The sequence below is a fragment of the Schistocerca gregaria genome, unplaced genomic scaffold (assembly GCF_023897955.1).
Source record: "Schistocerca gregaria isolate iqSchGreg1 unplaced genomic scaffold, iqSchGreg1.2 ptg000246l, whole genome shotgun sequence".
NCBI classification, from domain to species: Eukaryota; Metazoa; Arthropoda; class Insecta; order Orthoptera; family Acrididae; genus Schistocerca; species Schistocerca gregaria.
Genome location: NW_026061755.1, coordinates 467,180 through 539,268, shown reverse-complemented (window position 1 = coordinate 539,268; position 72,089 = coordinate 467,180).

Here is a 72,089-nt window from a genome sequence, read left to right as displayed (position 1 = left end):
GTTTACTGTTAAAATTTCAGAAGTGCACATTCCTAGAAGAGTCAACCAAAATATTGCTTCCTCCTATGAATATCTTGCAAAAGACTATGAAGATAAATGTGAAGATACTCGAGACCAAGCAGAGGCTTACCAGCAATTGTTCTTCCCTCTAAGCCATATTTGACTGGAATAGGAAAGTGGAGTGACACTGGTACAAAAAGTACCCTCTGTGACACACTGTAAGGTGGCTTGCGGAATATACAGGTTTGTGTTCTTCACAATGCTTCCTACAAAGACTGTGCATCACCGAGAATCGAACCTGGGTCCCTTCAGCTGGCATTCAACCACGCTGAGTTCCCATCTACCAGTTCCAACAATTTCCTGTTAAAGGTAATAATTGTGGTTTCTAAACAAAAGCTGTACCGTGAAGTTCACCTAGGAGGAGCAAAATGGTTCAAATGGCTCTCAGCACTATGGGACTTAACATGTGAGGTCATCAGTCCCCTATAACTTAGAACTACTTAAACCCAACTAACCTAAGGACATCACACACACCCATGCCCGAAGCAGGATTCGAACCTGCGACCGTAGCGGTCACGCGGTTCCGGACTGACACGCCTAGAACTGCTCGGCCACCGCGGCCGATTAGGAGGAGCAAGCAAGGCAGTGAGTAGTAGGGATCTGTGAGCATGTCTCTACGAATGTTTATGAGGTGACGAACCCAACAGAGGTAGCAGACCGAGACTGGGTATTGGGGAACGAGAGCGGGAGGAAGTGCTGCACTTGGAGTTAGCCTGATGTCGGCTGCCCAAGGGTATATTGGAGGGTGTGGTGAGAGGTGTTAATGCCACAGACGGTACACAGGACGGAAGAAGAGGATGGGAGTTCTACCTGGGGTGGTAGAATGTAGAGAGATGCCATCTGCATAGCTAGAGACATAGTTCTGAAGGTAACCCAGAATTGCTTTAAAAGTGACAGAATGGAGCTCTTTTTGGTAAAGGGCTGGACACTCTGCACTTTCTATTAATGCGACTAATATCCACAAGAACGTATGAAGTGTGATATTGAAACGTCGCAAAGTTTCAGCAACAACTTTAGTTAAAGTGAGGAAATGCTTGGCACTATAGTTACAGTGTAACACGGATTTAAATGTAATAAAAGGGCTTCACTACAAATTTATATTGATGTCTCCGTATTTGTACCTACTACTCCTTTCCTTGAAGTGTTTTCAGATAATTTGTGTTGTCACTGTTTTCCAGTGTGCTCTATTGCATTTATGTGGAAAATGTAAGTGAACAGAAGTGTTGTTAATTTAATTCCATTTATTGTTGTGCATTTTCTGGCGTTGATATCAGTATAGTTCACCGATCATTTGAATGGGTGCTGGGTCTTTGGGAAATGAGCAGTCAAAAGGGCCTTACATGTCACAATGAATTACTCTTTACTCACAGGATCAACACTTTATAGTGAGGCTGATGGTCCTAATTATTTGCAGTCATCAGTGTTGGGAGGATGAGTATTAAAGGGAGCCAAAAGCGAGCAGTTAATTTTATTTAGTTTGGAAAATAACAGGTGTTCCATTACATTCGGTGGCCCTGACAAAGGATCAGAATCATAGGGAAATCGAAGGGGAGAAAGTAAGTAAATACCTGTTTGGGTACACATTGGATTGAATGAACGGAGGAAAGAAGAAGAAATAGTGAGAAGGAAACAAAGAAGCTGTCAAAAATTAATGCAGACAAAAACGGAACGAATAAAATTGTTGGCATAGATGGCTATGGAGACGAAAGAGAGGAATAGAGTGAGGAAAGGAATAGGAACGACAGGGAACAGGGAGTGGAAAGGAAAAGGACAGAGAGGACGGCAGACAAAGAAAATGGAGGTAACAGATCACAGAAGCAGACTGTCAGAGAAAGACAGGGAAGATGGCTGAGAAAGAATGCTAGAATAACGAACAGGAGGGAGAAAGACTGTAAGTAGGCTGTTTAGGTTTTCTTGTTGGTAACGCCACATAGCGCTCGGTATGAAAAAATCACTGGCTGTGCCGTGTGCAATCTGTGTTTAGTCTGCATTGTTGTCTGCCATTGTAGTGTTGGGCAGAGGCAGCTGGATGCTAACAGCGCTTAGCGTTGCGCAGTTGGAGGTGAGCCGCCAGCAGTGGTGGACGTGTTGAGAGAGATGGCGGAGTTTTGTAATTTGTAAGACTGGATGTCATGAACCACCATATATATTTTGACTATTAAGGTAAATACACTGTTTGTTCTCTATTAAAATCTTTCATTTGCTAACTATACCTATCAGTAGTTAGTGCCTTCCGTAGTTAGAATCTTTTATTTAGCTAGCAGTAGTGGTGCTCGCTGTATTGCAGTAGTTCGAGTAACGAAGATTTTTTGTGAGGTAAGTGATTTGTGAAAGGTATAGGTTAATGTTAGTCAGGGCCATTCTTTTGTAGGGATTATTGAAAGTCAGATTGCGTTGCGCTAAAAATATTGTGTGTCAGATTAAGCGCAGTCGTGTATAAATTGTTCTAAGGGGACGTTTCATATGTCGACCCTTAGCCAAGGATACCTCACTGGAATCTTCTGATTTTTTTCTTGTAGTTTGTGTAATTAGTGTAGCTTTTGTTTATTGCTAGCTCGTAATCATAGAATTTCCTTTGTAGTTGCAGTCTTTCATTGTTGTACAGTAAAACAGTTGTGGCATGCATGTAGTTTTGCACAAAGTATTTCGCAGCTGCGCTTGCAATTAACTAGATATTATTTTCAGTGATATTTTAATGTGTTCTCTTATTTTTGCTTTTCAAATTGTGCTTTTTTTGTGTTGTCGTGTGAAATATTGTGACAATAATGGCGTGTGAAAAACGTAATACGAGGCTCCAAAGTAAACTGAGAAATGACAGTGAAGACGAAAGCAGTGTGATAGCGCCACCATGTAATGAATTAGCTAATGTTCAAAGTAGTAATTTGGTAATTGTGCATAGGGAAATGGAGCGGGTTGCAAATAATGGTGTAGGCAGTGAAACAATTAGTGAACAGGAAAGCGTTATCGATCGATCGGTCGGCAACAGTTCGCCTCAGGATTCCGAAATGACAGGACACAATATTGCAAATACTGTACATTCAGGTTTTGCGTCCTCACCGTTTTCTCAAATAAGTCAAGACACATTTTCTGTTTTTCAAACTGCGAATATTGCCGGTGCAAATGCATTGCCGAATAGGACTAAGGAACATGTTTCAGACACCAGTGCATTGTTATTACAGTTAATGTAACAAATGGGACAAAAGCTTCAAAAGTTAGACACAATGGAACAAAATCTTCAAAAGTTAGACACAATGGAACAAAATCAGAGACAAACACAGCAAAAGCTTCAAAAGTTAGACACAATGGAACAAAAGCTTCAAAAGTTAGACACCACGCTTGAACAAACACGTGAAGATTTAACTAATAAGTTACATAACATTGAATCGAAATGTCAAAAAGTCTGTAATGACGTAAAAATACAAATTTGTGAGCATTTCCAACCTATTTTTTCGCGGCATGAAAATGCATTACAGAATCACGAAGCAGCCATAATAGAACTGCAAACTATTGTTCATGAAAATCATGAGACCTTGCAAGCTAAAATTGACTCAGTTGCATCTACCGATTCGGTTACGCAACTTGCAAAAACTCAAGCGAACTTAAAGGACACAGTAGATACTCTGAAAATTGGTTCAGAAAGACACACAGAGGAAATAATTTCACTGTCGGATAAAGTAGCCGAACTTTCAGATCAGTTCACTCACTTATCTACGAAGGTAGATGATGATCTGAATGACACAGTACCTGTAGCCTTCACTGACACTGAAGAGTATGAACAAATTAGGAAATTCAAACAGAATCAAAATCAAATCAATACACAGTACAAAAGAGAAATGCGGGAAGTACAAGATCAGTTGGCTCAAGTAATACAAGAATTACATATTTCAGAGGACACTCGCGCCCCAGTATGGGAAGAGGGACATAGCAATACAGAACAACCACAAAATAATAACACAGGGCATTTCCGAAATCATGAAAGTAATTGGCAAAGTACACCGAATTTTGAGATGGAACCGCCGAAACGACGTAACAATGACCGATATGCGACCCGCCGACACGATGATTTTGACTATAAGCTGTTCATTACTACACGTAAATTCAAAACATTTAAGAATTCTGGCAACGACATTCATCCACAAGCGTGGCTCCATCAATTCTCTCATTGTTTTCCTCCCAACTGGTCACTAGAGCACAGATTAGAATTTATGTGTGGCTATTTAGAGAATGAACCAGCTGTAAGAATGCGATCGGTCATTCACGATTGCCACAGTGAAGGAGAATTTTACCATGCCTTCCTCTCAGCATATTGGTCCCAAGCCACACAAGACCGAGTAAAACATAGCATCATAATGATGAAACATTTCGAACAATCTGAATTTTCCAGTCTTGTCAAATATTTTGAAGACATGTTACATAAGAATCAGTATCTTTCAAACCCATACAGCCCCTCAGAACTCATCCGCATTTGCTTAATCAAATTACCTGAACATTTACGACAGATTATTTTAGCAGGACGATGCAAAGACGACATTGAAGCTTTTCAGGGACTGTTACAAGAACTGGAAATTGACACTGACAATCGCGGAACGCGAAAACAGGAGCACAACACTTACAGGTCACACCTGTCACAATTCCGCGATGACAGAAATAATACACGACAAGGCTATTCGTACAACGTAAATCGTGACCAAAACGGACACCACCCATATGACAACCGTTGGCAGAGTAGTAATTATTACAGGGAAAGATCACCTCTCCGCGGTAATGACTATCACAGAGACAATCAGAGAAACAGACAATATGGAAACCCAAATAATTATTATCAAGGGAGACGGAATAACTTAAGACGCAACGGTCCAGCGCGCAGTTACGATTCAGGGAGAAATTCTCCACCACGTGACTGACAAGAAAGAAACTATGGAATCTACCGACATGACGACACACGATATGATCGTAACGACAGACCTGAATTGCAGCAGAACTGGCGGGATTCAAACAGAGCAGGGCCCTCTCAACAAGGTGAATTTGTAGAAGTTAGGTCTCCTAATCCCAATAACGGCGAGCGCCAACAAAGAGACAGACAATGACTCACACCGCAGGCAGCCGCGTGCGCCGGCTGGCTCAGAGAAAATTAACAGACGCTAACCTTGAGAAAAATTCCAGTATTATTTACTGACGTTTACCGCATGATAATTACGTTCAAGTTGAAACTCTGAGTACTAGGAAGAGTAAACGTTTACATCACAATTCACATGTAAAACCGTTTATTGAAAGATAATCTGCTTTTTAACTTAGTCTTTGCCATAAAACTTTTCACTTCACGCCACTAGTACAATCTGTCACACTGAGAAACTATTAACATCCAACAATGATTTGAAGTTAACTATCCAGTCTAGAACCTAGGGAACATTTTTAAACAGAAATTACGAATGCATTGTTATAGTGAACAGACGACACAGTGTTGTTATTTGTACATTCTTGCTTGTTAGTTGCACGATTACGTAACGACTATAAGGCTTACATACTTAGAACATATACTGTTAATGAGGTTTTAATGCAACATTTTGGTTTACTTGAAAATAAATTCTGGATTTAAAGTTCTTTCTGTGAGATTAAAGATGACTTAGCATTTGGTTTCTTTGATAGCTACACGATTATATCACGACGCTACTAATATGTGACATGATTTACATTGTTGCTTTTGCGGTGTATCTGTTTTATATCTGCACAGTTTTTCTGTATTATTCTGGAAAGTAAAACATGTTTTAGTAGTAACGTTTGTGGTATAGCTACAATGAGACAGCCTTTTCTGTAGCACAACAATACGTTACAGTACAGTACTTACTTCATCACAGCAATAAGCGTAGTAATACGATATCTATACGCAAAGCACTTTACTTTTATTTATCATGAGGTAAGTACATTGACTTCTGCAGAACGTAGCTTTCGGAGGACAATAACTACGACACTTCCACAGAGATTGTCTTACAGCAAGACGCACATTTAGCGCTACAGGACACGCATTAAACTATTTATTTTTCAACATATTTGAATTACAAAGAAAGTTTTCCGTGATACATTTCATTCCATTGCTGTAATCTGTAACACCTGAGGATATAATTACATTAATCCTCAGGGGGGTACACGCTTACTTTGTGTACCATGTGTTTGGCAAGCACAAGGAGCCCTAGCTAATATGGTATTTGTTTATACAACTTTACACATCGGTACCATATTTCTGTAACACATAAATTACACAGCTATCTGATCGTTTAACTGAGAGAAACAAACATTTCTTATACTACATCAGTGACAGATGTTTACGTAATTACACAGTTGGATAACTTCACACTTACGAAATTGTATTTTTTTCTGTACTTTGTGAACTGTTCATATTTTTTAGGAACCATTGTGATACTATGAGAGCTTTTAATGACATATTTGGTATGGGATCACGATTTTTAAAGTACGGTTGAGGTAGATGACACTTTTGACATGAGCAGAAAATTTTTATTAGGTTTTGAAATTATTGGAGGAAGCTACGACGATTTAGAGAGTTCACTGAGGTGTTATGATGTTATTATTACGACGACGATGTGAATTATGCTGCTGAAGTATGTTTAAGCTGATGCTATATGAGTTATTTGGTTATGCTACGTATCTGTTATGATGAAATATTGAAGAAGTGTCGACGAATATATATGGGTGTAATAAGGTAAGAAATAATGATTAGTGGTTAGGGACTATGATTTGTGAAAAAGGATGTTGGAAACCGAGAATCGTACTTTAAGAGTTAAGAAATGAGTGTATATGCGTGAATGTATCACTATGCTGGCAAAAATTTTTGGACAAAATTATATTTAAATGATTTTATTTCTACAGATTTGTAACGCAAATTCTTGACCTGTGAATTTTTTTTTATATGAGACTGCCACTGTAGCGGAAACTGGTGTCGTAAATATTTCGATAAGACAGTTAAGTGACCACCTGCATGTAATACTTCGTGGGCACCCAGTTGTGCGACAACCACCTGACAAAAGAAAGCCATTAGTGTGTGCCTGTCAGACGCACAGGTGGAAAAAAAAGAGGCCATTACCCTCGCTATTGAGATTACTTTGTAGAAAGCATCGCAAATACTACACGCCCAAACTTGAAAACATATGATGACACTGTGGAGCTCTTAATTTATGATATTTACTAAAATGCCTAACGAAACGATGAGAAATATTACACGGCTATTGTCTTGCTAGTTGAGAGAAATGCCATATGGATTGCTTTATATATTTATTTACTCATTTTGTTTAATATCTAGTTTCTTTTTGCAACGCAGCATTGTTTAAATTAAAATGTAATACATGTACTAATATAACTACTTTCTGTCTACAGACCCAGTAAAGAATCATTTTATGATGTACTTCCTTAGAAAAGAGAGCACAAATAGACATTTCCCTTCACAGGACTTAAAAAAATAATTTTTTTAATGATTTGGTAACTTATCTTCTAGCGTATGTTCTAGTGATGCAACACTCTTGTGTTAAGATGTGACATAGGTATTACACATTTTTACTGTAATATTTTTTCTGTTTCAGCTTTGTCATGTTTAGATATAAATTATTACATTTATTGCTGCTCGCTATGCTTACTTGCATTTTTTTTGTCATTGCTGTTTGTATTAATTGTTTTGTGCCGCTGCTTTGCCTCGTCCCTTAGTTTAGCATCTGAGCTCAGTAGATTTAAGTTAGCTTAAGAGGGGGTAGACTATATAAGAAACTAAATATGATGATTTGGAAGAAATGCATTGAGAAGCTATGAGAAAATGGTTTGGCTATAAGAAATGGTCTGGCCAAAAAAGTAGTGTACAGTGGAGAAAAACTATTTTTGAAAGAGGATGTGAGCAAAATACAGAAAGCATGCTTGGATAGGATATTTTTGGTGGAAACAAATGTTGAGATATGACGAAAGATCTACAGAATGAAGTTTGGGTTATACTGCAGTCCCAAACGTTACACTGAAAACAAACCCCGTCCTTTCCTTTTGTGTTATCCCACTATGTGTTTGTGTACCCTTGTGTATTTATGTTCTTCCTGTCTTTATATGTTCATCTGATAAGACTTATGTTGTAGAATTTTCTAATATTCAGCTACATTCACTATGATGAGGAATACTGTTATCCTCAAATATAATTTGCATTAATAATATGTCGTTTTCTTTGTAAATATGTTTAGAAATTATTTATTCTGTTCTGTTTTAATGCTCATGTGTGAAGTTGATGTTTCAAAACTTATTCTGATCTTTTATGTATGTACTTATGTCGTAATTTTTGTAACACTGATGTATTTGCTATTTCGATTCTTTTGTAAATCCTATACTACTGCAAATGTTATCTGTATTGTTATGTTCTTTAAAGATGTATTTTGTACCTTTGTTATTGCATTCTTGTGTTATAAAATTGTAATTGACACCAATTCATCAAATTAAGTAACTTGTAAATTACATTTCACTGCACACGTTTCTGTTGGTCATAGTATATGGACAATATGTGAGAAGTAGGGACTGATAGTGTTTGCACATGTGTTAATAACTCAGCAAGGGACTGGTTAACAGCATTACTGGTTCTAAGGACAATTCCAAAAACTTTGTGAGTGGACAAGTGGTGGGTTATGGACTTGCTATGTTATCCGCAAGACTCTTCAATGGTGACTGTGCGCCTGCACAGTCAAACAGATGGCTGCTGGCCATCTCTACAAGGACTACAGTGGGTCTACACCTTTGACGACCCACCGGTACCATTATTTCTACAGTGACTGCAATGGGTCTGCACCTCTGGTGGCCCACCAATACCGTAATCTCTACCAGGACTACAAGTGGTCTACTCTGTGATGACCTACCTACCAATATTCTTCAAAACTTCGACTGACTCTGCTGTGGGTTTGCTCTGTTGTGGCCCATTACCTGTCTGCATGTCAAGAGTCAGCACTGTCTTTCGTTGGAAGGACAACACTACTTCTTCAAGACTGCTTAGAAATCCACTACTTCCAAGTGCGATTTCTTTTATTGCTCAGACTTTGAAAAAAACATTGCAATTTTACTGTGATGAACGGTCAGGACTGTCTTTATGGACTGTGAGAAAATTTTAGCTTCTGACCAACATTGTATCAATAAGTGTGTGTATTTGATATCTTTGTTATAGTAATTATGAAAAATTTTATCAAATCATTATTGGCCACTGCCCAAAACAATTTGTAAAAATTTTTTGTGGGGAGCATGGGGGCTATGTAAGTAGGCTGTTTAGGTTTTCTTGTTGGTAACGCCACATAGCGCTCGGTATGAAAAAATAACTGGCTGTGCCGTGTGCAATCTGTGTTTAGTCTGCATTGTTGTCTGCCATTGTAGTGTTGGGCAGAGGCAGCTGGATGCTAACAGCGCGTAGCGTTGCGCAGTTGGAGGTGAGCCGCCAGCAGTGGTGGACGTGGGGAGAGAGATGGCGGAGTTTTGTAATTTGTAAGACTGGATGTCATGAACCACCATATATATTTTGACTATTAAGGTAAATACACTGTTTGTTCTCTATTAAAATCCTTCATTTGCTAACTATACCTATCAGTAGTTAGTGCCTTCCGTAGTTAGAATCTTTTATTTAGCTGGCAGTAGTGGTGCTCGCTGTATTGCAGTAGTTCGAGTAACGAAGATTTTTTGTGAGGTAAGTGATTTGTGAAAGGTATAGGTTAATGTTAGTCAGGACCATTCTTTTGTAGGGATTATTGAAAGTCAGATTGCGTTGCGCTAAAAATATTGTGTGTCAGATTAAGCACAGTCGTGTATAAATTGTTCTAAGGGGACGTTTCAAGACAGAGATGGCAATCAAATCAAAGTAGGGCCGGAAGCATGCAAGAAAAAACTGAGACAACAACTATGACAGGAAGTAGGAGAGATAGGAGGCGAATTAAAGAGACTGAGCGGAGAACTGAGGACATGCATAAAAAGTGGACTAAAGTAGTGGAATATGATAAACTTAGGGAACTACGAAGTACATAAAATTGAAAAAAATAAGTCATGTCTGGAAGCTGAAAATACAATGGTTGTGTGTTGAGGCATGATCAGTAGGCTAAACAAGAACGAAAGTTTTTCATGGGAAAGACTACTGCATCCAATCAAATTGCTCCAGTAATTTCAGATGCTGTACGAGATGGAGGAATGCTAGACAGAGAAATAATACGCTGCACTGTAACAAGACTGACAGTAGAAGCTAAACGAAGGCCACCTGCCAAAGTAAAGAAAAAAATTAATTTAAGAAATAATTCGAGGAGCAATTCCAGTCACAGTCCAAATAGCTACTCTGTAGGTGAAACATGCATATTTGCAAATGCTAAAATTCCTGTCTGAGGATGGAAATGCGGTTTTTTCTGCAAATGGTCCAGAGAGCTAGCTGCTTGGATGAAGCACAGGAGGGAAAAGATTTTGTTTTCACCATGAGAGCTTGCAGGGCACTCTCACTTCTTATTCGGTGTCATGTCTCTTCATGTTCTTAGGGAAGATGATCTTCGTTGCAGTTTGACTTCATACATCACGACGAAACGGTGGGCAGTAGTTAATACTCTGGCTTGCATACTCTAGGGAAGCAATAACGGTAAGCTTTACCTGTATTCAAAGGAATAGGGTGCCGATTTAAACGACTGCAATAAAAGAAAGGCGACGGTGGGGAAAGGAAAGCGCGTTTTTCACGCGGAACCTGAGCGGAAACATTTCCGCGGTCTCACTCCGTAGGCAGCCGCGGCCAGGCAGACTGAGTGGCCGGCAGTAGAGCAGAGGAAGCCGGCGCGACAGCCGCGTGGGGCAGCTCAGTGGCGCCCAGGCGCCCACACTCTCTAACGAGTTTATGGCCGTTCTTTGGAAACTTCGAGGTAACGAGCTTTTTATGGAGGCGTGTGGTTCCATCCTGGTCTTGTTGTTAGCAAAAGACATGGCGTAAAGAGGCTGCGAAGCTGAATTTTTTTTCCTTTTCTCCAAATTAACTTTAAAGACGCTGACCGGTCAAATCGGTGTATGCAGAGCAAGGGGCACCTCCGAATGCCGCGCTCCAGCTCGTGATTGGCTTGTGCTAAACTGGGCGAAGTCTAAGATGTAAATGGGTTTTTGTAACCGAGATAAGGAGGAAAGCGGACAGAAAGAGAAGATCCCTCTTGTACAGACGCTTCGCTAGTAGAGAACTGCGGGCCTGTACGTAAACGGTGAGACTTGTGTCCTTTGTTAGTGTGCCACATAGAGCCGGTGTCAGTCACCTTCTGAGCCATCAGAGTGAAAGTGTTGTTTATAAAAAATCTCTATTTGAACTAGACTGAACTGCATGTGACTGCTTTAGTCTTGAATAAAACTTGCATCTGACTGCGTATTTAACTGAACTGAACTTCATCTGACTGCATGAAAATATTGTTGCAAAATTAATACTCAAAATACGCATCTGACTGCATGACAGTTTAGTGGTAAAAGTAAACGAAAGTGACCAACCTGCATCCGCCTGCCCTGCGTCTGTGGACTTGGCTCGTGCACTCCTTCCCGCTTAGCCGATAATAAAACATATATGCAACTCCGCCGTAGTGCAATGGCATAAAATTGTCGTTCTAGATAACTTTACTCATTTTGGCGCTGTTTGTTACTTAATAAAAATTCTGTCCTGATCTGAATAATTTGCCAACTGTGCAATGGCATATAGATTATTTTACTCTGATAAATGAAATTATTAGCTTTACTGTAATGTACCTTTTGGTTCAGTGCAAGCACAGAATGCGGAGAACGACATAAGGTGTGAGATGAAACTCTAATTTTATCTAAAAATATTTATTGTTCAAACTTTTAAGGCACATGTGAAAAACTAAAAAAAACTTCTATAGCATGGATTTACCAGAAAGTTTCACAAAACGCTTATTGCATCAACAATGGGATTTCTATCTAGCTTTTAGACATTATTTAACCAAAGGAAATCTATTTTATTAATTATTCTTTCTAGTTTCTCCAGGTATGTGCCGAGTTTCACTCAATATATAGCTTATCATGTGCGTGGCGCCAATTCTTACTTTGATGCTGTCACGACCCGGCTGCCTCCTGCAGGCATCTAGCTCCGACTCGAAACACGTCTGCTGTCTGTGCGCATCTCCTCACCACTACTCAAACTCTTACCGCATGCACCTAGCTCTGTTAGCTATCAAAGATCTTACTTGCGGTTGGGAACTATCGACATTTTTCACTGGCTCCATCCTGATCGACTCTCAGCACATACCTTTCAAGAGGTACTGCTTCTAGCATCAGGCACACAACGAGTGATGCGTGAGTGTACTTATTTGTCTTGAGGCGGCCGTCTAAACATTTGACATATTCTGTCACTCGCAGTCGTGGCAGACCAGCCGACGGGTCCACCTGCACACTGGAATGCATCGGGGTAGGCCTCATAGGGAAGTACCTGCGTCCCTAATTACCCGAACGCTTGACCGCGCCATTAGTAAGAGACTGCGGCCGTCAGTGACTCCAGTCGCCGAACGCTTCGTGGCGTGACGCCCCGACCACCAGAAGGGTCAAGTATTCGCTGCTACAGCGTAGGGCTCCAACATATGTTTCTCAGCACCCTGTTCTTTCGAACCATATTTTTCTTTTATTGGAATGGTAGAGTACAGATGCTCGATCGTGGGGTAGTTGTTGTCCCATACCTCGCATTCACGTGTATCAAGTCAGATAGAGCCATTAGTGTTCCGATTAGTGTCGTGTTTCGCTCCATAGCTGATAACTTTGTCCACCATAGACCCCATGTTAGCGATAGCTTCTGTCAAATAAAGATGTTTGTGTGACTTTTCTCTAGTCATTTTTTGTCTTGTTATGTTGAGATTGAATAAATCTGTTGTCATGTACATCACAACTTCTCCTGTGTTCTGATTACATTACCGTGCCATTCTTATTAAAGTCTAGATTCTAAAGGAGAGTAGCAAGCTTGCAACCATACTGCAAAATTTTTCCATCTAGACCCAGGTATTAGCATTGACAGTAAAAGATCATTGGAAGGGGCTTTCCCTTTTCTTGAGAATACAGACTCTTTGAAGAGGCAGGCAGCTGAAAGAAAAACGGAAGAGTCAGAAATGGAAAGTGGTCGCCTAATATGAGAGCTACCTGCGTAGAAAGCAAAGATCACAGAAAGGAGCCAAGACAAGAAAGATAAGGATCAAATGCAAGAATTCGGCTGGGAAAATATGTGTGTCCGTATCCCAGAAATTAATATTTGTCTTCACGCCTTATGGCTTGAGAACGGCTGAGGAGATGCTAATAGAACCAGTGAAGGATATAATAGAGCGACAGTGGTATAATCCAGAAATCAAGATTAAAGTAGCTGGGGAAAAAATCGAATACCTTATGGCTTGGGATTCAGCAGTTCTGTAATCTTGGCGAAATGGTGAAATAAAGGCGGGGAACGGAAAGGGTAGACGTGTTCCCTGTTCCCATAAACCATATTGTTAATGCTTTGGCTTACTAGACAGCGAAGGTCACTGGGCAAGTGTTTTGTCAAGTAGAAGTGGGAGGAGTAACGTGGGATATGGATCTTCTGGTTATAGACGTTTTACCTTCCCCAGTTATTTTAGGCACTGACTGGATGATCAATGCGACAGTGGGCCTTGTCTTCAGGAGAGATGGGTTAAATTTGAAAGATAAACAAGTTCAGTTATTAGAACTGAAACAGAAGGTACTGAAGCTGTCCCACTGGACGATCTAGAAGTTACCCACAACCATTTTGCACAGAAAAAAAGGAATATGATGGACAATTAGCTAGAAGAAGTTTTCTGATTAGCATTGGTCCATAGAAAGCTATTCTTGTACCGCCTAGGAGGCTTAAGGAGTGCCACTTGCAAAAAAAAAGCATGACAAGATCTGTTATAGTGCAAAGAAGCAGCTACCAAGGTTACCAAACAGATGGAAGTCTGAGATGTCATAGAAAAGAACAGTGGGCCCTATTTAAATCGACGAGTCACAGAAGACAAAGGGAATGGTGAGATGTGATCATTCCTTGATGCTAGGACACTGAACAGATACCTATACACAGAGCACAAGATATGACAGAAACACTACAGAAGTTGAATGGAGCCAAGTTCTGCTCTTCAATGTGATTAAGCTTAGGTTACTGGCAAGTTAGTCTAAACAAGGAATCAAGATTCCAAACAGTGTCTACTTTCTAAGGAAGAGCCTATCAAATTACTGTCCTCTCATTTGGACGAAACTTATCTACTGAATTATGTACTGGGTGAACTAAGAAAATCTGTATGTTATTATGTAGACGATGTCCAAGTGGCAGCAGCCATGTGAATATGCCTGCTAGTGCTCGTCCTGATCCAGAGTCATTGACAAATTCGCCCCCTCCTAGGAACAGAAATCAACTCCAGAGTTTTCTATTAATTTCAACTGTAAATTCATAAACGTGTTGGATTTCACCGATCTGGACCCAACTGGGCTGCTGAAGATGAACTAAAATGGTCGTGATGAGCTAATTGGTAATTTGTATTGGAGGATACAAAGGCTGGACTGATGCACCAACTTCTTCCGTATCACTTAGATTTCTATGTGCCTGTTTGTTTAGGCTACCCGTAAATTGCAGCCTAGAGCGTTAATGAGATGAGCTTTCATGCTGCAAGACTTCAAGACAGTGTACTGCCCTGGTTAGGAAACATGGTCGACTATGTTCTGTCATATCTACCACCAGCTGCTGATGAAAAATCAGCTACGTGCAAATGAGATGACAAGAGAGTGTGCATTGGTCTTTTGACCCAATCATCAGTACAGAAGCGAATTAAGGGAAACTGTTTAGCTTACCTGAGGAGCGGAATCCAAAGTAGGGGAAGTTTCGAGAGATACTTATACAACGAATTGTAGTGGATAATGTGAGTGAGACTACCCAGGTGTCCCCGTCACAGGTCCCACCCAAGTGACAACGAATGGAAGGGATGCCTGCCTACGCTAGTGTGGAGAACACTTCAGAAATATGGCCATTTCGTTGCTAGAACAATTGCTAAAATTTTATCGAAGCCAGCATATGTAAATGACGCATGTTGAAAATCCTGGTGGGATGTGAAGTTCGCCTGTAAACAAAACCAACCAACCTAAAGGAATGGGCGAGGGAGAAATGCAAAGTATTTCCACAAAGGAAGTGTTTCAGTTGGTGTTCGTGTGGAATTAAAGGGGCCTCTCCCATGGGGAAAAGGCAGGACGAGTAATTTTCTTGAAATTGGTTTAACTGCACCTCTTGCACTGTGCAACAATTGGCGCGGTCACTAACTGTGTGACAGAAAAATACTGTCAGAGAGTGAGGCAACTGCAGGCGGTGTTTCCTGATAATCGTTCCAATTCGTAAGCCGAGTGAGGAAGACAAGAAACCGTTGTGGAGGCACCAGACTGTACTCAGTCCTCAAAATATCTTCATTAGTGTTATTTTAGGCTGAAGTTGTAAAAGATGATGGGCCAACAATTTCAAATAACTTCATCACATTTCCTTTTCTTTCGTTCTTAACATTTCCAGTATTATTTTATGTTTAAAAAATCGTCCCCTACAGTTTTACGTCTCATAGTTGGTATTTTATTTTCTCTCTTAAGTTGTTTTTGAATGGAAAATAGGTAATTGTGTTTTTTGAGAGACACCGCTTCTCTTTCGACTGTCCTTCTAGCTTTCAATTTGAGGCAGCGGCAGAATTGCGCGAGTCGCTGCAGCACAGTTACTGCTCTATAAACTTTTATTTTAATAAAGGCTCACTTGGTGTTCGGTCTAAGGATTCATCAGCTTTAGCCCTTTAGTCGGCCAGCAGAGTTCGCTAGAGGTTCCACAGTCGCACACAGTCGGCATTCTGCATCACTGTCATGGCGTGCAAGCACTGTTAAGGAAACATTACATAAAATTACTGAGGTCGGCGGCAGAAAACTAATTCAGAAAACTGAAAAAAACACAATGTGTTAAGTTCGAATTCTTTGACACAAACGACAGAAAAACATATTTGAATTTGTGATCTTTAAATAAAGTTGCGCAGATTGATGGCAATATGGCTTCAACGTGTGATGTGGCGTAAAGAATGGCAGCTAAATCTAAATATAGATAAATGTAAATTAATGTAGATGAATAGGAAAAAGATTCTCGTAATGTTTGAATACTCCTTTAGTAGTGTAACGCTTGACACAGTCACGTCGATTAAACATTTGAGCGTAACATTGCAGAGCGATATGAAGTGGGACAAGCATGTAGTGGCGGTTGTGGGGAAGGCGGATAGTCGTCTTCGGCTCATTGGTAGAATTTTGGGAAGATGTGGTTCATATGTAAAGGAGACCGCTTATAAAACACTAATACGACCTATTCTTGAGTACTGCTCGAGCGTTTGGGATCCCTATCTGGTCGGATTGAGGGAGGACATAGAAGCAATTCAGAGGCGGGCTGCTAGATTTGTTACTTGTAGGTTTGATCATCACGCGAGTGTTACGGAAATGCTTCAGGAACTCGGATGGGAGTCTCTAGAGAAGAGGAGGCGTTCTTTTAGTGAATCGCTACTGAGGAAATTTAGAGAAACAGCATTTGAGGCTGACTGCAGTACAATTTTACTGCCAACGACTTATATTCCTCGGAAAGACCACAAAGATAAGATAGATTAAGGCTCGTACAGAGGCATATACGCGGTCATTTTTCCCTCGTCCTATTTGGAACAGGGAGAGATGCTAGTTGTGGTACGAGGTACCCTCCGCCACGCACCATATGGTGGACTGCGGAGTATGTATGTAGAAGTAGATGTAGTTGAAACATCACATTAAATACCGTCAGCAGTGTTGCCAACTGTACGCTTATACCCTGGATAGTCTGAGCTGCCTGCGTACTCTTTTCCTGTCTTACACGATGAGCAGAAGAAGGAAGAGACGTTAACAATGTCTCAGTCATTTTTCAACTGCGAAGAAATGAATGGCGTTTGGTGAGGAGACGGGAACGACGAACACTTACTGCGAGAGACTGGTGCGGAGAAAGGCTGCGGCGGCCTACCTGGAGGTGAACTCGTGGTCGAGCAGCCTGGGGAAGAAGTCGTGCGGCGAGGGCTCCGCCACCAGCTCCGACGAGGCCGACGAGTCGGCGGCGGCGGCGGCGGCGGCCGACAGCAGCGACAAGTCGCGCAGCTCCAGGCCGTTGCACGTGCGGACCATGACGCGGTGGGCCGTCGTCGCCAGCCCGAAGCTGCGGGCAGCAGTTGGGGGCCGGCTGCGTTAAGCACTGCTGTCACGTGGGGGCGGAGGTGTGACGGGGGCATGCGGGTCTGGGGTCTGGCAAATGACAGTGGGCGTGGGGTCGGTGCATTCGACCCAGCTGTCAAATGGGGCAAGTAAATGGACCGGGCACACTACACCTGTCTGTCAAATGGGGCAGCATACGAAAATTGAAACAAATAAAAATTCTAGTTAGGATATTTGAATTCAAAGGATGGCTACAGTATTGTTTGGCTCATTAATTGCTACTCATATAAAACGGTCAACTTGACTGTATCCTGTTTCAGGTCACACATACAGCTCTGTTGTCTGTGAGATGTCATGTCGTGTCAGCCTAATTGGGCAAACAAAGTAATGCATTTTTCACATCATGTAAAATATTTGTATTTATTCTGGAGGCTGGTTTAAGAGGTATGTACTTAAATGAAAACCACTAAATACTTACTTACTCATGCAACAGTGATGTCAAAAAAGAAATGAATTTTAAAGCTTAATGAAAACTGAGAAACTTCAATATTTTTCCAATTTTCTGATAAGTATGACTGTGTATATTGAGAAGCACCTGTAAAATTCAAGTACTACTCACTATTCTGGTAATGAGTCACGTTTGAAATGAAGCTCTCACTATGCCACCATTTATGTAATTTCTGTATGTCGATTAAAAAATATAAGATTTAGTCCAGATTTATACGTATAGGGCTCTGATCCATGTGTAAAGCATAATTATGAGGGTGTGAACATTTCCATCGTATTTTCTTGTATGTAGATGGTAAACAAAAGACCAGAAGTCTAAAAGGCATAAATAATACTAATATTACAAGAAATAAATGTTGAATATCAACGTTAATTTCCGGTTCATCTGGTGTTCTAGTCGAGGAATGAGAGAGCGAGATTTTCAAGTTTACTGAGTAAACTACAGTGGATTTTAGAGTCCACGAAAAGGATCCAGAGATTCCATTGCAGCGCCAGACAGTGTGAGGCAAATTATTTTAACTTTATTCACCAAGCTCAGAGCTCAATCACAGGAGGCAACGAATCAAAATAATCACTTTCGTTTTAAGAAGTTCTACTACTGGTTGGACAGTAAGACATGCCCTCTGTAGTTGAAAAGTTACAGATCAGTTGACGTATCATATGCTGCACAAACTAAAGCCTTCGGAAAATTGGTCACTTCAGACATTGGGAAAGACATTTTGTCCTCCAGACTACCCAAGGTAACAATAGAATTTTTAGACAAACTTGACAAAAATGAATATAGTCTTCTTTTTCCATTTGGCTATCAAAATAAAACTTAACATATTGAGAAACTGGTGTAAGAGAACCATTTAGTACTTTTATAGATTTTATTCTCCATAGTGGATGCTCATTTTTAGAATTCTATATCAAATTCATACGTTCAAGAGTCCCCTGTTATCTGTTTTTGACCAAATATTCATATTGCTTGTAAATTTTGTGGGTCATACTGGACCTGATACAGATTTTTATCCATACTGACCGAAGTTTCGAATTTTGTCAACGTTTTCGGAATTTTGATGCACTGTGCGGCTGCCAAATGGAGAGGAGTAGATAAAAAATGGGGCAGCCGTAGCAACGTTCCACAAACCTCGTCTCATTCATAACAAGCTCGTTGTGGACCTTAGCGTTATGCAACGCCATTATACCCCCCCCCCCCCCCCCTCCAATTGCTCTCGTTCCTGCTACGAGCAATGGAGCATAATTCCCTTGCAGAGGCAGCCACCTGTGTTGGTGGGTCGGTAGGTCTGCTGTCGACTGTATGACCGGAAACACACACCACGTGCGGGTACGTAGCACGACATGCAACTTGACATGGGACAGGCACCGTCAGCTGCAGCCGCCTTGGTACGTTTAACAGTCCTGGCACTGATAGGCAACAGCCAGCCTCCTGTGAGTAACCTGGCGATTAGGCTGCTTCACAAAAGTGTAAAATTTTCTCAGACCCCCACGTCGTGATTGCAACTTAGTAGCATTTAACTGAGTCTGCAGCACATTCAGAGATCGGAGGCTCCCGTCATAGGCTTGCCAGTGTTCGAGTCACTTCAGAAAGACGAGAGAAACGAGAACAGTAGCTCTCATGATACAAAACATGCCGGACGAAAGGCTCGAGTTTTCTTTAGACTCTCCCACTTCTGTCCCTTTTGCCTGCCGCATCTCAACATTACTGAATATTTTCTAACAAACTGCCTTGATGTCTGATGTAGTTATTCGGTTGCAAGACATTTTCACACTCTCAGTGTTGTTTCGGCTCAGTCCTTCACTGATTCACCTCACTGGTTTTGGTTCGTACTTTGATGTCGAGTTCTTTTGCGTCAGGATAGTTATCACTTGAGCACCTGGCCTCTTACCACGGATCGAAATCACAAATTCTTCAACTTGTCACAAACTATTAGATCGTGGCTCTGATATGTAAATATAAAATTTCCTTATTTTTAGTGCTCTAACGAATCGACTTGGCCTGAAACTGATCCTGTACCACGACCTCCGACTTGGATTTTTTTCCCAATCTAAAATGTAGAGTGGATTTAGAGTGTCCCATCATCTAATACTTCGAAATCTGTACACCTGTCTCTCCTTGTTAGTCAAGCAATTGGAACTGCTAGGTGACGACTGTAACATTATGCTGCTTAAATACCACCCTTGGTTCAGTGCAGTAACTGTACTACCTCCTTTCTCTTTTTATCTTTTTGCGATATCGCTGTTTACGTTAGTCGAAGTTCCACGACTGTCATCCGAATATGGCATACACGGGTTCAGGAGAGCCGTACTCAGCGCTGTGAAGGGTCTAACTAGCCTCAGGCGACTAGTGCCCGAGAGGATTGCGGACTTTTTTTTCACTCAGCCTTCCAGGATGGTACAGCCACGTCACATGCCTCCAGTCTGCAATCGCGCCTGATTGCGGCAGACCACTCTGTCGACGCGGACATCGCGACAGTGTCTGGAGCTCCGCCCGCTGCCGGCAGCAGGGAAAGCGACCAGCCGCATCAGACATCAGTTCTGCAAACAGCATCACCGGGGCTGTCTCCGTGTGTGGAGGCTCTGAGGAGAACGAACGCTGCCAGACTGTGTTCATCATCGTCATACGGGCCCAGCACATGACGTGACAGGTTGGTACAGCGTACATTGTACCATCGCCTCCGGTTTGAATAACAGGTATTTTGTACAGTATTGTTACATTTATTATATGTTCATAATGTCTTCCAACAGGATAACAGTAGATGGAATGCTGCCTGTGCTGTCCTGACCTACCTCCAGATCTCTCACCTACTGGAAACATCTGGTCACACGTTGCCGAGACAACCTCCCACCGGCCGCTATGACTGGTGAACCCTCGCCCAGAGTGATGGAGCCGCGTCTGTCAGCCGAGCTCAGGTCGACTCGACGCCCTGCCGGCTCCCCACAGTATTTTTGTACTAATAATAATAGATGTATATGGCAAATCTGGTTGAAGTTGCTCCAGGCGTTTCCAGATTATGCTTTTATGCTCGCCTTTTTTCAACCCCACTCTCACCTATATGTGTGTGCTATGGGACCACAATTTTGTTCGAGACCGATAGTGACGAGTGTGCTTAAGCTTCGCAGAAATTGCTTCCGGCTTATCGGAGATGGTGTGATGCGTCACTGTCTTTAGTGCCCCCTTACCCACCTCCCAATATTAGGGGTAAAACGTCATCTAGACACTCATCAGCGAGCCTAACTATCAAAAAATATGTTGTTATTGTTGTTGCTGCTGTTGTGGCTTTCAGACCGAAGATGGGTTTGATGTAGCTGTCCACGCTACTCTATCCTGTGCAAGCGTTTCATCTCCGAATGACTAGTGCAACCTACATCATCCTCAACCTGCTTACTGTATTCATCTCTTGATCTTCCTCTATGATTTTTACAGCACTCTGCCCCCCCCCCCCCCCCCACACACACACATCCTTCTGGTAGGAAGATGGCGATCCCTTGATGTCTCAGAATGTGTCCTGCCAAACGATCCGTCCTCTTGGTCAAGTGGTGCCACAGATTTCTTTTCTCTCGAATCCTACTCATTATCTCCTCATTACTTGTGCAATCTACCCATGAAATCTTTTGTAGCATCACAACTCAAGTGCTTCCATTTTCATCTTGTTTACACTGTTTATTGTCTACGTTTCACTTCCATGAAACCTACGCTCCAGACAAATACACTATGTGATCGAAAGTATCCGGACACACCCAAAGACATACGGTTTTCATATTGGATGCACTGTGCTGCCACCTGCTCCCAGGTACTCCATATCAGCGACCTCAGTAGTCGTTAGACATCGTGTGAGAGCAGACTGGGGCGCTCCGCATAACTCACAGACTTGGAACGTGGTCAGGAGATTGGGTGTCACTTGTGTCATACGTCTGTATGCGAGATTTCTACCCTCCTAAACATCCCTTGGTCCACTGTTCTCGATGCAATAGTGAAGTGGAAACGTGAAGGGACACGTACAGCACAAAAGAGTGTAGGCCGACCTCGTCTGTTGACTGACAGAGACCACAGTTGATGAGGGTCATAATGTGTAATAGGCAGACATCTGTCAAGACCATCACAGGAATTCCAAACTGCATCAAGATCCACTGCAAGTACTATGACAGTTAGGTGGGAGGTGAGAAAACTTGGATTTCATGGTCGAGCTGCCAAACGACGCCTCGCTTGGTGTAAGGAGCGCAAACATTGGACGACTGAACACTGAAAAACTTTGTGTGGAGTGACAAATCACGGTACACAATGTGGCGATCCGATGGCAGGGTGTGGGTATGGCGAATGCCTGGTGAACATTATCTGCCAGCAAGTGTAGCGGCAACAGTAAAATTCGGAGGCGGTGGTGCTGTGGTGTGGTCGTGTTTTTCGTGGAGGGGGCTTGCACCTTTTGTTTTCTTCTGTGGCACTATCACAGCACAGGCCTACATTGATGTTTGAAGGATCTTCTTGTTTCCCACGGTTGAAGAGGAATTCGGGGATGCAGATTGCATCTTTCAACATGATCGAGCACCTGTTCATAATGCACGGCCTGTGGCGGAGTGGTTACACGACAATAACATCCCTGTAACGGACTGCACAGAGTCCTGACCTGAATCCTACAGAACACCTGACGGAATTACAATGTTTTGGACTGCCGACTTCGTGCCAGGTCTCACCGACCGACATCGATACTTCTCCTCAGTGCAGCACTCGGTGAAGAATCGGCTGCCATTCCCCAAGAAACCTTCCAGCACCTGATTGAACGTATGCCCGCGAGAGTGGAAGCTGTCATCAAGGGTAAGGGTGGCCAACAGCATACTGAATTCCAGCATTACCGATGAAGGACGCCACGAACTTGTAAGTCATTTTCAGCCAGATGTCCGGATACTATTGATCACATAGTATACCTGTAGAAAACACTTCCTAACTCTTGAAACTAAATTCAGTGTTAACGAATTTCTCTTCTTCAGAAACACTTTTCTCGCCACTGCCAGTCTACACTCTATTTCGGCCATCACAAGCTATTTTGCTGCTCTAATAGCAAAACTCATCTATTACATTACGTGTCTCGCTTGCTAATCTAATTTCCTCGACACTGTCTGACGTAGTTCGACTACATTCCATTATTATTATTTCCAATTATTATTTTTATTAATTATGCAGATTATTATTGTGACTCTTATGTAATATGTATTTTTATATGTATTGTTCCTGATCAGGTGTCAGAAAGGGCATGAAGGCCATGATATGGTCAAGCTAAATAAGCAATAAATAAACAAGCCTTGGTTTTCTTTTGTTGATGTTCATCTTACATCCTGCTTTGAAAACACTGCCCCTTCTGTCCTGCTGCTCTTCCAAGTGTTTTGCTGCCTCTGACGGACTTGCAATGTCATCGGCAAACATCAAAGTTTGTATGTCTTCTTTCTAAACTGTAATCCTTCTCCAAATTCCTCTTTGGTTCCCTCTACTGCTTGCTCAATGTATAGATTCAATAACATCGGGGTAGGCTACAACCCTGTCTCACACCTATTCTCAACCACCGCTTCCCTTTCATGCTTCTCAACTCCTGTAACTGCGTCTGGTTTCTGTATAAGTTGTAAATATTCTCTCGCTCCCTGTATTTTACCCCTGCTACCTTAAGAATTTCAAAGAGTGTATTCCAGTGAACATTGTCAAAAGCTTTCTCTAACTCTACAAATGCTATAAACGTAATTTTGCCTTTCCTTAACCTATCTACGATAAGGTAAGACATGTTAATACTGGTGGCTATGTCCCGTCTTTGAGGTCTTTGGGACGAATGCCCGTGCCATCCTAACCGAGCTCAGTACGGAGGCTAGCACGATTTGCGGACCTACATCCAGTGGAGTAATCTGGTCACAGGCTGGCAAGAAACTCTCTCATATCCATCGCACAGAGCTGAAGCAGAACCGGGTGACACACATGTGTCTGTCACCCGAGCTAAGTTCCACTTGACGTCCGACCAAGTCGGAACGTTGCTGCTACCAGAGGTGGGTAGGATTGGCCACTTACGTACCGAATTTCATACCCTGTGTATCTCCAACTCACCTACAAATTTGGTCACGTACCAGCTTCTTGCTAGCAGGTAAGCCTGCTACGTATATTTCACACTGGCAACTGTCTCACTCTGTGCCGTTTTACACTACGTACAGTATTTCCAGACAGGGATGTAAACGTATTTGTGGTATTGAGCCGCGTGGACTGAAACACTCTGATAAAATTACTGTGCTCTTTCTTGCGAAGTGGTTCACGTATTAAGTAACACAAATAAGCAGGATATTGGGCATCACAGTTTTAAAGTATTCCTAGTCAACTAAGTGTAGAAAGGGAATACCAACAGGTCACTTTCCAACATTTTTTCGTTTCACCCCTCGTCGATCGTACCCACGCCCCACAAGGTGGTAGGGATTTATTACTCCCACAGTATTTTTATACACATTATGAGTGGTGGATACATTGAATTTGTTTGGAATTGCTCCAGACTTTTCTGGGTTACGGTTTTATGTTAGCTTTTCTTCAATTCCGTCCTCCACCGTCATACGTAGTTGTGTCTTATTGGACGACTAAATTTTTCGATACAGCAACTGGCATGCGTGCTAAGCTTGGTAGAAATTACTTCACACTTTATATAGGTATGCTGATATGTCACTGCCTTTACCGATCCCCTTACCCTCTCCCAACCCTAGGTGTGGAACATCACCGAGACCCGCCATTGAGCCTAGGTACCCCGACATATGCGGATTCGATAAAACGAATGACTTGTCCCAGGAGCTCCCGTAGCAAGTGATACACGCACCTGCGGGGGTTGTAAAGCAACCTGCCAAGCGTAGCCGTTCTGCAGCGGTGGACAGGCAGCACATCATAGTGAGAAACAAATATTTTTATTCCCCACCCCTATGGGACATAGACGGCCCTTACACGCACAGTGGTTCTCTTATGCGTACCGAGCTTGCTCGAAATCAGTCGAGTGGTTTAGGGAAATGGAAATGGCATTATTGGCCAGCAGCATCCATCTCGTTTTTCTGTGTTTTGTGCTAGTTTCTACCTATATTGGACGGAAATTTTAATGTCCAGCTGTGTAGAAGGGACAGTGAAATAAAAACGGGACAGACGACAAGTAAGTAAACTGCTTAGGCTTTTATTTCAAAAGTAATCGCCGTAACTGTCAATTCGTTTATTTTGCAGTCACTTAGCGAAGCACGATTATACCCGTCGTGCAGCTCTTCGTCCGAAGCAAATCGACGGCCAGGAATGTCTTGTTTCGGGGCTCCAAAAACGCGGAAACCACTCGGGCAGAGTCAGGACTGTGTGGAGGATGCGTGAGGGCTTACCAGGAGAACTTCAGCAGTGTAGTCCAAACACCCTCGGAAACACGTGGGGCCCGCGTCTAGGTATAATCGCGATTCCACAGGCAACTGCACAGTGGGAAACATTTATTACCAGTTAGGGAGATTACTTGTGAAACAATTATCAGGTTACTTACTTTCTTTTCCACCCGCCCGTTTTCAGACGACACTGCACATACAAACTGTGACTGAGCGGCACAGTTTGACTGAGCCGTGGCTCCGGTGTGGGAGGGCGCGCTTAGGTGCAGTGAGGCGAGGTGAGGTAAGGTGAGGTGAGGCGAGGTGAGGGGAGGGACGCGAGGGGAGGTGAAGGAAGGCCTAATTCAAATGGCTCTGAGGACTATGGGACTCGACATCTTGGGTCATAAGTCCCCTAGAACTTAGAACTATTTAAACCTAACTAACCTAAGGACATCACACACACCCAAGCCCGAGGCTGGATTCGAACCTGTGACCGTAGTAGCCCGCGGTTCCGGACTGCAGCGCCAGAGCCGCACGGCCACCGCGGCCGGCAAGGGTGAGGGAAGGTGAGGTGAGGTGAGGTGAGGCGAGGTGAGAAGAGGAGAGGTGAGGTGAGGGGAGGCGATGTGAGGCAAGGTGATGCGAGGTGAGGTGAGGTGAGAGGAATTGAGGTGAGGTGAGGTAAGGTGAGGTGAGGTGAGGTGAGGCGAGATGAGGTGAGGTGAGGTGAGGTGAGGCAAGGTCAGGTGATGTGAGGTGAGGGGAGGTGAGGTAAGGTGAGGCGAGGTGAGAGGAGGTGAGGTAAAGCAAGGTGAGGGGAGGTAAGAGGAGGGGATGTGAGGTGAGGTGGGGGGAGATGAGGTGAGGTGAGGCGAGGTGACGTGAGGTGAGGCGAGGCGAGGTGAGGTGAGGTGAGGTGAGGCAAGGTGAGGTGAGGTGAGGTGAGGAGAGGTGAGGTGAGGAGAGGTGAGGTGAGGCGAGGCGAGGTGAGGTGAGGTGAGGCGAGGTGAGGTGAGGTGAGGAGAGGTGAGGTGAGGTGAGGTGAGGTGAGGGGAATTGAGGTGAGGTGAGGTAAGGTGAGGTGAGGTGAGGTGAGGCGAGGCGAGGTGAGGTGAGGTGAGGCGAGGGGAGGCGAGGCGCCCACCTGCGCTTGTCGATCTGGTACTGCGGCCGACGCATGACGAGCAGGCGCGGCAGGATGTGGATGAAGACGCGCCGCACCCACGGCGCCATCACGTGCGTCTGCGGCGACCGGAAGTGCACGTTGAGCACCACCACCGTGACGCAGATGCTGCGGGCACCACAGGTCAGGGGTCAGGCGGGGCGGCGAGGCAGCAATCCGAGCAGACGTAGAGGTGAACACAGGACATGCGGGAACTTAGATAGATGAGTGACAGAAAACACAAGTTCTGTGCAGGAAGGAAGTAGGAGATTTACGGGTGATGGAAAATTATAGATAGTGAAACGTTCGTTCACAGCAAAAAGAATCGTGACAAAACTGAGAAAGTGATTTGGTAACACATTTAAATGCACAAAACGGAACAATCTATAAAATTTCAACTATTTCTCAGCGGCACTATTAGTAGCACCGCATGAGGCCGACGCTTCAGTCGCTCCACGTCTGGCGATGGAAAACTAAATGTTCTCCAAATGCAGTATAGAGCGAATGCTGTCAGTATTGAAACAGAAAGCATCCTCTACTGCAACAACAGTCGCACGTTCAACGTACATAATGAATGAGATAAAGTTTGTTAACTATTTTGCCTGCAACGCACACACATCAAAAATAGTTTTGCATCACCCCGTTTCCCAGAACTGCTGAAGATGGACGTTGACTGTGGATATTGTATCTCAGGCACAGTCCCGTTTACTCTTCAGAAATGTCACTATACTCGCCCAAAGATGTAAACAACCATACATGAGCAGCGCCCATTAGACGGAGCGGGTCCGACAGCCGATCAGCTCCAGTCGTTCCACCAGGAAGGAGGTACACGGCTCGTGTTGTCAACAATGCCTAGACGGTCAATATCGCGGCTCGATCGCGTCCGCATTGTTACTTTGAGCCAGGAAGGGCTCTCAACAAGGGAAGCGTCCAGGCGTCTCGGAGTGAACCAAAGCAATGTTGTTCGGACATGGAGGAGATACAGAGAGACAGGAAGTGTCGATGACATGCCTCGCTCATCCCGTCCAAGGACTACTACTGCAGTAGATGACCGCTACCTACGGGTTATGGCTCGAAGGAAACTGACAGCAACGCCACTGTGTTGAAAAATGCTTTTTGTGCAGCCCCAGGACGTGTTACGTGTCAAACTGTGCGCAATAGCCTGCACGATGCGCAACTTCACTTCAGACGTCCATGGCGGGGTTCATCTTTGCAACCACGACACCATTTGGGGTGGTATTATATCGTGCCGATGTACGCCGCCGGTGGTCATGGAAGGCGCCGTAACGGCTGTACGATACGTGAATGCCATCCTCCGACCGATAGAGCAACAATTTTTTTTGGTCATCAGTCATCGGACTGGTTTGATGCGGCTCACCACCAACTCCTCTCTCGTGGTAACCTCTTCATCTCACAGTAGCACATGCAACCTTCGCCTCAGTTATTTGCTCGATGTATTCCAGAGTATGTCTTCCTCTAGTACCGTGGAGGCGATTCCCTGATGCCTTAACAGATGTCCTATCACCCCCCCCCCCCACCCCCCACCCCTGTCAGCGTTTTACACATATTCCTTTCCTCGCTGGTTCTGCGCAGAACCTCCTCATTCCTTACCTCATCAGTCCATCTAATTTTCAGCATACGTCTTTAGCACCATATCTCAAATGCTTCGATTCTCTTCTGTTCTGGTCTTCCCAGTTTCACTACCATACAATGCTTTACTCCAGACGTACATTCACCGAAATTCCTTGCTCAAATTGAGGCCCATATTTGATAGTAGTAGATTTGTTTTGGACAGGAATCCCCTTTTTGCCATTGCTAGTCTGCTTTTGATGTCCTCAAAAAATGTTTCAAATGGCTCTAAGCACTATGGAACTTAAACATCTGAGGTCACCAGTCCCCTAGACTTAGACCTACTTAAACCCTAGTAACGTAAGGACATTACACACATCCATGCCCGAGGCAGGATTCGAACCTGCGACCGTAGCAGCAGCGCTGTTCCGGACTGAAGCGCCTAGAACCGCTCGGCCACAGCGGCTGGCTCGATGTCCTCCTTGCTCCTTCCGTCATTGATTATTTTACTGCATAGTTAGCACAATTCCTTAACTTTATTTACTTCGTGACCATCAATCCTGTTGTTAAGTCTCTGGCTGTTCTCATTTCTACTACTTCTCATTACCTTCGTCTTTCTTCGACTTACTCTCAGTCCATACTCTGTACTCATCAGATTGTTCCTTCCGTTCAGCACATCATGTAATTCTTCTCCACATTCACCCAGGATAGCAGTGTCTGTCATTAGCGAATCGTATCATTGATATCCTTTCACCTTGTATTTTAATTCCGCTTCTGAACCTTTCTTTTATTTCCATCATTGCTTCCTCGATGTACAGTTTGAACAGTAGGAGCGAAAGGCTACAGCCCTGTCTTGCAGCCTCTTTAATACGACCACTTCTCTCTTGGTCGTCGTCCACTCTTATTATTCCCTCTCGGCTGTTGCACATTTTGTATATCACCCGTCTCTCCCTATAGCTTACCCCCACTTTTTCAAAATTTCGAACATCTCGCACCATTTTATATTGTCGAACGCTTTTTCCAGGTCGAAAAATCCTATGAACGTGTCTTGATTTTTCTTCAGCCTTGCTTCCATTATTAGCCGTAACGTCAGAATTGCCTCTCCCGTGCCTTTACCTTTCCTAAAAACAAACTCGTTATCTAGCGCATCCTCAGTTTTCTTTTCCGTTCTTGCGTATATTAATTATTCTTGTCAGCAACTTGGATTCATGAGCTGTTAAGCTGATTGAGCCATAAATCTCGCACTTGTCAGGTCTTGCCGTCTTCGGAATTGTGTGGATGATGCTTTTCCGAAAGTCAGATGGTATGTCGCCAGACTCAGATATTCTACACACCGGCGTGAATTGTCGTTTTGTTGCCACTTCCCCCAATCATTTCTTCTTCTATCACATCCGACAAATCTTCACCCTGATAGAGGCTTTCAATGTATTCTTTCCACCTATCTGCTCTCTCCTCTGCATTTAACAGTGGAATTCCCGTTGCACTCTTAATGTTACCACCGTTGCTTTTAATGTCACCAAAGGTTGTTTTGAATTTCCTGTATGCTGAGACTGTCCTTCCGACAATCATATCTTTTTCGATGTCTTCACATTTTTCCTGCATCCATTTCGTCTTAGCTTCCCTGCACTTCCTATTTATTTCATTCCTCAGCGACTTGTATTTCTGTATTCCTGATTTTCCCGGAACATGTTTGTACTTCCTCCTTTCATCAATCAACTGAAGTATTTCCTCTGTTACCCATGGTTTCTTCGCAGGTACCTTCTTTGTACCTATGTTTTCCTTCCCAACTTCTGTGATGGCCCTTTTTAGAGACGTCCATTCCACTTCAACTGTACTGCCTACTGAGCTATTCCTTATTGCTGTATCTATTGCCTTAGAGATCTTGGACTGTATATCGTCATTCCTTAGTACTTCCATATCCCACTTCTTTACGTATTGATTCTTCCTAACTAATGTCTGAAACTTTAGCCTCCTCTTCATCACTACTATATTGTGAACTGAGTCTATATCTGCTCCTGGATACGCCTTACAATCCAGTATCTGATTTCGGAATCTATGCCAGACCATGAAGTAATCTAACTGAAATCTTCCAGTATCACCCGGCCTTTATCAAGTATGGCTCCTCCTCTTCCGATTCTTCGCTATTACTAGCAGAAACTCGTCACAGAACCCAACTAGTCTTTCTCCTCTTTCATTCCTTGTCCCAAGCCCATATTCTCCTTCTACTCCTTCCCCTACAACTGCATTCCGGTCCCCCACGTCTATGGTAACCCTGCACAAGGGCGCACGTGCGGAGGCAGAGTTCTCGTCAAAGATAAGTAACTTAGGTTGTAATTAATTGTCGTTGACCGCTTTTAACAAATTAAATACGTTCTCTAAGTACTCTTCAAGCTCACCATTAAAAGTTTTTCTTTTATTTGCGTGGTGTTTCAGAAATCGCGAAAATTTCGTTTGTTTACTTGCTGCTGCTTAGGCCTAATTTTTCGAGCGTGTATATTTAGCGTTATACCGCAATTGTAAGTGCATTTGCCATAGTTTAACTTATTAAATACGTTCATTAGGGTGCTTCTCAAGCTCACCATTAAAGGTTTTCTTTTCTTTGCGTATTGTTCCAGTAATCGCGAAAAGTTCGTTTTCTTTGCATTTCGCGGCTTTGCCTTACTTTCCGAGTGTGCATACTTAGCGTTATACCGCAATCTTAAGTGCATTTGCTATAGATTAACTGATTAAATACGTTCATTAGTGTGCTCTTCAAGCTTGCCATTAAAGGTGTTTCTTTTATTTGCGTATTCTTCCAGTAATCGTAAAAAGTCCGTTTTGATTACATTCGGCCGTTAGGCTGAATTTTTTAACGTGAATACCGTTTACTTAGATATTATTTTCCAAAACATATTTAGTGTTCTTTTACAAAAAATGGTTCAAATGGCTCTGAGCACTATAGGTCTTAACTTCTAAGGTCATCAGTCCCCTAGAACTTAGAACTACTTAAACCTAACTAACCTGAGGACATCACGCACATCCATGCCCGAGGCAAGGATTCGAACCTGCGACCGTAGCGGTCGTGCGGTTCCAGACTTTAGCGCCTAGAACCGCTCGGCTACTTCGGCCAGCGTCCTTTTACATCTTTATTTAATATATTATCGTTATCACTTAGTACATCTCTTAACTAATGGGTCGGCTGGGGTGGCCGAGCGGTTCTAGGCGCTACAGTCTGGAGCCGCGCGACCGCTGCGGTCGCAGGTTTGAATCCTGCCTCGGGCATGGGTGTGTGTGATGTCCTTAGGTTAGTTAGGTTTAAGTTGTTCTAAGTTCTAGGGGACTGATGACCTCAGAAGTTAAGTCCCATAGTGCTCAGAACCATTTCAACCATTTTTTTCTTAACTAATTTCCAAACTACCATGGATACTAACTGTGTGAGCTGCAGTAGGAAACTTAGTTCAGGGCTTTTGTGCAGCTGTTGTGACAGGTGGTATCATTGAGGAAATTGTAGCGGATTGAGAATTAGGGAAGCAAACGAGACTCTTCCATTCTTTTGCAGGGTTTTCTCAAGAGACAGGATTGTAGCTGAACAGGAGGAGAAAATTAGAGCCCTTCAGGCTGATCTGGACATAGCGATGGAGGAACTGAAGACGTTAAGGGGGGAGGAGGGTAAACAGCGGTGAGAAGTGGTAGCCGGGAACAGGGGCCTCAGAAAGAGAAGTGTCTGACAGTTTCCCAATTGACACAACCAATAGATTTGCCTTGCTACCACAGTTAAGTAAGGAAGAGGCTCTAGTTAAGATGTAACAGAATCTCACTAGGAAACCAACTGTTTCAAAAAAAGTAGAAAGTAAGAGGAAAGTTCTGTTACTTGGTAGCAGCCATGGAAGAGGTGTGGGCTAGATTTTGCAGGAAAAATTAGGTGACAGGTACCAGGTCACAAACTTTTTCAAGCATGTCTTAACCAGGTGGTAGAGGATATAGGTTCCTTGTGCAAAGGTTTCTCAAAGCAGGATCATGTGATGATAGTGGGTGGATTGAGGAACAGTATTGATAGGGATCAGGGCTACAGTATTGAGTTTGAGCTGGCGAAAATAGCCTCGGCAACGATCCATACCAATGTTGGGCCGGTGCCTGCTTTCATGCGGCATGATCAGCCCCAGTTTAACCGCTCTGTCAGGAGGGTAAATACGGAGTTGGATCAGTTGCGGCCACTCAGTCAGACATTGGATTGGTTCCTGTCGAGGCTATAGATAGGGGGGATTTCACAAGGCATGGCCTACACCTCAATAGGAAAGAAGACGGTAATCTGGCAGGGCTGTTAGCGAAATCCATAATCCATAAGGGGGGACACTAGTACTCATGGATGTACCTGTTTTTAGACTAATATCAGTGTCTAATGTGAAGTTCAGGCAGGCAGGTGCGAAAGAGGTCCAGAACTTACAAGATTCTCACAACAGGAAAGTAAATAATAATGTTACCATATTTAACCAAAATATTGGTGGATTAAAGAAAAAAGTAGATTATCACAAAAGTAAAGTAAAAAATAATGTTACCATTTTTCATCAAAATATTCCAGGATTGAAGAATAAAGTAGATATGCTCCTGGTTTGTTTCGATGACATTGAATATGATAATGTAACAGATATACTGTGCCTGTCTGAGCATCACATTGTGTCTGATATATAATAAATATCAGTGGTTATAAACTAGCTGCACATATGAGTAGAGAGAATAAGGTGAGAGGAGGAGTTGAAATATATGTCAAAAGTTAACACTGTGTAAAAAGCTTAGATACAAAAACGTTTTGTCTAGAGCAACATATAGAAGCATGCACCTGTCAACTTAAACTGAAGCAGGGTCTTTTACAACTGTAACAGTATATAGGTACCCTTCAGGAAACTTTAATTTATCCCTGGAAAACTTGGATGCCTTGTTGCGCTATCTGTCAGATAGGGGAAAGCAAAATATTATTTGTGGGGACATCAATGTTGATTCACTGAAAGAGTGTAATAAGAAGAAAGACCTGGAAGTCTTGCTCAGTTCTTTCAATTTGACATCTGTCATTAATTTTCCTACTCGGGTAGTAAAGGACAGCAGCACATGGACAGATAACACTTTTATAGACCAAAATAAGTTTAAAAACATAAATTCTTGTGCTGTTGAGAATGGCCTTTCTGATCATGGTGCTCAGCTAGTTACAGTGTATGACATAGCTCCATTCAGTAATTCAAAACTACCCTCCAAAGTTGTGCATTCAATTAATGACTCAACAATTAGAAATTTCAGAGAAAATCTTCAGCAGTTAGACTGAGGTGTACAAGGAACTCGATGCCAATTTAAAATATAACTTATTTTATGATACATTTGCAGGAGAATTTGAAAACTGTTTCCCCAATAAAGTAGTTAAATCTAATTATAAGAAACCATGCAAAAACCTTGGCTTACTAAAGGAATAAAAATATCTTGTAACCACAAAAGGGAACTGTATCTAACAGCAAGAAAGAGTAATGACCCACAAACAGCCAAATATTATAAAAACTACTGTGCTACATTAAGAAAGGTTATTAGAAAGTCCAGAAGCATGTACATCATGTCTGAGATTAATACCTCTCATAACAAAATCAAAATAATTTGGAATATTATTACAAGGGAGACCGCTCAACCAAGAGTACAGGATGAAGGCATTACCATCAAAGCGAATGGAAACTTGACAAACAACAAACTGGAAGCCGAAAACATTTTGAATAATCATTTTTTAAATGTTGAAGAGAAAAGAGGATCTAAAAGTTCATTAGAAGAAGCAAGGCAGTTAATGGAAGAGGCCTTACCCACAGAATTTGATAAAATTGAAACTCCACCCACCTCTCGTTCTGAAATTAGGAATATAATAAACTCTCTCAAGAATAAAATTTCACATGGAATTGATGGCATTTCCAGCAGGATAATAAAAGCTTGTTCCCAAGAGATAAGTGGGATTCTTAGCCACATATGTAGTAGCTCTCTGAAGCAGGGTATTTTCCCAGATAGACTGAAGTATTCCATTGTTAAACCACTGCATAAAAAAGGGGATACGTCTGATGTCAACAACTACCGCCAAATCTCTCTTCTGACTGCCTTATCCAAAATTCTTGAAAAAGTACTGTGTTGTACAGTAGCTTCAAACCTTTGTAAAAATAAAGTTTAACAAAACGTCAATTTGGTCTCCAGAAAGGTTTTTCAACGGAAAATGCTATATATACTTTCACTAATGAAATATTAAATGCTCTGAGTAACCGAAGTCACCCGTTAGGATTTTTTTGTGATCTCTCAAAGGCTTTTGATTGTGTAAATCATCGAATACTTGTAGATAAGCTCAAGTACTGTAGTATGAATGAGACAGCGCTCAAATGTTTTAAATCATACCTAACTGGAAGATTCCAGAAAGTTGAAATAAGCAGTTCATATAATATGCAAAAAACTGCTGATTTTTCAGACTGGGGAGCAATCAAGAATGGGGTGCTGCAAGGTTCAGTCTTGGGTCCTCTGCTGTTCTTAATATATATTAATGCCTTGCCATTCTATATTCACGAAGATACAAAGGTGGTACTTTTTGCCGATGAGACAAGTATTGCTATCACACCCAGCAGACAAGAAATAACTGATGAAATTGTAAACGATTTTTTTTCAGAAAATCGTTAAGTGGTTCTCTCTAAATGGGCTCTCATTTAACATTGACAAAACACAGAATATACACAGTATACACAGTACATACTGTATATATTTACAGTTCCACAAAGTAAATGGGATGATACCATTAATAAACATAGACTTTGATTAGAAATCGGTAGCTGAGGTAGAATATTCAAAATTTCTAGTTGTATGCATTGATGAACTGGAAAAAACACACTGAAGATCTGCCGAAGCTTATGCTTATGCTATTAGGGTCATTGCAAATTTTGGCGATATACATCTCATTAAATTAGCTTACCACGCCTATTTTCATTCTCTGCTTTCTTATGGCATCATATTCTGGGGTAACTCATCATTGAGTAAAAGGATGTTCATTGCACAAAAGCGTGTAATCAGAATAATTGCTGGAGCTCATCCAAGATCACCCTGGAGACACTTATTTAAAGAGCTAGGGATCTTCACTGTAGCCGCGAAAGTCTTTGGTCACTTACCTAATAGAATCACAAGTCTGACAGATAGCCATATAGCATTTGAAAGGAAATTAAAAGAATTTCTGAATGACAACTCCTTCTCCTCATTAGATGAATTTTTGGATATAGTAAGTGGGTAATTTCCCCACCCCCAACAAAAAATAAATATTAAGTGTCATGTAATATTTTGTGTAATGCAATATCTTGTATAGACACCTTTTATTACCCTGATACGTTCCACATCATTACGAAGTGTCATATTCATTATCTATGGAACAAGTACTAAACTAATATAATCTAATGTAATTAGATTTTCATCCCCCTTTACATACTGTATTACCCATCAAAACCCTCATATATTTTCTCTACCTCTTCATCTAGAGTTTGCGACGTCGGCATGCATGTCTTATGTGTCGTTGTCGGTGTTGGTTTGCTGTCGATTGTGATAAGGACAACTCTATCACTGAACTGTTCACAGTAACACACTCTATGCCCTACTTTCCTATCATAATGAATCCTACTCCGTTATACCATTTTTTGCTGCTGTTGACAGTGTTCTATATTCATCTGACCAGAAATCCTTGATTTCTTTCTACTTCAGTTCACTGACTCCTACTATATCTACGCAAATTGAGCCTTTGAATCTACCTTTTCAGATTATCTAGCTTTCCTACCACATTCAAGCTTCTGACATTCTACGACTCTATTCGTAGAACGTTATCCTTTCGTTGATTAATTAATCTTTTTCTCATGGTTACCGCCCCCTTGGTAGTCCCCTCATGAAGATCCGAAATGGAAACTGTACTGGAATCTATAGCCAATGGAGAGATCATCATGACACTTTTTTGAATTACATGCCACACGTCGTGTGGATACACGTTATGTGTTTCCATTGGCTTCTGCATCCTCAAGCCGTTGATCACTGCTGATTCTTTAGGGGCAGTTTCGCAGCCCTAGGACAAGAGAGCGCCCTGAACCTCAGTCCACTCCTCCACCCTCTTTGATAAGGCCGCCATATCGGCAGCATAATGGCGAGGCGTTCGTCTCCATGGGCGCCAGTTCGTGCCCGACCGTGCACATCTTGTGAATGACTTCCTTCAGGATAACGACTTTGCTCGACTAGAGTGGCCAACATGTCTTCCAGAGATAAACCCTATCGAACATGCCTGGGATAGATTGAAAAGGGCTGTTTATGGACGACATGACGTATCAACGACTCTGAGGGATCCACGCCGAATCGCCGTTGAGGAGTGGGACACTCTGGACCAACAGTGCCTCGATGAACTTGTGCATAGTATATATCAAAGCAAGAGGACGTGCTACTGGGTATTAGAAGTACCGGCGGGTACAGCAGTCTGGACCACCACATCTGAAGGTCTCGCTGTATGGTGGTACAGCGTGCAATGTGTGGTTTTCATGAGCAGTTAGAAGGGAGGAAATGATGTTTACGTTTATTCCAATTTTCCGGTGGCAGACGCTACGAGAGAGGCGTTGTGCATCACGGGTAAGTTTAGTGTTAAAACTGCCGAATTGTGCGTGCCTAGGAAAACACACATCTATATCTAGATGGATACTCTGCAAACCACATTTAAGTGCCTGGCAGAGGGTTCATCGAACCACCTTCAGAATTATCTATTATTCCAATCTCGTATAGCGCACGGTAAGAACTAAAACCTATATCTTTCGGAACGAGCCAACCAACACATTGCTTCCTCGTACTTATATCTCGGGTAAAGACTGTGTATGTGAAATTGAAGATGTTCGTGCTCTCACGCATAATGTTTTTAGGGCTACAAACTATCGCTCTGTCAGGTGCTATCCAACGTGAGTTTCGATTTATTCATTTCGTGATTTTCTTATTTGGAACTTTGTTATATCGTCGTAGATTCCTTTTTGTAGCAAACACAACTTTGTGTGTTCGCGAGCGCTTATGTGTGCGTGTCCGTGTGTGTGTGTGTGTGTGTGTGTGTGTGTTTCGCGCGCAATCAGTGTTTTTTTATTTCTTAATCACGAAATATATTTATGAGTTATTTCACTTTTACTTAAGTACATCCGAACACATTGTTTACATACACAAGTTAACTTGTGATCAGATTCTTTTTTTGTTAAGCACACCGTGTAAAATCCGTGAGTTGTATAACAATTTGTGACGGGTGCTCTACCTATGGCGGCTGAGTTTGACAGTCAGTTCCGCTGAAACGTTACTACCTCGAATATGCCTAAGCAAGTGTTACGTTTTGCACTGTGGTCTAAAGGGAAAAAAATCTATTGAAGACATAGAAATTAATGTTTTTGATGGAACAAGATCAACTTAATTCATAAAATAATCAGAACAATCATTTTCACTTACAATAACAATAAGGCCTGTACAAAAGCAAGAATTTATGCAAGGACGATAATGGAATGCCTACAACAAACTTTCGTGGAGATCAAAAATACATAATATAAGTAGAAAAACGTTGTGCTTCTTACACATTGCAGGATACCATTATTTCGGTGTAAGATTTAATGAGATTAGATCACGGAATGTATGTAGTAGCTGAAAGCAATAGAAAAAGGAACACGCACGGAAACACAATTGGCGGCAGTAAGAAGAAAAGGGGGCGAGTGCGGACAGAGGCGGGTGTGGCACACACCGAGGCGTAGGGAAGCGGAGCCCCACCTGAAGGTGTCGAGGATCATGGTGAAGAGCACGAACTTGCCCAGCAGCGGCACCACCAGCGACGTGGGCGGGATGATCTCGGCCAGCAGCAGGAAGAACACGGTCAGCGACAGCAGGATCGAGATGGACAGCGACACCTGCGGCAGGGAGAGCCAGCGTCAGCGTCTTGCACCACATTCACAGTTCTGTCTGCCCTTAACCACTTCAGGCGAACGCTGGGCCAGTTGCCACTGTGTGCCTGATGTGTAGGTAGAAGCGAGCTGCAACGGCAAAGTTTTGTGTTTTGGTACTTGGGCCCAGGGTGTCTGGTGGCTCGTAAGAGATTAATAACGTAATTGTCAGTTATTCAATTTATTACCCCGTTTACCTTTATTTCTCTGAGTGTCAAGGTCTGTAATATGTAATTATGCAAAGTAGTAGTTATAGTAATAAACTGGGGGACATTCAAGTAATCTCGGTGCTCCGCTGTGACTGCACTCAGGGAACACGTGTGTCGGCCGAGACGCCGTCAATTGTCGTGTCTGTCCTGCTGAGGATCCACAACGTGCCTGTAACAACGTCTCGGAAAAAAAACGCGAGCAGCGGTGAATACACAACAACTTCTGTGACCGAGTGGAATTAGTTTATTTCCGTACACGACACATGACGCATACCGTCGACTTTTGCGCTGTTGTGCAGATATTGTCGGTACAATCCAGACGCTGTGATGAATGGGGATATGGGATCAAAACGAAATTCAATTAGCCTGTTGTGAGTCAGTGGTGCCCACGTGTGTGTCATATGAAAATACACGGGAAAAAGTCTCTAGAGCGAGTCCGGTATTTTGTCGGTGTAGTTTAGGTACAGCTTGTTTATGATTTGTGTTTACTGTTGTTCAGCTTTAATAGCAGAACGTGTCCGCTACCAGTGGGTGCCACCACCGTCGCAGCACTGACAGAGCCGCCCCCCCCCCCCCCCTCCCTGCCCCACTGTCAGCCGGCACCGTAGCTCAGCGTGTTTGGTCAGAGGGTTAACTGCCCTCCGTAATAAAAAAAAAAAAGCTGAGCTAACCGATCAATTACAAACTTGAACGGATGACTTACGACGTCCGTCTTGAGCAGATGCAACGAAAACGAGCGAAATGAGATTAATAAAAAAAGGGGGAGGGGGGCGCAACATGACTCACAGCCAGTCCGCACGTATTCCCATCTATACGTACAGGCCTTTCACTGCAGACAAGCTCCAGCACAGAGGTGGGCACATAATTTTCTTGCGAGCTGAGTCCCGATAAATTATTAGTTTCTCCTTTCTCGGACGACGCCGATTCCACTACTGTGGTTCAATTAATGAAAAGCCACTCCAGTTGCCTAACTGAATCTTTATCCAGTAGACACGGCCTCTATACACGGTCCAGTCGTATTAATGTCACTGCAATAACCACACGTAGACTGCGCGTGGCGCCTCTAACAGTGATGGGTGCGTAAAGCGTTTCTGGGGGACGCGGGAAGCAGTGCACTCGTCGTAATGAGGAACCGGAGCGACTTTACCTGACGTCCAAAAGGAGAGGATCATTGGTTTTCGGGCGGAGGGTGGCAGCATTTCCGAAGAGGCAAAGTCTGTAAACTGTTCACGCGCCGCCATAATAAAAGTATACTGTGCATTGCGAAACGGTCCCAGCCGCAACCGTCGCCGGGGTATCTGCGGTGCAGCACAGGGGTCGGCAGACGGCTGCATAGAAGTGTGCGGCCAGACACATGGACCGGGAGCCCACCGGCAGCGTCTCCTCGACGTAGCAGGCGCCTGGGCCGAAACCGTCGCCGGGGTATCTGCGGTGCAGCACAGGGGTGGGCGGCCGGCTGCGAAGAAGTGTGCGGCCAAACACATGGACCGGGGGCCCACCGGCAGCGTCTCCTCGACGCAGCAGGTGCCTGGGCCGAAACCGTCGCCGCGGTATCTGCGGTGCAGCACAGGGGTGGGCGGACGGCTGCGTAGAAGTGTGCGGCCAAACACATGGACCGGGGGCCCACCGGCAGCGTCTCCTCGACGTAGCAGGCGCCTGGGCCGAAACCGTCGCCGGGGTATCTGCGGTGCAGCACAGGGGTGGGCGGCCGGCTGCGAAGAAGTGTGCGGCCAAACACATGGACCGGGGGCCCACCGGCAGCGTCTCCTCGACGCAGCAGGTGCCTGGGCCGCAACCGTCGCCGGGGTATCTGCGGTGCAGCACAGGGGTGGGCGGACGGCTGCGTAGAAGTGTGCGGCTAAACACATGGACCGGGGGCCCACCGGCAGCGTCTCCTCGACGCAGCAGGCGCCTGGGCCGCAACCGTCGCCGCGGTATCTGCGGTGCAGCACAGGGGTGGGCGGCCGGCTGCGTAGAAGTGTGCGACCAAACACATGGACCGGGGGCCCACCGGCAGCGTCTCCTCGACGCAGCAGGCGCCTGGGCCGCAACCGTCGCCGGGGTATCTGCGGTGCAGCACAGGGGTGGGCGGCCGGCTGCGTAGAAGTGTGCGGCCAAACACATGGACCGGGGGCCCACCGGCAGCGTCTCCTCGACGCAGCAGGCGCCTGGGCCGCAACCGTCGCCGCGGTATCTGCGGTGCAGCACAGGGGTGGGCGGCCAGCTACGTAGAAGTGTGCGGCCAAACACATGGACCGGGGGCCCACCGGCAGCGTCTCCTCGACGCAGCAGGTGCCTGGGCCGCAACCGTCGCCGGGGTATCTGCGGTGCAGCACAGGGGTGGGCGGACGGCTGCGTAGAAGTGTGCGGCCAAACACATGGACCGGGGGCCCACCGGCAGCGTCTCCTCGACGCAGCAGGTGCCTGGGCCGCAACCGTCGCCGGGGTATCTGCGGTGCAGCACAGGGGTGGGCGGCCGGCTGCGTAGAAGTGTGCGACCAAACACATGGACCGGGGGCCCACCGGCAGCGTCTCCTCGACGCAGCAGGCGCCTGGGCCGCAACCGTCGCCGGGGTATCTGCGGTGCAGCACAGGGGTGGGCGGCCGGCTGCGTAGAAGTGTGCGGCCAAACACATGGACCGGGGGCCCACCGGCAGCGTCTCCTCGACGCAGCAGGCGCCTGGGCCGCAACCGTCGCCGCGGTATCTGCGGTGCAGCACAGGGGTGGGCGGCCGGCTGCGTAGAAATGTGCGGCCAAACACATGGACCGGGGGCCCACCGGCAGCGTCTCCTCGACGCAGCAGGTGCCTGGGCCGCAACCGTCGCCGGGGTATCTGCGGTGCAGCACAGGGGTGGGCGGACGGCTGCGTAGAAGTGTGCGGCCAAACACATGGACCGGGGGCCCACCGGCAGCGTCTCCTCGACGCAGCAGGCGCCTGGGCCGCAACCGTCGCCGCGGTATCTGCGGTGCAGCACAGGGGTGGGCGGCCGGCTGCGTAGAAGTGTGCGGCCAAACACATGGACCGGGGGCCCACCGGCAGCGTCTCCTCGACGCAGAAGGTGCCTGGGCCGCAACCGTCGCCGGGGTATCTGCGGTGCAGCACAGGGGTGGGCGGACGGCTGCGTAGAAGTGTGCGGACAAACACATGGACCGGGGGCCCACCGGCAGCGTCTCCTCGACGCAGCAGGCGCCTGGGCCGCAACCGTCGCCGGGGTATCTGCGGTGCAGCACAGGGGTGGGCGGACGGCTGCGTAGAAGTGTGCGGCCAAACACATGGACCGGGGGCCCACCGGCAGCGTCTCCTCGACGCAGCAGGCGCCTGGGCCGCAACCGTCGCCGCGGTATCTGCGGTGCAGCACAGGGGTGGGCGGCCGGCTGCGTAGAAGTGTGCGACCAAACACATGGACCGGGGGCCCACCGGCAGCGTCTCCTCGACGCAGCAGGCGCCTGGGCCGCAACCGTCGCCGGGGTATCTGCGGTGCAGCACAGGGGTGGGCGGACGGCTGCGTAGAAGTGTGCGGCCAAACAAATGGACCGGGGGCCCACTGGCAGCGTCTCCTCGACGCAGCAGGCGCCTGGGCCGCAACCGTCGCCGGGGTATCTGCGGTGCAGCACAGGGGTGGGCGGCCGGCTGCGTAGAAGTGTGCGACCAAACACATGGACCGGGGGCCCACCGGCAGCGTCTCCTCGACGCAGCAGGCGCCTGGGCCGCAACCGTCGCCGGGGTATCTGCGGTGCAGCACAGGGGTGGGCGGACGGCTGCGTAGAAGTGTGCGGCCAAACACATGGACCGGGGGCCCACCGGCAGCGTCTCCTCGACGCAGCAGGCGCCTGGGCCGCGGCCCGTGCAGACGGCTGCAGCTCGCACGCCAGTTTTATGCTCCATCGGACACACGGTCGTTGGCGTGAACGGCAAGAAACGTCCGAAACCGAACACCTTCCACGTGTTACGGTCTGGGAAATGTTTTCGTGGTATTCCCTGGACGATCTCGTCATTCTGGAAGGCACACTGGACCAATAAAAGTACGCATCCATCCTTGCGGGCCGTATTTACCGCTACGTGCAGTTTGGCCTTCCTCGGCACGAAGGCATCTACCAGCACGACAATGCAACGTGACTCACAGGTTGCAGTGGTCCGAAGAGCACCGGTACGAGTATAGCGCACTCCCCTGGCCACCACGCAAGCCGGATTTAAGCCCGATGCAGAACCTGTAACACCATCTCCATCCAACTGTGACGCATTGGATACTCAAACCGGAAGCGCAGCGCGGCTGGCTGCGGCACTGCATTCGGCGCGTCTCCAGACTTCCACAGCCTCACTGGCTGCCTTCCTGCGCGCCTCGCACCAGTCCGCGTAAAGGCTCCTGTCAGGTCGTCACACTCACGTCAGTGGGTCGTTATGAAGTCAGTCTGAAAGTCATACTATGGAGAAGCAAAGCCAGATGATTAAAAAAAAACACGTTGCTCTCTACGGCATAACTTTCAGACACAGTTGCTAACTGCCTACTGTAGAGGACGAAACCAGTCGTGTGGACTTAATGAAGTTCCAATTAAGCAACTGCAGAGGTTTTTCATTAGTTATCCGAAAGATGTTCCAAAAGTGATAGCTGGGCCGGCGGGAATCGTCTGCTGGCTCCGTCGCTACGGGCAGCAGCCAAGCAGACGTACGCCGTGTTCTCTCGGCGCCACTCGATGCGACACAGATAAACGAGCGTTATATCGACGTGCTCGTCTCGTCTAGAGTTTCGCAATGCTATTAAAAGCAGTACACCGTTCTACAAAAAAGAATCACCCGTACTTGCATAGCTCGCTATCGCACAGGAATCAGAATGACACAGCAGTGAACTCCGGCTCCCATTTCTGATTCTCTGAGTAACTGAACTACCGCCTAGACAAGAGCTTCAGACGTCTAATTACTTTACAAAAGCGTTAATGTGTTCAATGTTTCAGGTTAAGAATGTAAGCGAAATAGAGTTTTCGAAAGCAAACGAATTACGTGGAAAGTGCTTTCGTTGTGAGGTACGGTCATCACAGTGGCTGTCTGCGGCCCCCAGAGTTACGCTGGATCGACACCCGAGAAGGCAGTTTCCAGCTCCAGCACTTATCTTCCTCTTTTAAACGTTTAACTTACGATTATACCTCGTACTGAGTACACTGTGACATCGTTTTAAATTCTTAAATTCGGTCAATAAATGTAAAAAGTAATGAGAATGAAACTTTTGTTGCTCCCCCATAAAGGTTGGGTAAGCAACGCATTACTGAACCTTTCAGTTGTATACTAAGCGACAGTCAACTGAAAAAGAGACAAGCCAAACAGAAGTAAGCAGACACGGTTATACCACAAACACTCGCCGCACACATTCAGCGGACTGTGAGGTCTGCAGTCGCCTGCTGTAGGCAGGAGTGCGCCTCTTCGTCCGAAGCGCCTCTCTTCACAGATCCATGGACATCGCGTGGGGAGAGACCGGGAATACGTGCAGCACGTGGTCAGACCCACATCGGCAACGCTGGAGCGTCCTTACACATCACCCACACAGTTTAGACGCGATTTCCGTGATTCTGGAGGTGCGCACCTGGGTGCAATCTTGGCCCCGTAGGCAACCGCAGATATTTTTCCACGAAAGGATTGCCTTCTTGTCTCGCACTAGGATCACAGTTTTAACAGTTGTGGTGATTGCTTTTGAAATGATGAGCGCTTTATTTAAGTTTTAGAGTTCCGTAACTGAATCGCTAAGAACGGAAACCTTGCAGACTAGCTCTGTTGTCCCTCTCTCTCTGTCTGTTAAGAGGCTTTTTTCTCAGGAACGGCTTCCCGTATCAAGTTGAAATTTGTGTCACATACTGAGGTGCACGGTCCCTTAACTGTGAAATAAATATAAGCCAAGTCGATGCGGTCAAATTTATTTCACGTATTTTCATACTCGCAAACTCACTCATCACCTAGAATCATGAAATTTGGGAAGCAGCAAGATTTCACAAGACAACTAAAGGAAGAAATTAGAAAATTATTCATTTGTAAAAATATAACACGAAAATTATTTTAATTGTTTTGTTCGACTATCTGTCTGCTCATCCATCTGTTAATACTTTTTTGTTTTCAGTAAGAGGTAAATGTAACAAGCCGAAATTTCAGTCTCACACTAAACTCTATGGTCCGCTGGCGGTGTAAAAAATGTAGGCTTGTAAGTCAATTAAAGCAGAAGATACGACCATTTATGCCACACATTTTGATACACGATTGTCAGTATTAACAATGGTAACACCAAAAAATCATCGAAATTCTCGATTCTCGGGATGGATGAATTTATCTTCTGTACACACATTACTGGCCATTAAAATTGCTACACCACGAAGATGACGTGCCACAGACGGGAAATTTAAGCGACAGGAAAAAGATTCTGTGATATGCACATGATTAGCTTTTCAGAGCATTCACACAAGGTTGGCGCAGATTCGAATCCTGCCTCGGGCATGGATGTGTGTGATGTCCTTAGGTTAGTTAGGTTTAAGTAGTTCTAAGTTCTATGGGACTGATAACCTCAGAAGTTAAGTCCCACAGTGCTCAGAGCCAGCCAGGTTCTGTTTACAGCAGCATGACGGTGGCATCCCTGTTTGGCGACATCGCGGTGAACGCACATTGGAAGCGTGTATTCGTCATCGCCATACTGGCGTATCACCCGGCGTGATGGTATGGGGTGCCATTGGTTACAGTTCTCGGTCACCTCTTGTTCGCATTGACGGCACTCTGAACAGTGGACGTTACATTTAAGACGTGTTACGACACGTGGCTAACCCTTTGTTCGATCCCTGCGAAACCCTACATTTCAGCAGGATAATGCACGACCGCATGTTGCCGGTCCTGCGTGGGCCTTTCTGGATACAGAAAATGTTCGACTGCTGCCGTGGCCAGCACATTCTCCAGATCTCTCACCAATTGAAAACGTCTGGTCGATGGTGGCCGAGCAACTGGCTCGTCACAATAGACCAGTCACTACTGTCTATGAACTGCGGTATCGTGTTGAAGCTGCATGGGCAACTGTACCTGTACACGCCATCCAAGCTCTGTTTGACTCAATGCCCAGGCGTATCGAGGCCGTTATTGCGGCCAGAGGTGGTTGTTCTGTGTGCTGATTTCTCAGGATCTATGCACCCAAATTACGTGGAAATAGCATAATACGAGGGTCAGTCAAAAAGTAATGCCTCCTATTTTTTTTCTACGTTTAATTGTCAGGAAATTTAAATGCAATTACATAGGTTGAAAACCACAACATTGAGGATCATTTTGTCATTTTTCAATGTAATTTCCGCCCATCTCTACAGTTTTGGTCCATCTATGAACAAGGGCATGTATCCCAGCACGGTAAAAATCACAGCTCTGCTTCCTAAGCCATTGACGCACGGATGTTTTGACGGCCTCCTCATCTTCAAAATGAATCCCACGATGAGCTTCTTTTAGTGTCCCGAACAGATGGAAGTCTGATGGTGCCAGGTCAGGGCTGTATGGGGGATGAGGCAAAACTTCCCATCCAATTTTGACAATCTCGTCAGAGGTGTGACGACTGGTGTGTGGTCTTGCATTGTCATGCAAAAGAAGAACATCTGCCATTGATTTTGTTGGGCGAACTCGCTGAAGACGTGCTTTAAGTTTTTTGAGGATTGTGACGTATTGAACAGAATTTAATGTGCATCCCTGCTCCAAAAAATCAACCAGAATCACACCCTCTGTATCCCAGAAAACTGTTGCCATAACTTTCCCTGCCGATCGCACAGTTTTGAATTTTTTCTTCCTCGGCGAGCTTGTGTGACGCCACTCCATTGACTGCCTCTTTGATTCGGGTTCAAAAAAATGCACCCATGTTTCGTCCCCGGTCACAATTTTTTTCAGAAACTCATCTCCCTCCAAACGGAAGCGCTGCAAGTGTTGGGAGGCTATTGTTTTCCTTGCCTCTTTATTCTGAAACCCACCGTGCACAAACTTTTGAGTACCCCAATTGTTTAATAATCGTGATCACACTGCCTTTACTAAGAGAAATAGTGCGACACACTTCATCTGCAGTCACCCGACGGTCACCACGAATGATGTCATCAACTTGCTGAATGTTGTGTGGAGTCACTGCACTCACCGGCCTGCCGCTCCGCTTTTCATCAGTCAACGGTGTTTGCCCTTCAGCTTCCTTACAACGACGAACCCATCGTCTAACAGTGCTGACATCCACTGTCACAACACCATACACCTTCTTCAGTCTTTCATGAATGCGTATGGGCGTTTCACCTTTTGCATTCAAGAATTCAATCACACAACGCTGTCTCAAACGAACATCGATGTCGGCCATCTTACAAACTTCTGCTGTGCTGCCACCTGTTGACACAGAAAGTTACTACTGCAGTGGATTGCAGAAGAAGGTTTGAGGAATGGCGCCAAATTCAAATTTTTCACTTAACTTAATTTTTTAAGTAGAAAAAAAATGGGAGGCATTACTTTTTGACCGACCCTCGTATATCTGTCCATTGAATACCCGTTTATCATCTGCATTTCTTCTTGGTGTAGCAATTTCAATGGCCAGTAGTGTAACTAAGTTTGTAGGGAACCCTGGATGCACTGGTGCTACTCGCATTTTTATTGCATCATAATTTGAGGTAAGATCAGTGGAAACAGCGATCTGCCGACGCCTGGAACAGCCGTGCCGAGCCGGCCGCGGGGCGTCTCTTCCAAATGTGACCTCCGTCAGCCGGCCGGCCCACGGCTAGAAGCCGGAACCGACCTCATGTTTAACAAACGGCCGCGCCGTCCAGACTGCTTCCTTTGCTCGTTTCCATTTGAGTGCCGCTTCCAGAGTTGCGCCTACCTTCTCTCCGCTGTCGGAGGGCAGGTAGAAGACGAGCACGGTGAGGAAGGAGATGGCCATGCACGGGATGATCAGGTTCACCGTGTAGAACAGCGTCTTGCGGCGCATCGTGATGTTGAACGTGATGTCCAGGTACGGCTCGTCGCAGCACGTGTAGTACTTCTCGTTCCTGAAACACACACACACACGTACTGCCGGCCAGCCAAACGGCACTCTGCGCTCCCTAGAACTCGGCTCTTTGTACGTCGAACCTCGAGAAATCCGATTTCTCCATAAATCTAATGAGTTAAACGTGCCTTTCAAAGGGAAAAGACCTCCTATAATTCCAGCAAATCGTGCACGCTTCCGTGCACTCGATAACTGGAAGCCATACTGCAGTTGCAGCGATTCGCCACAAGACAGCGATTTCGACCGGCACCACGAGCAGAGTGGCTCTGCTACAAGAAATCAACTGCTACGATTTGCTGCAGTTGCACCTGATCTGCGTATCCCTGTCGAATACTTGCAAAAAGCGAATTTGTAAAAAAAAGCGGGAACTGAAATTTATTTAACTTGTTTTGAAATGCATTTCTCGAGAACTGCACACTACATTTTTCACTGATCCCAAGTGCCTCGTGTAAATCTTTCCAGTGGGCTAATACAACGCGTTTTACGTTTTATTAGTCCACAATTTCTTTTCATTTAGTAGCCTTACTCGAACTGCAGGTGTCTACACGATTTGTTTTGCAATCTCGACCCGACAACAGCAATGTTGTCTATAATAGCACTGCTGATTATCATAACTCTTGTTACAAACTGTGTGAGGTAGACATAGATTATACGAAATGACGAGCGACTTGAGTAGAGTCGTGTAATATATTTGTCCTAAACATTTAAATTAAAATATCTTGTTAATACGAGGGTCAGTCAAAAAGTAATGCCTCCTATTTTTTTTTCTACGTTTAATTGTCAGGAAATTTAAATGCAATTACATAGGTTGAAAACCACAACATTGAGGATCATTTTGTCATTTTTCAATGTAATTTCCGCCCATCTCTACAGTTTTGGTCCATCTATGAACAAGGGCATGTATCCCAGCACGGTAAAAATCACAGCTCTGCTTCCTAAGCCATTGACGCACGGATGTTTTGACGGCCTCCTCATCTTCAAAATGAATCCCACGATGAGCTTCTTTTAGTGGCCCGAACAGATGGAAGTCTGATGGTGCCAGGTCAGGGCTGTATGGGGGATGAGGCAAAACTTCCCATCCAATTTTGACAATCTCGTCAGAGGTGTGACGACTGGTGTGTGGTCTTGCATTGTCATGCAAAAGAAGAACATCTGCCATTGATTTTGTTGGGCGAACTCGCTGAAGACGTGCTTTAAGTTTTTTGAGGGTTGTGACGTATTGAACAGAATTTAATGTGCATCCCTGCTCCAAAAAATCAACCAGAATCACACCCTCTGTATCCCAGAAAACTGTTGCCATAACTTTCCCTGCCGATCGCACAGTTTTGAATTTTTTCTTCCTCGGCGAGCTTGTGTGACGCCACTCCATTGACTGCCTCTTTGATTCGGGTTCAAAAAAATGCACCCATGTTTCGTCCCCGGTCACAATTTTTTTCAGAAACTCATCTCCCTCCAAACGGAAGCGCTGCAAGTGTTGGGAGGCTATTATTTTCCTTGCCTCTTTATTCTGATCGGTTAACATTCTTGGAACCCACCGTGCACAAACTTTTGAGTACCCCAATTGTTTAATAATCGTGATCACACTGCCTTCACTAAGAGAAATAATGCGACACACTTCATCTGCAGTCACCCGACGGTCACCATGAATGATGTGATCAACTTGCTGAATGTTGTGTGGAGTCACTGCACTCACCGGCCTGCCGCTCCGCTTTTCGTCAGTCAACGGTGTTTGCCCTTCAGCTTCCTTACAACGACGAACCCATCGTCTAACAGTGCTGACATCCACTGTCACAACACCATACACCTTCTTCAGTCTTTCATGAATGCGTATGGGCGTTTCACCTTCTGCATTCAAGAATTCAATCACACAACGCTGTCTCAAACGAACATCGATGTCGGCCATCTTACAAACTTCTGCTGTGCTGCCACCTGTTGACACAGAAAGTTACTACTGCAGTGGATTGCAGAAGAAGGTTTGAGGAATGGCGCCAAATTCACATTTTTCACTTAACTTAATTTTTTTAAGTAGAAAAAAAATGGGAGGCATTACTTTTTGACCGACCCTCGTATTAAGGTACTGTACGTCACCCTGTTTAAAGGTTAAAAACTTTGGTAATGCCTGTAGTTCTCTCAGAACCATCAGATGGAGCGCTGTCGCTACGACTTTCCCATCACTTCCCCTGCTACAGCATAAGCTTCAAACTGTTAATTACTTGAAATACGAACTTTTATTACTTCTTGTGACAAGTCGCAACTCCACAAGCAACGTAACTTCTCAGAGCGGCTCGCGGCACTGGAATGTCCATAAATTGTAACGTGAACCGGTTACTCGACGGATCTAATCGAAACGAAACAAAACTACAGAGCCACGCTCAATAACTGGGCAAATCAGTCACAGCCGAGCAGCCATACTGCCACAGGTCACATGCGATTCGTCGGGTTGCACGGTGTGAGCGTGTGGCTGCTATTCTGTCATTCTGCGCAACGGATTCATCTGAGATGTACCCTCTACCCTATGGCTCCTGCGAGATGCAATTTCCACCCCCACACTACTACAGAAGTCAGAGAGACGCTCCTAACGTTCTAAAGAGAAATGCCTGAAAAACTTTCAGCAATAAATATCTTCTGGAGTCGTTTCTCTGTAAGGAAATGACACAAAAATTCACAAATTCACAACATTTCTAGTGAGATACTTGGGTACTGGAGTAGTGCTAGTTAGTGTAAAACAAAACATGAAACTAACGAAAATTATTATTTAGTCTGCAAAAATTCTGAGAAATCGCAATTGCACTTTTAGTTGTGAACTGAAGAAGTTATTTCTGGTTTCTTTTCGGAATGTGAAGTTACCTCTTACGGATAGGATTCCCTATGGAAATTTCTATACAAAGTTTAAGATTGTTAATGACTTGGCAGAATGGCTGAGAGCCGATCCTACTAAACTTGAACAATTATCCGTTAGAATCTTGCTAGGTACGGTGGAGGCTGTCGTGTGTGAAATTCAGTGCAGGGTACTGTTGTGGAGGAAATATGGGGCTCGCAAGAGCTGTAGTGCACAATACCTTAAGCTGCGATGATGACTGCTGTCTGCGCCGCTCGTTGCTGACAAATAAGATAACTCTCGTTCTATCTGGATTGACCTTCGACAATCAAACACTCCCAACGCCTTGATGAAGTCAGGGACTCCTATTCGCCCTTAGTCTAACTACTGGCGTAGTACACTGGTCAGATAACCAGTCCACCGTGATGCCACTCAAAAATTCGCTCGCAAGCGTTTAACTATAACTCTGTCCGTTCACACTGCACAATAAGTGTGGCGGCCAACACAGTGAACAACGCTTAATCACAAGGACTCAATATCGAGTCGCACTCCGCTTCGCTCTCGACAGAGGTGCTCTCCCAGTGAAGTACTGAGGAGAGACTTGTTCCTCGCTCTTTGAGTACACGTACGAGCGCACACGCTCTCGTTACGTGTTCTCGCTCCAAGGGCGACGACGGAACGGCCGCTCTCCACGCCAGACGTGAAGAGGTATATCTTTCGGTCTCTTCCATTACTCCTTCAGCTCAAGCCGTCAGAAATATCGTCTGCCAATCGGCACTGCTCTTCTAAAACGGGAGAGTAGCGTTTCGTTTAAGGCGAACAATCCGGAAATCTGTAGCATCAGCGTTTGGCGTTTGCTGTCTCCCTGTGAAAATCTCTGAAATTGCGTGCTATGTTTGTAAAGAATGCGTAGGCTGGACGCTTCCACACAATGTAGCGGAATTTGCTTGTAAGCCAAACACGGGGTCGTTCTCCCTTTCACTCGGCTGATGTAGATAGGTTGACTCGTCCTCTGAAGGGACCAGCACCCCGGCGTGCGGTTTGCCTCTCCTGAACTAAAATCTTTTGTGACCGTCGTGTGTTGAATGTGTACGTGTGTGTGTACACCAGCCTCGAGTATTTCAACCCTGGTGCGCACTTGCAATTTACTTGTTATATTCATATCGCTTACATGAATTCATACAACACTGACTTTATCTTATCGAGTTTGGGTTCGAATGAAGTGTCTTGATGGGCGGAATACGATTGTGAGGGCGGAATATGTAAGCGATGAAGGTCAGGGGACCGCGGCGCCTTACAACGGGAATTCCGAGCGATCGGCAATCGGCGATTTGCCGAGACTTACAGAACGTGTCGTCTGAGAACACACTGTGGGGCTTTGCGGCGGATCGCTGCAATCTGTCGCTTGTTTTGTGGGCAGGGGGCATTGGGCAGAGAGGCGAGGGGGGCAGGGGGCCAAGGGGGCTGGCGAGGGCGACAGGGGGGAGAGGGAGGCACGTTAACGCTCGGTAATTGGAATTATTACGTCGATTCTTGCTACAGTTGTTTTGTCATTCAACTCTTCCGACACACATATAGCACAGAGTACTTCCAAAAGTTCTGAGACCGCTTTTATTTCTGGCTTATAAGCGACGTGAGGGCAACAACCACGGTGGAAGGTTTAATAGGCGTGTGAGGAGACGGTGTCAGGTGGTGAAAGGGCAGCTCTGGTGTATCAGAAATCTCAATGGGGTAACGACTCTTTATCATGTGATCGAGACATCCTCCAGAATGTTTCGAAGAAGACAAAAGTGTGTGCGACGATGCACAGACTTGGCTGAAAGGCGGAACGCCGACAGTTCTTTTCTGGAAAAAGAGACTCGGTGTTGTCAATACGAACCTATCATTTAACGACAAAATGCAGAAATTCCCATGAAGACGCTTTGACCATATAATTGACATTCGAGCAGATGTGACGTGCGAATTGAACAAAATCCCACTGAAGGACCCATCTGACAGCTTCACGCGGTTGTGTGAATGTTCTGTGCGTTGTACTCGGGGGAGGGGGGGGGGGGCAACGATGTAGAACAGCTGAAGCATTAAAACCACCCTCACCACCTTTCTTTTCTTTTAGTAATTCAGTCTCAGAACAGTTTGGACTGACTAACGGTGGGCGTGCAACTGATTACGATGCAAATAGACACGATGTGTTCCCGGCTTTGCTCACAATAGAAAACGCGCTTAACCAAGCCAACTGGAGATCACCGAAGCAGAAAAAGTGGGTCGAGATCCAATGACTGTTAGCAGAATATGGAATCGGTGGGTTCAGGACGTTAATACGGAATGCCGTGCTGGATCCCAACGGCCTCGTATCACTAGCAGTCGAGATGACAGGCATCTTATCCGCACGGCTGTAACGGATCGTGCAGCCACGTCGCGATCCCTGAGTCGACAGATGGGGACGTTTGCAAGACACCAACCATCTGTAGGAACAGCAGCATGGACTATCAGCTCGGAGACCGCGGCTGCGGTTATCCTTGACGCTGCATCACAGACAGGAGCACCTGCAATGGTGTACTCGACGACGAAACTGGGCGCACGAATGGCAAAACGGCATTTTTTTCGGATGAATCCAGATTCTGTTTACAGCATCATGATGGTCGCATCCGTGTTTGGCGACATCGCGGTGAACGCACATTGGACGCGTGTATTCGTCATCGTCATACTGGCGTATCACCCGGCGTGATGGTATGGGGTGCCATTGCTTACACGTCTACTTCACCTCTTGTTCACATTGACGGCACTTTGAACAGTGGACGTTACATTTCAGATGTGTTACGACACGTGGCTCTACCCTTCATTCGATCTCAGCGAAACCCTACATTTCAGCAGGATAATGCACGACCGCATGTTACAGGTCCTGTACGGGTCTTTCTGGATACAGAAAAAGTTGGACTGCTGCCCTGGCCAGTACATTCTCCAGATCTCTCACTAATTGAAAACGTCTGGTCAATGGTGGCCGAGCATCTGGCTCGTCACAATACGCCAGTCACTACTCTCGATGAACTGTGGTATCGTGGGCAGCTTTACCTGTACACGCCATGTAAGCTCTGTTTGACTCAATGCCCAGGCGTATCGAGGCCGTTATTACGGCCAGAGGTGGTTGTTCCGTGTGCTGATTTCTCAGGATCTATGCACCCAAATTACGTGAAAATAGAATAATAGATTTGTCCAATGAATACCCGTTTATCATCTGCATTTCTTCTTGGTGTAGCAATTTTTTTGGCAAGTAGTGTATTTATCCCTTGTTTCGACGACACATTTATTCCGATGCAAACGAAATTTTATGCCCCCAGTTCCCTGGTACACTCAACAATAGCAACGGCAAACATAATTCATTTTGAGCCAATGTACTCATACAGGCGGACACCTGCGATGCCTCCTCGGTAGCGAAACGTGCCGCGTCGAATCGAATAGAGTCCTGGTGCCGGAACCCGACCGTGGCACACGAGTGCGTGTATTCTGCCGTTTCTCAGAATAATTTCACAAAACACAAAAATGTGTGGCAGCTAGCAGCAGCGGTTGCGTACACAGAGGAGTCTCACTGTACATAGCAGACAGAACCACCGTGGCCTGCAGGTTAACTGGCAAATGTAACGAGAGTGTTTAAGCTGAATTCAGTTCCTTTTATCGGTGCCTCGATAAGAGCGATTCGCCTTCTCATTGTGGCAAAAGATCATTTGCAGGCCCTGTACATTACAAATATTTAAAAAAATGTCATTCAGGTTTCACCATTAAAAGCACCGACACCTTACCTGCAGCACTCTTACATAAACATTACAGGCGATCTAAAGGCCTGTCAGCCAGTGTGCAGCGCTTCCAGTACGCCAGCAGCGCCAGCGCGCAGACGACTGCGGTGTGGGCCTTCGCTGCACGTGCCGTACACAGCGCTGCCACCACACTTTGGAGCTACTCTTCCTCCAAACGACTTTGTAGGGTGTCACCCAGGCGGTTCCTGGCAGTCGACGTGGGGAGTACGCAGTTGAGTTCAGTTGACGATTCTCCTCGCTCGACGCCGATTGCTGCGCGACTCCTCAGTCCAAGTTCCGTTCGCTCCGAGCTTCAAGCCATCAGTCGGCCTCTGCGTCGTCACGAGTGCATCCGCCGCGGAGGACGTCGAACGTTTCCCGGCTGTGTCAATGGTACCCGATTACGACAGAGTATCGTATTTAACTGAGTGACGAAGATTAGAGTAACAGTACAGACTGTACCTTCTAAGAAACTGTTACTGTGTATTGTGTCATTCTCATATCGAATCTGGACGTTCTTTTAGTCGGATTATTCTGAAGGAGCGTTTTGTCGAACGTTCTCGATGGGTCGTGTTAGTAAAGTTCCGTTGTTGCCTCGCTACCTGATCATATACATTCATTAGCTGCGTGCATCACCCACTACAGGGCTTAACCAAGTCTGCCTACCTTCCACTGTGCGTCAGTTACTCACACCACCTAGTTTCGAGACGGTGCTCCACTGAGCTTTCAACCTTTGGCGCGTTGCCATCAGGACAATGGTGAATGTCTGAAGAAGGTCTCTACTGTGGAGTGACTTGTATAGAACTGAAGTGAAACGAGTACATCAAACTAATCAATAACGATCCGAGATACTCGTATTTTATTAGAAGAACCCTAGGGATGTATAGTGAACCTGTGAAGCGTGTAACTTACAGAACACTAGTTCGACCGATCTTCAACAGTGTTGGCCAGTCTGGGATCCTTACCAGATAGTACTGATACAGGGCTACGGTGACACTGCCCAGCCCCAGTTGCAGATGCTGCATCACAGTATCGTCCACTGTCCAAGTTCCCAGAGTGCGAAGAACAACAAACATTTGCTTCCTCCCATATACATATGTATTGCAAAAAAATGGACTGAATGGATTGTTACCAACAATGGGCGCACCAGAGCTGCACTGCGACTGGAAGAGGGGGAGAGTGCGACCCACCTGACGGCCGGCACCTCGAGGATGTCCCACTCCACGGACGTGTAGAACTCGGACAGGTCGACCCCCAGCTCCACCACGTTCGAGTCCTTCACCTCGTCGATGTGCCTCAGGTCCACCTGTGAAACATCACAAGAATGCGGGTAGCGCAACTCCCGTGCACGTATATGTCGTTCCACTGTAAATAACGTCGCAGATGCTCGATAGACTTATTGGTTTTCGAGCACGTCACAGAAGATGCATTATCTCACACATCAGTGTCATATTTAAACCTCGGAGGTGTTGCAGGAATTATATTTGAGCCTTTAGACTTTCATAAATTCAAAACCGTACTCTACACTAACAAATGGTTTTCGACGTCTGACAATATAACCTAATTTTCCTTTTATTTTCAAGGGGATGAGACAAAGCAACGTGAGTATCCAGCCTCAGTTGCTATGTTTTTCTACCTCCCAAGATTTTCTACATTTGTTCCTAAAGTGTGGTAGTAGAAATATGGTACTGTAGTTAGTAATCAGTGAGCGTATAGTAATTTCGGATTCGTAAATAAACTTCTTCCCACTGAATTCTAGTGCTCATTACATATTACTTGCTAATACAGTTGCAATCATCTAATTTGTTAATTATAAAATATTGTTAATTATAGAGGATCATATAGTGCGACCTAACATATTTAGTGAGGGGTAGCAAACATATTTCAGCACATTAACGAGAATCATTTGAAAGTACACGTCTCCAAATTTTCGGTAAGGTACCCAAAACCATCTGAAACTAATTATCTACCAAATTAATTAACATTCAAGCTTTAGACTATGGTTAACTTCAGTTATAAATTATGTCAAAATTACTGTTATATTCTGAATTTTGGCGTTATCATTTTGTTGATATATTTTTTATGTTCTATTTGGCGTGTAGCAGTTTTAAATTAACTCAGTAAGTTCAATATTTTGAGGTTGATGAATTACTTTATAAAAGATGACTGCCGCAAAGCTGTGCAGAGGATTGGCCGGCAGTCTGGGCGGCGGCGGGCGCGCGCCTCTCGCCGTGGACAGCGCGCCCCGGTCCGGCAACGGACCCGCATCTATATCCTGCAGTCGTGAGTTCAAATCATGACTTCCGTAACAGTAATTACCAGTTACTTTCGAGTACATTAGCACAGTGATTAGCGACTCCTATGAACAGTAGCTGGTTCGCAGGACAGTGTCATCAGTCTTGTGACTGGTTTGACGCGGCCCGCCGCCAGTTTCTCTCCTGTGCCAGCCTCTCCACCTCAGAGTAGGCAACTGCGTGCTGTATGTGTGCCAGTCCCTGTCTTCCCCTACAGTTTTTGCCCCCACAGCTCCCTCTAGTACCGTGGAAGCCATTCCCTCATCTCTTGACACATGTCCTATCATCCTGTCCCAGTGTTTTCCACATATTCCTTTGCTCTCCAATTCCGCTCAGAACCTCCTCATTCCTTACCTCATCAGTCCCCATCATTTTCAACATTCCTCTTAAATGCTTCGATTCTCTTCTGTTTCGGTTTTCCCACAGTCCATGTTTCACAACCATACAATGCTGTGCTCGAAGCGTACGTTCTCAGAAATTTCTTCCTGACACTAAGGCCTGTGTTTGATGCCAGTAGACCCGTTTTCGACAGGAATTCCGTTTTTGCCAGTGCTATCCTGCTGTTGATGTCCTTCTTGCCCTGGCCGTTATTGGTTTTTTTGCTGCCTAGATACCAGAGTTCCTGAACTTTATCTACTTCGTGACCATCAATCCTGATGTTAAGTTTCTCGCTGTCCTCAGAGTGCTCAGAGCCATTTGAACCATTTTTAAGCAACTTGGATGCATGAGCTGTTAAGCTGACTGTGTGGTAATTCTCGCACTTGTCAGCTCTTGCTGTCTTCGGAATTGTGTGGATCATATTTTTCCGAAAGTCAGACGGTAATTTGCCAGACTTATTTATACATTATACACACCAACGTGTATAGTGGTTTTGTTGCCACTTCCCCTAATGATCTCAGAAATTCTGATGGCATGTTATCGATGACTTCTGCCTTATTTGATCTTAAGTCGTCCATAGATTATTTTTGTGCACGATCTTGATTGTTTCGAGTTCTTTAAATGTATATGAGAACAGTTTTATGGTAAAATGATACGTTAAAGTTTAGCGACATGTGAATCGTTTGAACCACGGACTGTGTTGTACTTAACAATCCATGAACTAGTGCAACAAGTGAAATCTGCTCTAATGCCACCCACAACAACAACGACAACAGAGTGAGTGGCATGGCGGCGGCCTTCCGTTGCCCTCGCGGCCACTACCAACCATACTTTCGCGCCCGCTAGCAGCTGTCGCTGTATCCGTGCGCAGCGGCAGTATGTGTGTGTCGGAAGGGCACTTCCTTCTCAGCTAACGAACCAGTTCTACCTTCAACTTGTGTGGGCCATCCGCAACCACAGCAGTAATAAAATGTAACAACTACAGCCGTCCTTATGATGTTATTTATTTTATGGCTACCAGTTTCGGTGGTTCAGTGCATCATGTTGAGGCCTTAGCCGACGCTAATGGTGTTAACACAACCCGTGTACACGATGCATCAGTGGCCAACATCTCTAACAGGTTTTCGCAGACTATCTTTAACAGCGGCATTTGTCTCCCCAACCGACTGAGGTGATAGTCGATGTTTGGAGCTGTTAAAGATACTCTGCGAAAACCAGTTACAGATGTTGGACACTGATGCGCAGTGTGTATACGGATGGTGCTAACCTTATTAGCGTCAGCTGAGGCCTGAAGATGGTGCACCGAAGCGCTGAAACTGGTAGCCATAAAATAAATGGCATCGTGAAGACGGCTGTAGGTGTTATATTTTATTACATAAGTGAACGGGCCAAGTCCCTTAGCCCTCCAGTGACGAGCACGGACGTGCAGACACCGCAGCAGTGGTGCACCGACGCTCGCTGAGGAACTGCCGTGGCGGCCCGAGTGCTGTGTTTTGAGTCGCACTCCCTACGGAGCCCTGGGCAGTGAGTTGGCCTCTTCAGACTCGGATTTCGTGGCAGCTAAGTGCAAGTGGCCTGCCTTTGCCAAGCCCACGACTACGTGTGTTCTTAACTCTAGAACATTGCCAGGGATCTGGAGTTAAAGCTTTCCGTTGCTCACTTTGGTCTTATGCCCCTCTTCTGTACTTTACTTCCTTCTACGACTCAAGTAGGCAGCCGAACGTCCATTTGTTCGAAAGTCAAAACTCCTCGAAGGATACTATATTTGATAAATTCGCTCTACAGAGTTTACCTGGGCCGTCTTCTCACTGCACCAGTGACTCATTGACAATTACGCAACTGCCGCGTTCTTTTCCAGCGACCCTGCCGCCAACAGCGGGCTACAAGAGTTGGCTGCTGGAGCACCTGCTGGCCGATGTGATGTTCCAGCAGAACGGGCCACCACCTCGTCTCTACGGTCCGTAAGCGCCCCTCAGTTTGTGGACGAAAAGCTTCCAGGCAGCGAGACGGGATGAGATTGTCCGATTAGGTAGCCGCCACGGCCACCTGACGTCACGTACTGTCTGCGGGGTCTGCAATGAAAACCAGTTTTTATTTACCGCTAATTTGATTTTTACTACTCATTATTTTTCGTCTTTCTGTGCACTCATCAGTCTCTTCAACAGTTACTGTAGTAATTCACTTCCGTCAGTCCAGCCACTGAAGTCCTTTCATCCTTGCTCTTGAACTTTTCTTTTAATACCTTCATTCCCTCTTCGATGTACAGATTAAACAGTAGAAGCGAAAGGCTGCAACGCTGTCTTATACCCTTTCTAATCCAATAACTTCGTTTTTGGTCTTCAGTTCTTATTGTTTTCTCTTGGTTCTTTTACATATTGTATATTAGTCGTCTTCCCTTAAGAACTTATACCTGTTTCTAAGAATTTTGATGCACCATTTTACATTGTCTAACACTTTTTCTAGTTCGACTAATCCTATGAACGTGTCTCAATTTTCAGAAGTCTCGGTTCAGTTATAAACCACAATGTTAGAACTGTCTCTCTTGTGCCTTTACTTTCCTTAAAGCCAAAATGATCAACGTTTAAATATTCACTATTTTCTTTTCTGTTCTCGTATATATTTTTCTTGTCAGCAACATGGATGCATGAGATTTGACATCTTCGGGATTGTGTGGATGACATTCTTCGAAAAGTCTAACTGTACTCATCCAGTCTCATAGATTCCAGAAAAGTAACAGGAATACTCGTCTAGGCGGCATTTGGCCGATGATGTTAGACATTCCTAAGGAATGTTAGCTATACCTTCCACTTTCTTTGATCACAAATCTTCGAAAGCTCTGTTAAACTCTGATTTTGATACCGAATCCGCCATTTCTTCCAAATCTTCTTCTACTTGTTCTTCTGTGACCTCATCAGACAATTCCTACCTCTGCTAGAGGCGTTCAGCAAACGCCTATCCGCTCTCTCCTCCTGTCATAGTATCTCCTTTTCTATGATATATACTTTCGAAAATAACTCAAAATAGCGTAATTACTTTAGTAGGGAAATGGTTCCACAGCGCCTGAACGAAGCGAAGGTGGTCTTGGAGAATCCCATCCACATTTTGATTGAGACGCTCCTGCTCATGCGGAAGATGCAGATGTGGTACCTCTCTGGTCTGATTCACCACCTCCACCTCCTCGCTGTTCTGATTACCCACCTTCTCTGCCTCTCTGGTCTGATTCACCACCTCCAGCTCCTCTCCGGTCTGCTCCGCCATCTTCTCTGCCTCTCTGATCTGATTCACCACCTCCTCAGCCTCTCTGTTCAGACGTTCGCTGCCCGGCTGCGCTTCTCCGTGAGACAGGTATCGGGAGCACGACGGCACAGCAGCAACACAGAGCCACAACAAATGGCAGGTAAGTGTACTTCCAGTGTAATGTGAGACAAATGTTACAGTAAATTTGTTCTATGTATTTCGTTCGTTATTCTTAATAATAGAAATGTTTAAACCTATCTGTCAAGACCACTATTTCTGCATGTCTGCGGGTACACACAGCAAGACACCTGTGTGTGGCGGAGAGTACTTTTGGTACCGCTGCCTGATCTCCCCTACCCCATTTCTTTGGGAAATTTCGCGTGCGATGAGTTGGTGAACTTGTGTATGGCACGTAATTTCCCGAATTTTCTCGCTGTGTCATTTTGTGAGACATGTGCAGGAGGAAGTAATACGTTAGCCGACTGTTTTTGGAATACGTGCTCTGGGAATGCCAAAACTAAGCCCGTGTGGGGCTGTCCGTGAGAATCAGCGCCTCCTTGCAGCGTCTCCCACTGGAGCTTGCTGAGCGTCTCCTTGACGCTCTCTCGCCGACTAGACGAGCCCGACCCGTGGCGCACGGCTCTCGGCTCGATCTCGCCTACCTCTTCTCGTGATCCTCTTTGGTGACGGTTCCAGTGTAGTAAGCAGTGCCCAAGGACGAGTCGAATGAGCGTTACGTGTGCGGCGTGTGTCGTGGATGGCGTACATCTCCCTAAGACGCTTGCAGTGGATCTCAGCGAGGCCTCCGCTTTTCCTTCTATCTGCTTTGTGCTGTTATTCCACTTTAGGTGTGTCTGCGTGGTTACTCCTAGGCATTTTACGGCAGTTACTGTTGCTGTTCCCAGCTACTCTTCGCTTATAGTGCAATAGAACACCAGTGGACCTCTTCTTATAGGTAACAGTATCGTCTGTGGAAATGTTCGATCACCATGCCACTGCCTCGGTTTACTCCCGGAAACAGAGTTCAGCAGGTCCTGAATCGAATAGTCGACAAGCTTTTGTTAGACGAGTCTGACTGCTGTAGTGGAGGAACTAACCGTAAAACACTCAGCTGAAGTAGGTTTCCTTAAATGATTCGTGGTTTATTATTTTGCGGAACAAAAAAGAATTCTTAAAAATTCCACTTAATGTTGAAGATATTTTCCTGTATCCAGCATAACTGTAGCCTATTTGTGCTCTGCTTTAGATAATGAGAACGGTATCCCCAACGTGCCTTTCCGAAGCTCCTTTCTTTACCACAATATTATATGGAGCAGGTACAGAGGACGCCCACACCTGGCGAAGTGATCCGCCACCTCACGCGCACAGCACAGATGCAGAGCTCTCAGTAAACGCGCTCCGCCACTGTAACGCGGCTTCAAGTGCACGACTCGAGTCCCTGCAGTGATTTCTTCTGCTCAACCAGTCGCCGTGCTAGCACGTCTAATGAAAATATTCTTATCCTCTTTACAAATATTTGTGCTTCTGTTATATCTTTAGTTACAATAAACGCTTAGAACAATTGAGTCATTAATATGGCTCTAGTACACTATACAATAAGTGGTTCACCTCGGGTATTTGCTGACCCGTTTAAGTTATCGTAATTCGGTTTTTAAGTAAGTAAATAGTGACAACGCCCTCAGTAAATCAAGTGATGTTGGAATGCGATGTTCTTTCGCACTCGCATGTATGCATGCGCTATATCGTTCTTCTTAGCAACACACCCACTCCAGTACGGTATTTATACGCCGATACCAGGCAGTGAGAACAATAAAAATGCATTGCCCTGTACGGGAATCGCATCATGTGTGCACAAGCTGTGATGCCTCACGACGACGTGTGAGAGTTTGGGTCATGCCGTGACTCCTGTGACCGCCCGCGTGAAACAGGAGCTCGGAGTTCGAACCGCGCTTCCGGCACAAATTTTCACTCTTACTTTTCAAGGTTTCTTCAGTGAAGTAAAGTCGAGCGGTCCAGTCTTCAGAAAAATCTAGCATCACACGTTCACACTCTCACCGACTCTTAAGTTCAATCTGCCTCAGACAGGACGTATTCTCAGCGGCCTATCTCTGTACATCGAAGGCACTCTCCACTGACTCACTCATTCACTGACTCATCATCGGCCAGCCCAAACCACTAAGCTTAGAAACTTGAAATTTGCAATTACCTTACACTGTAAAAATGAATTTTTCGATATTCCACCTCTAAAGCTATGAAATAGCGGATGAAGGGCATTTTTAAAATATGTCGCCATTAAAGCAATTTTGAAGGTAGGGCTACGAGAATTGGCATTTAGTTTCTCGGTCAGAAATAAAGAAATCCATGTTTGAGCATTTTTGAAAATTAAGCCCCTAGCAGAGTGAAATAATGGGTGAAATTTGTTTTTGAAAATAAATCTGTATTAAAGAAGTAATAAAATATTTTTAAAGATACATTTACGAAAATTGTTATTTGACTTCTCGGTTCCAAATTAAAAAAAAAGAAACGTAGTTCAGTGTTTTTGGAAATTCAACCCATAAATGTATGAAATAGGCGATGAAAATTTCTAAGAAAAGGATGGTTAGTTGACTGATTTGGGAGAGGGGACCAGCCATATCATCGATTCCATGACATAAGATGGCAGAAATCAAGGGAGGAACAACATAAACAGCAAACAAACAGGAAAAAGGGGCGTCATGGCAGCAGGAAGACAAAAGAACAAAAGGGGGTGGGCAGAGCAGGGGTGCCCCAGAAACGCTACACGCAACGGGGCTCCAGCACCACCACCGACCTATCCCGACACCCACACCATACCATTATCACGATGCTGTGGGGACGAGGGGAAGAAGACACAAGTAAAGAAGGAAAACCGGCACAACAGACCAGAGAAAATGTAGGAACAAGACTGGGAGAGCTTGGGTGACGTGGAGATAAGGTCAAGGCCGCTATAACTAACACCTTCGCTAAATGAGGGACTCAAATTCCAGAGGAAAATTCAAGGAATTATACCTGAGAGCACAAACCACTTCTGTGAAGATAAATGAGGACAGACGTAACCGTGCGAGGGTCGTCCACTAACATCCGAGACAAGGAAGTCGGGAGGTCATATTTACTGCAAAGGTCCAAAAGGAGGGAGCAGTCCAGCTAAACATTGATCACCATGAGCGGAGCCCTCCAACCAGAGTGGGCTCATTGCAGAGTGAAACCCCGTGGGTCGACCTACTATGGTCCATACGAAGACGGCAGACAATGATACATTCCCACCAGGAGAGGCAGAGGGAAGAACCCCATGTGGTGTGAGTCTCCTTGACTGTGCCGAGTTTATTAGACAGTGGGATAGCCTCCAAAGTGTCAACCCGCTATTGAAGAACAAGGGATTTGATGTAAAGCTGCAGATCTGCTCCCAGAGGGGTCACAGAGAATGGGGGGGGGGGGGTGTAGGTGGTCCCCCCCCCCGCCCTCAGCGAGATGATAAGCCAGTTCTTGTGATCTGGGATACCTACAGGGCTAGGAACCCAAAAAAAGTCAACCAGGCAAGCAGTATCGCTAAGATCAGCAACAAGGTTACAGATGGCAGAGATCATGAGGTGGCAGGAAAACACCGAGATATAGCCTGAGGGGACTCATTGAGTCCGTACACAACAAAATACGTGGGGGGGGGGGGGGGGGGGAAGGTGGAGAACCGTTTTATAAAACAGAGGGCCCAATAGATAGTCATCAATTCTGCAGTAAACACCCCAAAAATGGTTCAAATGGATGTGAGAACTATGGGACTTAACATCTGATGTCATCAGTCCCCTAGAACTTAGAACTACTTAAACCTAACTAACCTAAGGACAAAACACACACCCATGCCCGGGGCAGGATTCGAACCTGCGACCGTAGTAGTCGCGCGGTTCCAGACTGTAGCGCGCAGAACCGCTCGGCCACTTCGGCCGGCAAACACCCCACATGTGGCATTTTGTTCCATGCCAATAGAAGATGTAAAGGCATATGTCACATTAGCAGGTTTAGTGCCATCGGTGTCAAAAATAATGGCGTCCTGAACCTCCCATAAGAGCATTCAGAGAAAACAATGAAATGCCATTGGAGCAGACTCCAGAAGAGATCCAGCCGAATCAGTGGCCAAGGAACTAATCAAGGGAGGAGTGTTCGGGAGAGAACGTGGGGAAGAGGTCAAGGAGGGAAGATGGAAGTCACAGTGAAGAGAAGCGAGGCAGAGCCCAAACAGTAAACCCACCCGAGGGTGGGAAAAGAATGGAACAGGAGGGCTGAGCAGGAGAACAGTTGGTAGTAATGGCATAAGAAACAAGGGGCTGCGACTGCGACTGCCCAGCATCAACCAGAAGGCTGTCGTCAGGACTGGTGTGAAAGGCTGGTGGCTAAACATATACCACAGTGGTGGACCGGGTCCAAGAGCGGAGTGTGGAAGGAGTAGTTGGTCCATAAACTTGACAACCACAGTCCAACTGAGTAAAGATTGTGAAGGGTCGAATGGTCCGTGCCAAAAAAGCTGTGGGCAAAGAAGCAAAAAACAGTCAACCTTTCGATGATGAATATGTGGCAACCGAGTAAGACTGATGTCAAAAAGAAGACCCAAGAAACGGAACAGGTGTCGGGCATCGAGGTAGAGCTCCAGTTTTGGATGGACGATAGTATGGCGACAGAAATGCACCACCCTGGACTGACCGGGAGAGAACCGAAAACCGTGCAAGAGTGTCCACGTGGAAGTGCGCCAGATGGCACCTGGAACTGTCGTTCCACAGAGTCCGCCGAGTGGGCGCTAGCCCAGATACAGAACCATTCACATACAGAGTGCGAGTGACCAACCATCTGGCACAGGCCACGTGTCTATTAATAGTGGTTAGAAAAAGGAGGACACTTGCTACGGAGCCCTGTGGAATGCGATTCCCACGAGCCTGTGGGGAGCTGCGAACAGTGGCAATCTAGACTCTGAACGAGAAGTGGGACAGGGACTGGAGAATAAAAATTGGAAGGGTGCCCCAAAGACCCCATTTGTGGAGCGTAAGGAGGATGTGGTGGCGCCGAGCTGTGTCGTACGCCTTACGAAGGTTGAAGAAAACTGTGACAAGCTGGCGGCAGTGAGGAAAGCCCTGCAGAAGCAGGCGATCGATCGAAGACTGTCCTTCCCGAAAGCCGCACTGGTAAGAAGACAAAGGTCCTGAGGTTCGGAGACCCAACTGAGCTGACGAACCACCGCCTGTGTTAGTAACTTGCAGGGGACACTGGTCAGGCTGATAGGCCGGTAACCGTCACGGAACGACGGTTCCTTGCCACACTTAAGGACACGAACCTGAATATTGTCCCTCGATTGGTAGGAGAAAATGCCTTGGAGCCAAGTACTGTAAAATACGTGGAGGAGGTAGTGGCGTTGTGGAGGTGCTGAAGCAATTTGTAATGAATCGTGGGAAGAAGCCTGAAAAGGGGAAGGTCGAGCTCACTGTTTTTGGAGGAGGAAGCTTGATAGGAGGCTGTCACGAAACGAGCCGCGAGGTGTTCCGTGAGAACTGCCGGATCTGTACGGAGGCCGCGTGGAAGGGCAAGGCCCTCGAGAGTGCCGCTGAGTGCCGCGGAGTGAAGCTCATACCCGTGGCGAAGGGGCAGAACGACCTAGAGAGCAGACGAAGCTCTCCCAGCGCAGCCGCCCGCTCCGCCTGGTTAAATAACGGGCTCTGGCGCGAAGAGGTGTGGAGGCAGCGAGAGCAGCGGAGGACGTGCAGGGGCGGCGGTTAGCGACGAGAAACTGCCGCGCCCCGCCGCGGAACTTGCCAGACAGATCGCGGACGACTTCATCCGTGCAACCTGACACAGAAGGTGGAAACACGACCTATTTTTAAGAATATATTTCACTGTATTAAAATGAGCTAAATCTATGAAGACTGGTATCTCAGTTCTCGGTTGGATGAAAAAAAAAAAAAAAAAAAACGTGTTAGGGGATGGAAGTTTCTATGGCAATATCACCACAGAAACGAAAAAGTCACGATTAACAGAAAATTTGAACTCCAGCTATCACAATCGCTTTACAGTTACAAGTACATTCGGAAAAGACTATGCTTGTACGGCCTTCATTTGCGTCAAAAGTTTAGAATTTGTTCAAATTTGTGGACATAAAAATTCGATTAAAGACAAATAAAAAATATCTGTGCAGCCCGTACAGTGTGCGTGAGCTAAGCAGCAGGCACTACGCTAGTGGCGTACGTTGCTTACGCTCAGATTTTCGTGATTTTCAAATGTTGCATCATCAATAAAGATGTAAGGAGGAATCTACAGTGCTCAAGTTACATCAAAACCGAAAGACAGAACTGCACGGATCTTGTGCGACTGCTCCGGTCTGCCTGTTGCTGAAGCGACACACGAGGCGGATGGAAGCTGTCTGCGCGCACACCGTGTACGCCGGCGGCCATTCGCGGCTGCCGCGTGGATTACGAGCAGCAGCTGGCGAAACGTCGCTTCTCTCGTAGCACACGCACTTCTCGTGCTTTGCGCGGTTCTCCAGAACACTTCCAGTGACAAGTTTTGGTACATTCGCTGACTCGTCTTTCTCGCTGTACCCCGTCGACCGAGATACCTCGTACGCGTGGGTTGCATCTGCAGTCTTCGTAAAGAAATAGCTCGTGTACTTTCTCTCGGTTGGTGAAAGACAATTACTTTTCCTTTAAACTAACGAGCAGTCGCCACACAGAACGAGAGAGACATTATTTTCTGCTGTGCCTGCTTCCACACTGTCTGACGTGACTTACTGCCTTATTTGAGTATGAAGTCACCAACTTCCGCATAACGCAGCAATCTCTTTCATGTTCGAACCATAAATATTGTAATAACTCCAAAACTATTAACTGGTTTTTGAAGACTGAAACGACGTTGAATTCGTATCTTTTAGAAGTAAGATACTAATAGCATATATTCTACTGTTACATTTGAAAAATAAAGAAAACAAACAGATACCGATATCTCTGTAATCATTATAGCTCAGAAAAGAGAGAGTATACGTCGCTTTGTGAAGACTATCTCAGAATTCATATGGCTGAATACTATATTAGGATACATTACACGGCTGCGATACTACCTGAGTGGAAGTTTATCTGAAGCACCCTGTGTGCCAACTACGTGACCCGCTGAGCGCTGAGCAGGCCCCCCTGTTGCACTCAGGATTTGGCACCATTCCGACTCTGCACGAAACAAGTTTCGAAAAAGCATTCGATTCGATCAGTCACGCAGCCGTGTTTCATGTAAGACGACAAGAAAGAGAACAGGGCTGTATTACATTCTTGCGTACCACATACAGAAGAATCTCCACAGCGTTCGTGAATGTTACCGAAGAAATTACAATTTCAAATTGAAAATGGTATAAAACAAGATGACTCTATATCTACAAAATTGTTTTCAGCAGGCCTAGAAAAAGCAGTATGAAACTGGAAAACTAAGGGAATGCAACTTCTGAGAAAGAGATTAAATTATCAGAGGCTTGCTGATGAATTTGTTCAGTTTTTAATAGTATACAATAAATACTGGTTAAGGAATTTGGGTTAGTCTGCTCTGAAGTTGGTCTGAAATACAGTACGATAAAACCAAGATCATAGTGCGTGAATGGACAATGGAGAGAAATTTATCTGTTGGAAATACGTAGCTGCAAAGCGTCACAGAGTGCGTCTATTTGAGTCAAAGAAGATCTGACACCAGAAATATTTCGATATATAAATTTGGATGGAAGCTTATGGAAGCTAATCTTCTGTTTTGAAGTGTAAACCGTCGGCTGACCCGAATAAAGTAGTTTTCCACCAATGTGTACTGTCAGTGGTAGCTTACAGCTGTGAGACACGGGCATTAAATTCCACTGTTAGAAAACCAACAGAAAGCCACAGAGGAGTGGAAAGTTCTATGTTCAGCTGCAGCAAGACAGTAAAAGATATGAGACGCACAACAGAGGTCAGTGACATAAAGGAAAGAATGAACACCTCGAAATGGCTGTGGCCTGCTCAAGTCGGTCGAAGAAGAGACGGCAGGTGGTGAAAGCAAATACTAGACTGGAACCCAATGTACCGAAAAAGACCGAGGGCGAGATTACCAGACAGGTGAGACAGAGACTTAAGAAAGACAACAGGAACGAACCGCCAATGGAATGCTCAGCATCTGTAAGTAGGCTGTTTAGGTTTTTTTATTGGTAACGCTGTCGCCAGGTAGCGCTCTGTATGAAAATCACTGGCTGTGCCGTGTGCAGTCTGTGGCTGGTTGGCATTGTTGTAATACTCGCCATTGTAGTGTTGGGCAGCGGCAGCTGCATGTGAACAGCGCGTAGCGTTGCGCAGTTGGAGGTGAGCCGCCAGAAGTGGTGGATGTGGGGAGAGAGATGGCGGAGTTTTGAAATTTGTAAGAATCGATGTCATGAACTGATATACACTCCTGGAAATGGAAAAAAGAACACATTGACACCGGTGTGTCAGACCCACCATACTTGCTCCGGACACTGCGAGAGGGCTGTACAAGCAATGATCACACGCACGGGACAGCGGACACACCAGGAACCGCGGTGTTGGCCGTCGAATGGCGCTAGCTGCGCAGCATTTGTGCACCGCCGCCGTCAGTGTCAGCCAGTTTGCCGTGGCATACGGAGCTCCATCGCAGTCTTTAACACTGGTAGCATGCCGCGACAGCGTGGACGTGAACCGTATGTGCAGCTGACGGACTTTGAGCGAGGGCGTATAGTGGGCATGCGGGAGGCCGGCTGGACGTACCGCCGAATTGCTCAACACGTGGGGCGTGAGGTCTCCACAGTACATCGATGTTGTCGCCAGTGGTCGGCGGAAGGTGCACGTGCCCGTCGACCTGGGACCGGACCGCAGCGAAGCACGGATGCACGCCAAGACCGTAGGATCGTACGCAGTGCCGTAGGGGACCGCACCGCCACTTCCCAGCAAATTAGGGACACTGTTGCTCCTGGGGTATCGGCGAGGACCACGTGAAGATTTAACTACTGAGTTACATAACATTGAATCGAAATGTCAAAAAGTCTGTAATGACGTAAAAACACAAATTTGTGAGCATTTTCAACCTATTTTTTCGCGGCATGAAAATGCATTACAGAATCACGAATCAGCCATAAAAGAACTGCAAACTATTGTTCATGAAAATCATGAGACCTTTCAAGCTAAAATTGACTCAGTTGCATCTACCGATTCGGTTACGCAACTTGCAAAAACTCAGGAAAACTTAAAGGACACAGTAGATACGATTTCAACACAAATGGAACTCTGAAACTTGGTTCAGAAAAACACACAGAGGAAATAATTTCACTATCGGATAAAGTAGCCGAACTTTCAGATCAGTTCACTAACTTATCTACAAAGGTAGATGATGATCTAAATGACACAAAACCTGTAGCCTTCACTGACACTGAAGAGTATGAACAAATTAGAAAATTCAAACAGAATCAAAATCAAATCAACACAGAGTACAAAAGAGAAATGCGGGAAGTACAAGATCAGTTGGCTCAAGTAATACAAGAATTACATATTTCAGAGGACACTCGCGCTCCAATACGGGAAGAGGGACACAGAAATACAGAACAACCACAAAATAATAACACAAGACACTTCGGAAATTATGAAAGAAATTGGCAAGGCGCATTGAATTTTGAGATGGAACCGCCGAAATGATGTAACAATGACCGACATGCGACTGGCTGACATGATGATTTTGACTATAAGCTGTTCATTACTACACGTAAATTCAAAACATTTAAGAATTCTGGCAACGACATTCATCCACAAGCGTGGCTCCATCAATTCTCTCATTGTTTTCCTGCCAACTGGTCATTGGAGCACAGGTTAGAATTTATGTGTGGCTACTTAGAGAATGAACCAGCTGTAAGAATGCGATCGGTCATTCACGATTGTCACAGTGAAGGAGAATTTTATTATGCCTTCCTCTCAGCATATTGGTTTCAAGCTACACAAGACCGAATAAAACATAGCATCATAATGATGAAACATTTCGAACAATCTGAATTTTTCCAGTCTTGTGAAATATTTTGAAGACATGTTGCACAAGAATCTGTACCTGTCAAACCCGTACACTCCCTCAGAACTCATCCGCAATTGCTTAACTAAATTACCTGAACATATACGACATATTATTTTGGCAGGACGTTGCAAAGACGACATTGAAGCTTTTCAGGGACTGTTACAAGAACTGGAAATTGATATTGACAATAGCGGAACGCGAAAACAGGAGCACAACAATTACAGGTCACATCCGTCACAATTATGCGATGAAAGAAATAATAACTGGACACGACAAGGCTATTCTCACAACACAGACACCACCTATATGACAACCACTGGCAGAGTAATAGTTACAGAGAAAGATCGCATTTCCGTAGTAATGAATATGACAGAGATTACTATAGAAACAGACAATGTGGGAACAAAAATAATTATTATCAAGGGAGACAGAATAACTTCAGACGTAACGGTCCAGCACGCAGTTACAATTCAGGGAGAAATTCTCCACCACATGACCGACAAACAAGAAACTATGTAAACTACCAACAAAACGACAGACCTGAATTCCATCAGAACTGGCGAGCTTCAAACAGGGCAGGGCCTTCTCGTTAAGGTGAATTTGTAGAAGTTAGGTCTCCTAATCCCAATAACGACGCGCCAACAAAGAGACATACAATGACTCGCACCGCAGGCAGCCGCCTGCGCCGGCTGGCTCAGAGAAAATTAACACTGACGCTAACCTTGAGAAAAATTCCAGTATTACCGACGTATACCGCATGATAATTGCGTTGAAGTTGAAACTCTGCGTACTAGGAAGAGTAAAGGTTTACACCACATTTCACATGTAAAGCCGTTTATTGAAAGATAATCTGCTTTTTAACTTTGTCTTTGCCATAAAACATTTCACTTCACATTTCTGGTATGCTTTGTCACACTGAGAAACTGTTAACATGCAACAATGTTTTGAAGTTAACTATCCAGTCTAGAACCTAGGGAACATTTTTAAACAGAAATTACGAGTGCATTGTTATAGTGAACAGACGACTAAGTGTTGTTATTTGTACATTCTTGCTTGTTAGTTGCACGATTACGTAACGACCATAAGGCTTACATACTTAGAACATATACTGTTAATGAGATTTTAATGCAACATTTTGGTTTAGTTGAAAAGACATTCTTTATTTGAAATACTTTCTGTGAGATTAAAGATGACTTAGCATTTGGTTTCTTTGATAGCTACACGATTATATCACGACGCTACTAATGTGTGACACAATTTACATTGTGCTTTTGCTGTGTATCTGTTTTATATCTGCACAGTTTTTCTGTATTATTCTGGAAAGTAAAACATGTTTTAGTAGTAACTTTTGTGATATAGCTACAATGAGACAGCCTTTTCCGTAGCACAACGGTACGTTACATTATAGTACTTTCTTGATCACGGTAAGGTACGTAATAACTACGATATCTATACGGAAAACATTTCACTTTTATTTATCATGAGGTAAGTACATTGACTTCTGCAGAACTTAACTTTCGGAGGACGATAACTACGACACTTCCACAGAGATTATCTTACAACAAGACGCACAGTTTAGCACTACAGTACACGTATTTGAGTGATTAATTTTGTACTTAAAACATTTATTTTTAAAGATATTTGAAGTACAATGATACAAAGGTTTTCTGTGATACATTTCATTCCATTGCTGTAATCTGTAACACCTGAGGGTATAATTACATTAATCCTCAGGGGGGTACACGCTTACTTTGTTTATCATGTGTATGGCAAGCACAAGGAGCCCTAGATAATATGGTATTTGCTTATACAACTTTACACATCGGTACCATATTTCTGTAACACAGAATTACACAGCTATCTGATCATTTAACTGAGAGAGACAAATATTTATTTTACTACATCACTGACAGATGTTTACGTAATTACACGGCTGGATAACTTCACACTTGTGAAATTGTATTTTGTCTGTACTTTGTGAAATGTTCATATTTTTTCGGAACCGTTGTGATACTATGAGAGCTTTGGATGATGTATTTGATATGAGATCATGATTTTTAAAGTACGTTTGAGGCAGATGACACTTTTGACATGAGCATAGAATTTTTTTTAGGTTAGTCTGAACGCTGCCCGTGGTGGGACAGGTCGCGTTGCATCTGTAGTGCTCTTACTTTTCCGCACAACCGTCTTCAATGAGCGTACGCCACGATCACTTTTGTCCGAGTTGCGCCTGTGTGGATGACGTTTTTCCACTTTCCCCATATGCGATATGAATTAATGGTATGGTGCCTGTTGAACGAACAGGCGCTTCTGCTGTCTCGGTTAGGGAGCATCCACTACACACGCAGCAGCCATTTGCCCACATTAGAATGAACTGAGCTCCGACTGAGTGCAGCCACAACTACGCAGAATACAGTTCGGAGCACGACTGTCACGTAGAACAGAGGTGCCGTTCGTCGCCGAATACAACGACGCA